At 48.1% G+C, this 67,294-nt stretch overlaps 4 protein-coding genes across 5 annotated transcripts; 2 read left to right on the top strand and 2 right to left on the bottom strand.

Annotated features, from left to right (window-relative positions):
* Nucleotides 1–9,308: 9,308 nt before the first annotated feature.
* DOK4 (docking protein 4) lies at nucleotides 9,309–21,515 on the top strand. The gene is made up of 9 exons (XM_049864506.1): nucleotides 9,309–9,418; nucleotides 14,888–15,139; nucleotides 18,795–18,902; nucleotides 19,061–19,175; nucleotides 19,474–19,593; nucleotides 19,736–19,925; nucleotides 20,845–20,983; nucleotides 21,165–21,288; nucleotides 21,395–21,515. The coding sequence occupies exons 2-9, from the start codon at nucleotides 15,074–15,076 to the stop codon at nucleotides 21,511–21,513; spliced, it is 981 nt and encodes a 326-aa protein (XP_049720463.1). The 5' UTR covers nucleotides 9,309–9,418; nucleotides 14,888–15,073; the 3' UTR covers nucleotides 21,514–21,515.
* Nucleotides 21,516–23,064: 1,549 nt separating this feature from the next.
* Nucleotides 23,065–31,935, bottom strand: POLR2C (RNA polymerase II subunit C). Its single transcript, XM_049864509.1, has 9 exons — nucleotides 31,766–31,935; nucleotides 31,533–31,582; nucleotides 29,213–29,281; nucleotides 29,029–29,081; nucleotides 25,759–25,887; nucleotides 25,095–25,146; nucleotides 24,701–24,869; nucleotides 24,459–24,533; nucleotides 23,065–23,848 (listed from the first exon to the last, which is right to left on the bottom strand). The coding sequence occupies exons 1-9, from the start codon at nucleotides 31,849–31,851 to the stop codon at nucleotides 23,704–23,706; spliced, it is 828 nt and encodes a 275-aa protein (XP_049720466.1). The 5' UTR covers nucleotides 31,852–31,935; the 3' UTR covers nucleotides 23,065–23,703.
* A 3,358-nt stretch (nucleotides 31,936–35,293) lies between these two features.
* COQ9 (coenzyme Q9) lies at nucleotides 35,294–49,901 on the bottom strand. The gene is made up of 9 exons (XM_049864507.1): nucleotides 49,809–49,901; nucleotides 46,645–46,813; nucleotides 45,279–45,414; nucleotides 41,678–41,820; nucleotides 41,353–41,437; nucleotides 39,739–39,843; nucleotides 38,285–38,440; nucleotides 37,895–37,948; nucleotides 35,294–37,555 (listed from the first exon to the last, which is right to left on the bottom strand). Exons 1-9 carry the CDS (start codon nucleotides 49,879–49,881, stop codon nucleotides 37,520–37,522), a joined length of 957 nt encoding a protein of 318 aa, XP_049720464.1. The 5' UTR covers nucleotides 49,882–49,901; the 3' UTR covers nucleotides 35,294–37,519.
* A 63-nt stretch (nucleotides 49,902–49,964) lies between these two features.
* CIAPIN1 (cytokine induced apoptosis inhibitor 1) lies at nucleotides 49,965–66,439 on the top strand. 2 transcript variants are annotated; one of them, XR_007514694.1, is made up of 10 exons: nucleotides 49,965–50,056; nucleotides 54,768–54,943; nucleotides 55,447–55,599; nucleotides 57,096–57,172; nucleotides 58,674–58,839; nucleotides 60,123–60,196; nucleotides 61,060–61,175; nucleotides 64,800–64,881; nucleotides 65,355–65,548; nucleotides 66,319–66,439. XR_007514694.1 is itself a non-coding variant. In XM_049864508.1 (9 exons), the coding sequence occupies exons 2-9, from the start codon at nucleotides 54,787–54,789 to the stop codon at nucleotides 65,463–65,465; spliced, it is 936 nt and encodes a 311-aa protein (XP_049720465.1). In that variant the 5' UTR covers nucleotides 49,965–50,056; nucleotides 54,768–54,786; the 3' UTR covers nucleotides 65,466–66,439. The 2 variants fall into 2 exon arrangements, 1 of the variants encoding a protein (XP_049720465.1); XM_049864508.1 differs by having other exon boundaries at nucleotides 65,355–66,439.
* The last annotated feature ends 855 nt before the right edge of the window (nucleotides 66,440–67,294 follow it).

Genomic DNA, 67,294 nt, shown 5'->3' with positions numbered 1-67,294 from the left:
GCCTGGAGGGCTGCTGTGCCATTTAAATGAGACAGGAAGTGTTTTCCCGGTATGGATTCATACCATTACTGTGAACAGGATAGTGTGGGTCACACACCCCCAAACAGCCCTAACCCACATTGAGTGGCTCCATGAGAAAGTAGTTCCCTGTTCAGTTCTCTTTTCACCCTCTGGCTGCTGTCAAGGAGAAAGTCTCAGACAGGTGGTAGGGTGGGGTTAACACCTACCTTTTTTTTTTTTTCCTCATACTTGCTGATCTCCTTAGTGTTTGTTTTTTTTTAATAATATTTTATTGTGTTTTCAGTGAAAGTTTACACAGAGAATCAGGTTTCTAACACATTTTTTTATACAAATTGTTCAGTGATGTTAGTTACATTTTTCACAATGTGTCAACATTCTCTCCGGTTGCATTCTGGTTGTTCCCTTCTCCTTAGTGTTCTTTAGGCAGGCAACACTAGCCAGAAGAAACTTAATGTGCTTGTCTTATTTTCAAGGTATTTTATTTATACAGTTTGCTCTTGAGACAAATCAATAATGTGATTGACTTAAAGAAAGGCATTAAGCAAGTACTAGATTTTTTTTTTTTTTTTTTAGTACAAAAGAGGCTTGAATGTGGCAAGAGTCACGAAGCGACTAGAGTGGTTGAGGCTTGGGAAATACTATAGTGGTATGGATGAAAATACTTTGAAAACCGTCAAGTGATGTACAAGTACTTGGTGGGGTCAGGGGAACTGAAGGTCATCGTCAGAGACAGGCTTTGCATTTCCTGGGAAAAAACCTTAGGCTTGAGCGGCGAAGGCCCAAAGAGTATTTATTTTATTTTATTTTGTTGTCGTTGACAATATACACCACAGATCATACGTCAAGTCAACAGTTTCTACGTGTGCAATTTGGTGACATGGGTTACATTCTTCGAGTTGTGCAACCGTTCTCACCCTCCTTTTTCTAATTGTTCCTCCCCCATTAACATAAGCTCACTACCCCCTAACGTTCCTACCTAATCTTTTGAGTTGCTGTTGTCAGTGTGACCCCATATAGATAGATCTTAAACAGCACAGTGCTCAAGGCAGGCATTCTTTACTAGTTACGCTAAGCTATTGTTTGGTTTTAAGACGACTTCAAGGGATAGTTTTGGTTTAAGGTTTAAAGAATATCTCAGGACACTAGTTTCAGGGGTTCATCCAGCCTCCATGGCTCCAGAAAGTCTGGAGTCCATGTGAATTTTAAATTCTGTTTTATATTTCCCCCCTTTGAATCAGGGTTCTTCAGTAGACCAGAGAGTATCATTAATGACGACTTAAAACTAGTAACAAGAAATAATAGCCCTCCACACACACACTCTATATGCCAGGCATTGGGTAGATGCTGGCATAAATGGTATTTCATTTAACCCCATTGTTCTCATCTCTAGGAAAAGAAACTGAGGCTTCGAATGGTGAAGGATCTTGCGACAGAGCTGGGATTGGCTCCCAGAAACTGCCCTGCCTGTCTTTAGTTAGGGTTTTCTAATGCCTGTGGGTGGGCCCTCCTGCCTGTCTACTCCCAGAGGGACACCTGGGTTGGACCCCGAGGCCTAGGCTGCCCTCTGCACCCAGGCAGTAATCAGAATCACTACGTCCCTTCACACCCCTCCTCCTCCAAATAGCCCCACTGGAGAAGGTGAGGGAGAGGGTGAATTAATCAAATCCAAAAAAAAAAAAATTTTTTTTTCTTTAACTTAAAGGAACAGATTTTGTATTTAAAACATTTTTTTTAGTTGCAAATGCTACACATGGCCATTTTAGAAAAATTTAGAAAACCAATAGACAAAACAGAAGGAAATAAAAAGAATACTGTGGATAATAGCTAACCCATTTTGGCCATGAGCTAGAGCGCTGTGCCATGTTGACACCATCCTCATTTAGCCTCCCTTAGTCAGTGCTAAAGGAGTCCTGGTGGTACATTGGTTAAGCGCTTGGCTACTAATTGAAAGGTCAGCGGCTTGAATCCATCAGCCACTCTGTGGGAGAAATATGTGGCAGTCTGCTTCCATAAAGATTACAACCTTGGCAACCCTATAGGACAATTCTACTCTGTCCTATAGGGTCACTTTGAGTCAGAATTGACTTGATGGCAATGGGTAGTCAGTACTAAAGGAGCCCTGGTGGTAATGGTTAAGTGGTCAACTGCTGACCAAAGGTTGGTGGTTCAAACCCACCGGCAGCTCCTGGGGAGGAAAAACCTGTAAAGATTACACCCTAGGAAACCCTATGGGGTGGTTCTACTCTGTCCTATAGGGTAGCTATGAGTTGGAATCAACTCCACAGCACACAACAACAGTCAGTGTTAACTGAAAGGTTGGTGGTTTGAACCCCTCCGGAGGCACCTTGGAGGAAAGCCTTGGCTATCTGCTTCCCAAAGGTCACAGCCTTGAAAACCCCACAGAGCACAGTTCTACTCTGCGATGTATGGGGTCGCCACGAGTCTGAATCAACTGGTTTGGTTTGTGTTTTCAGTCAGTGCTTGGTAGAGAGGAGAGCATTCATCTGTAAATTTAGGGGCAACCCTGGTCCCACCCATGACTTTAAACATGAGAGGCCTGAGGTTCTGGGAGGGGAAACTTGCTGATGGCCTCACAGTCAGAGGGAAGTCAGGCTGGGCCTGGGATGGACTCTCCAGCCTCCACCTAAGGCTTTTCTCCCCATCCACACCCAAAGGTTGAAAGTACATCTACTGGGGGCAACCTCTGAGTTCAGATTTGAAAGTGGACCCTGAGGAGGGCTTTCAGAGTGGTATTTTGATTGTTGGTAGCACATGAACGAAACAGTTCCATACCATATATGATATAGGGTATACCTGTGTACGTTATGGAAACCCTGGTGGCGTAGTGGTTAAGTGCTACAGCTGCTAACCAAAAAGTCAGCAGTTCAAATCCACCAGGCGCTCCTTGGAAACTCTATGGGGCAGTTCTACTCTGTCCTATAGGGTCACTATGAGTTGGAATTGACTCAACAGCAATGGGTTTTGGGAATGGGTATATGTTACGTATATATACATATGTGTATATATATATATATATAAAACACATATCATATATGAACCTTTACCTAAGTGTCACACCTTATATAAAAATTAACTTAAAATGGATCATGGACTTAAATGTAAAATATGAAACTATAGAAATCCAAAAACCCAAACTCGTTGCTATCGAGTCGATTCTGACTCATAACGACCCTATAGATTTTCAGGAAAAAAAATTTTTTTTTTCCTAGAGCTAGGCAAAGACTCCTTAGACCTAATAACAACAGCAAAATGTTTTTATCTAGTTTTTTATCTGAAATAAAACAAAAACAAACAAAACTAAACCATGTTAAAAGAATGAAAAGGCAAGGTACAGAGTAGGAGAAAACATTTTCAAACCATTAGACAAAGGACTAATATCTACAATACATAAATAACTCTCAAAACTCAATAGTAAAAATACAAACAATCCAGTTAGAAAATGGGCAAAAGACACAATGAGAAATTTCACTGAAAAAGATGTACACACTGCAAGTAATCACATGAAAAGATGTTCAACATCATTAGCCATTAAAACTCATTGGCATCGACTCAAATTTCGACTCAGTGACCCTATAGGACAGAGTAGAACTTCCCCACAGAGTTTCCAAGGAGAGACAGAGTTTCCAAGGAGAGCCATTAGGGAAGTACAAATTAAAACCACAGCATGACTACATACCTTGCAGAAGGGCTAAATAAAAAATAGTGACAACACAAAATGCTGGCAAGGGTGCAGAGAAACTGAATCACGCATACATTGCTGATGGGAATGTAAAATGGTACAGTCATTCTACAAAATATTTAAACACTTGCTTTAAAAACTAAACATGCAACTACCATACAACCCAGCAATTGCACTCCTGGGCATTTATACCCAAGAAATAGACTTATTTTCACACAGAAACCTGTACAAACATTTATAGCAGCTTTATTCCTGATAGCCAAAAACTGGAAACAACTTGTCAGTGGTTGAATGGTTAAACAAACTGGTACATCCTTATCCTAGAAAACTACTCAGCAATAAAAAAGAATAAAAGATTGCACATGCAACCACTTGGATAAATCTCCAAAGAATTATGCTAAGGGGAAAAAGCCAATTCCCAAAGGTCACATTCTTATGGTTCCATTTCTATACAGTAATATTCTTGAAATGACAAAACTATAGACATGGAGAAGAGATTTGTGATTTTTAGTGGCTAGGGTGACAATGTTCACCTTATGAATAGCAGCGGAACATTGTCCAATATAGTGCTGGAAGATGAGCCCCCCCAGGTTGGAAGGCACTCAAAAGATGACTGGGGAAGAGCTGCCTCCTCAAAGTAGAGTCGACCTTAATGACATGGATGGAGTAAAGCTTTCGGGACCTTCACTTGCTGATGTGGCTCGACTCAAAATGAGAAGAAACAGCTGCAAACATCCATTAATAATCGGAACCTGGAATGTATGAAGTATGAATCTAGGAAAATTGGAAATCATCAAAAATGAAATGGAACGCATAAACATCAATATCCCAGGCATTAGTGAGCTAAAATGGACTGGTATTGGCCATTTTGAATCAGACAATCATATAGTCTACTATGCTGGGAATGACAACTGGAAGAGGAATGGTGTTGCATTCATCGTCAAAAAGAATGTTTCAAGATCTATCCTGAAGTACAACGCTGTCAGTGATAGGATAATATCCATATGGCTACAAGGAAGACCAGTTAATACAACTATTACTCAAATTTACGCACCAACCACTAGGGCCAAAGATGAAGAAATAGAAGGTTTTTATCAGCTGCTGCAGTCTGAAATTGATCGAACATGCAATCAAGATGCATTGATAATTACTGGCGATTGGAATGTGAAAGTTGGAAACAAAGAGGAAGGACCAGTAGTTGGAAAATATGGCCTTGGTGATAGAAACAATGCCGGAGATCGAATGATAGAATTTTGCAAGACCAACGACTTCTTCATTGCAAATATCTTCTTTCACCAATATAAAGAGCAACTATACACATGGACTTCGCCAGATGGAACACACAGAAATCAAACTGACTACATCTGTGGAAAGAGATGATGGAAAAGCTCAATATCATCAGTCAGAACAAGGTCAGGGGCCGACTGTGGAACAGACCATCAATTGCTCATATGCAAGTTCAAGCCGAAACTGAAGAAAATCAGAGCAGGTCCACGAGAGCCAAAATATGACCTTGAGCATATCCCACCTGAATTTAGAGGCCATCTCAAGAATAGATTTGACGCATTGATCACTAGTGACCGAAGACCAGACGAGTTGTGGAATGACATCAAGGACATCATCCGTGAAGAAAGCAAGAGGTCTTTGAAAAGACAGGAAAGAAAGAAAAGACCAAGATGGATGTTAGAGGAGACTCTGAAACTTGCTTTTGAGCGTCAAGCAGCTAAAGCAAAAGGAAGAATTGATGAAATTAAAGAACTCAACAGAAGATGTCCAAGGGCCTCTCAAGAAGACAAAATATTCTTAATGACATGTGCAAAGAGCTGAAGATGGAAAACCAAAAGGGAAGAACACGATCAGCGTTTCTCAAGCTGAAAGAACTGAAGAAAAAATTCAAGCTTCGAGTTGCAATAGTGAAGGATTCCATGGGGAAAATATTAAATGACACAGAAAGCATCAAAAAAAAAGATGGAAGGAATACAGAGTCATTATACCAAAAAGAATTAGTCGATACTCAACCATTTCAAGAGATAGCATATGATCAGGAACCGATGGTACTGAAGGAAGAAGTCCAAGCTGCTCTGAAGGCATTGGTGAAAAACAAGGCCCCAGGAATTGATGGAATATCAGTTGAGATGTTTCAACAAACAGATACAGCACTGGACGTGCTCACTCGTCTATGCCAAGAAATATGGAAGACAGCTTCCTGGCCAACTGACTGGAAGAGATCCATGTGATCCAACCGAATGTGGAAATTATAGAACAATATCATTATTATCACACGCAAGCAAAATTTTGCTGAAGATCATTCAAAAACGGCTGCAGCAGTATATCGGGAGGGAACCGCCAGAAATTCAGGCCGGTTTCAGACGAGAACGTGGAACCAGGGATATCATTGCTGATGTCAGATGGATCCTGGCTGAAAGCAGAGAATACCACAAGGATGTTTACCTGTGTTTTATTGATTATGCAAAGGCATTTGACTGTGTGGATTAAAATAAACTATGGATAACACTGTGAAGAATGGGAATTCCAGAACACTTAATTGTGCTCTTGAGGAACCTTTCCATAGATCAAGAGGCAGTTGTTCAGACAGAACAAGGGGATACTGATTGGTTTAAAGTCAGGAAAGGTGTGCATCAGGGTTGTATTCTTTCACCATACCTATTTAATCTGTATGCTGAACAAATAATCCTAGAAGCTGGACTATATGAAGAAGAATGGGGCATCAGGATTGGAGGAAGATTCATTAACAACCTGCATTATGCAGATGACACAACCTTGCTTGCTGAAAGTGGAGAGGACTTGAAGCACTTACTAATGAAGATCAAAGACCACAGCCTTCAGTATGAATTACACCTCAACATAAAGAAAAAAAAACCCTCCCAACTGGACCAATGAGCAACATCGTGATAAATGGAGAAAAGACTGAAGTTGTCAAGGATTTCATTTTACTTGGTTCCACAATCAGCAGCCATGGAAGCAGCAGTCAAGAAATCAAAAGACGCATTGTATTGGGCAAATCTGCTGCAAAGGACCTCTTCAAAGTGTTGAAGAGCAAATATGTCACCTTGAAGACTAAGGTGCGCCTGACCCAGGCCATGGTATTTTCAATCACATCATATGCATGTGAAAGCTGGACAATGAATAAAGAAGACCGAAGAAGAGTTGATGCCTTTGAATTGCGGTGTTGGCAAAGAATATTGAATATACCATTGACTGCCAAAAGAAGAACAAATCTGTCTTGGAAGAAGTGCAGCCAGAATGCTTCTTAGAGGCAGGGATGGTGAGACTGTGTCTTACATACTTTGGACATGTTGTCAGGAGGGATCAGTCCGTGGAGAAGGACATCATGCTTGGCAGAGTACAGGGTCAGCGGAAAAGAGGAAGACCCTCAACGAGGTGGATTGACACAGTGGCTGCAACAATGAGCTCAAGCATAACAACGATTGTAAGGATGGCGCAGGACGGGGCAGTGTTTTGTTCTGTTTGTGCATAAGGTCACTATGAATCAGAACCAACTCGATGGCACCTAATAACAACAGGACAGGGTGAAGGCTGGAGGGAAGTGGGTGTAGCTGTAAAAGGTAACGCACAGATTCCTTGTGCTGATGAAGAAGGTCTGTATCTTCACTCTATCAATATGAAGGTGGTGATATTTTAATTACTTATTTTTTTAAATATAGTTAACACAACATTTGCGTTTGTCACTTGTACAATTCAATGAAACCAATTACATCAGTCATGTTGTACACCCATCACCAATATCTAGGGCCAAATACTATAGTTTTGCAAGATGTTACCATTGGGGGAAGCTGGGTAAAGAGTACACAGGGTCCTTCTGTATTATTTCTTATGACTGCATGTGTAAGTACAAATATCCCAAAATAAAAATCTAGAGAAAAGTGAGTTGGCATAAAGAAATTATTTAGGAGACAATAGTAGAGATGGAGAGAGGACTGGGCAAAAAATGACGAGGATGAGAGAATGAAGATGTTTGGGAAGCCCTGCTCTAGAGAAGACCTCATTTTATCGTGAAAACTGATTTTTCTCATTGGCCAAAACTACAGAGGTTTCTGGCGGCAAAACAGTACGCTGTGATGAATCAAGTGCCGGGGGTTTTATGGACTGTGGTTTGATGCAAAGCAGGTGGGGTCAAGTTTGGAAGATGCATGGGAGGTCAGAAGGTCGAAGCCCAGACCATTTTGGCCAGCAGGGACTGGGGTGGCCACCTCCCCCACCTGGCAGTCAGGGGTTGGTTAGCTCAGGCCCAGGGACCCCTTTGCTGGTCTCATCCCCACAGTAATTATCCCAGGACATTTTCAGGGGGAGGGTAGCAGCCCCCGTAGAAGATGTTCTTGGACAAGCCTAGACAAAGTTAAGACGCAGGTGTCTTGGAGGCAGGGGACTGGACTGCAATAGTGAATGTCATTCTTGGTCCCTGCTGCATTTGGTCTATTCATCTGGGAAGTCTGGGCAATGACTGGCCTTGAAGGGATGTTCTTCACTCAGGATTTTAGTTATTCACGTGCAGCCTATTGTTTTCCTTTGTACACATTATCTAAAGCAGTGGTTCTCAAAAGTTTGGAAGAATCACTTGAGGGGCCTATTAAAACACAGATTGCTGGCCACCACCCCCAGAGATTCTCATTTCACAGGTCTGGGGTGGGGCCAGGAATTCACAACTAACAAGTTTCAAGGGGATACTGATGCTGCTGATCCACAGACCAGGCTTTGAGAACCACTGGTGTAAAAGGGTGAGAACAGGGCTAGAGGGGTGAGACCATCCCTCCTGAGGGGCGAGGTCAGGCATCTTTCTGTCTTCCCTGCCCCACACAGCTGAAGAGGCCCTTGTGATCCCGGCATCGTGGTGACCCAGCACTTGGCCCGGGCCTGAGGGGCAGTGAGTGAGGTGAGTGTGAGTGAGTGTGTGTGTTTGGGGGGCGGTGACCAAGGGGGTTTGGACTTGAGGGCAAAGTCTCAGGGGGACCTAGAATGAGAATACTGGGTGTTTTGAGGGTGGAGAAGAGGCCAGGGGAGTGAAGGAGAGGCTGGTAGACAGCCAGGGGAGCTGAGGGGTCTGGAATAGAGGCGATGATGCAACTACGGGAGTGCGGGGGCCGGGGTAGTGGTGAGAAGAGGGAGGTCACTGGGGGTCTGGGGGAGGCCGGAGTGTAGAGGACCCAGGGAGTCTTGTAGGGACTTGGGGAGCAATGGGTTCCTATGCTGCTCCTGAAGAAGTTGGGGGAGTGAGATTTTGGGTCTGGGAGCTGATGCGTGTTTCAGTTTTCAGCGTCTGAGGGACGATGTGAGATTGGGATTTGGGGTCCAGGGCGCGGTCGTGGGGCTGAGCCACGAGTATCGAGGACTGTGTGTAGGGCCGCAAAGGCGCCGGGAGAACCGCGGAGAGCGGAGCGGAAGCCTGTGCCCCGCGGCTCGAAGGAATACGGCGGGGGCCGGCCGCCTAGAGGCCGAGCTGGAGGGGCGGGGCGGGGCGGTAGGATCGGGCCGAGAAGGGTGCGGAGCTGAGTCCCAGCCAGAGCTGGAGCCCGGCGGCCGCGCCTCCTTCGCTGTCCCCGCCCGGAGCCCGGCGCCGCCGCCGCCCCGCCGCCCCCGCCGGTCGCGCTGTGACGCGGGCATGAGCCTGCCCCGCGGCTCCGCCGAGCCTGCGCCCCCGGCCCGGGCCGCTGCGCCCAGGTAAATATGGGGGCGTGTGGCAGGGAGGGGACCTAGGCCGCGTCCGAGCCCGCGAAACCCTCGGCGACCCCAACCCTTGGGGACCTTCAGTCACTTCCCGATCCTCCTGTGATCTGGTAGTGAGAACTCTCCAGCGCCATGGGATCTTCTACTCAGTGGGGGGGCTCAGAGACCCGCCCCCAAAAGGCAGCCCAAGGCCCCAGACACCCCCTGAACTATACCCACCCCCAGCAGTCCTCTTCTGCTGGGAAGTCCAGGCCGAGGTGGGGACCTGACATCGGCTCACTCTACACGCACGCTCCATCGAAGAAGTCCCAGGCACCTGTACTCCCCGCCCTGGGCCTGCCATCCGAAAGGGGCTGAAAACCCACTGCTACCCAGCCTCCTCCCTCCCTCCATTCCTGCTCTTCCCAACCTCCTTCCTCCCTCCGTTCCTGCTCTTCCCTTGCTTCCTGCTCTCAACTCCTCTGAATTCCAGGAGACTATTTCTCTAAACCTCTACACCCTCTCACCTGCAAATGCAGTTCCAACCCCCCAGCTTAACCTCACGGTCAGCTGCCCCCTCTCCTCTAACCTTTCTCCCCTGGCCTGGGGTCCTGTCCACCTCCTGCCCCATACCCCCAGAGCCTTGTTTCCAGTTGAATGCTTTCTGTCACTGCAAAGGGGCCTGAGAGGAGCTGGGTACTGGGTGATGAGGGTTGAGCAGGGGCCCCGTGCAGCCTGCCTGTCCCAGGCTGTGGGGGCATGGTAGCTGCCAGGGCACTTGGATGGAGGGCTTGGGGCGCAGGGGTCTGATAACCACAGGCAGTGATGGGTCCCCTGGCAGGGGTCACCTCAGTGGCTATATGCCGGCCTTCCAGAGGAATAGGCCTCTAGCTCAGGCCATTTCTGATGCCCTACTGGGGATGGATCCCAGGACTTGTGCCCCCACCCCCCTCCAAACAGCCACTTGCCTGTGTGTGCCCAGGTGCTGGCTACCCCGAGCCCTTCCCTCCTGGGCAGGGCATTGGGGTTGGACATGACCTCACCCAATCGCCCTGGCCAAGGTGGGGCCGCCCGCCTGACCAAGCATGGATACTGTGTCAGCAGTGTTCTCTCCTGAGGCAGCTTTTAACTCAGCTGTGGGTTTTGGGTCCCGGTGGTTCCCAGTAGCAGCGGTTTGCTAGCCATGACAATCAGTACTGGAATCCAAGGAGATGGGGCGGGGCGGGTGCTGCTGGTCTCACACCTCTACACTGGGTTGAACCAGAGGGACATTGGTGGTGGTGCAGGGGAAGGTGTGAGGAAGACAGGTCCTGGAGAGAGTTATGCTCTCAGTTGCCAACTGTCTTTCAAGCACCTACTCCACATGGGATGGAGTGGTTGACTAGACAGACGAGGCCCAGCTATCAAGGAGCTGGGGTTTTAGGTATGTATGGAGGAGACAGAGCAGCTGAGTAACAAACGGGCAGATGAAGGAACAAGAGAATTTCACAGTGATTCCTGTGATGAAGACAGGAGAACTGGATGCTAAGGTGTTGGTGCATCGGTGGGGGCGCCTTTGGCCAGGGTGGTCAGAGAAGGCCCCTCTCTGAGACCTCAGTCAGGCCGTGGAATGAGCCTTGTGACTATCAGAGGAAAGGTGGAGGAACAGCAGGTGCGGTGGCTCTGAGTGACCAGGAGTTTGGCGTGTTGAGAAAGGGAAAGACGGCTAGTGTGGCTGGGCCACTGAGGTGGCCAGATGAGGTTGAAGGGCAGGTGGGGACCGGAGAAAACAGAGGTGCTGGCTTTAGGGTTGAGGGGCCCACCCTTCCTTTCTGCTCAGTATGGTATTTGATCTGTCTTTGCCCCCACCTTGGATGAGACCTGCAATGTTTTGGGTGGTGGCTCCTTGTGAGGATTGGGGGGTCGGGCAGACTCCCCACTGGCCCCTGATAAGAGTCACCCTGGGGGAGAGAGGGCCAGACCAGTTGGCAATGGGAAATACCCCGGGTGTTGGCAGAATCTCGCTGATAGAATCTCTTCCTGTGGGGTGGGAACATTGATTGACATGGGGGCCAGGTAGGGCTGTCCCTGAAGCCCTGATAATATCCGATCTGTCATGGGGTGGGGAGCCCAGTGAGGCAGGCGGCCGTTCCCACTCAGTCATTGGCTGCCAACCTCAGCGAGTAGCGTTTGTTCTGGAGCCAAAGCCTCCAGGCAGAATCCAGGTGCAGGGAGGGCGTGCTCAGAGTGCTGCCCCACCAGGCAGGTGGGCAGGAGAGCCCATCCGCCCCTCTGCTGGGTACCTAACCCCTCCCTCTGGGACACACCTGTCCTTTCTAGGAAGGGGGACATTTCTGAGCCTGGCTCCCTCTGTGGGGAAGCCAGTGGTCTCTGGTTGAGCAGCTGTGTTGATGCTGGGCTGGATGGAGGAGTAGGGGTCCCCTGGCTCACCCTTTGCAGCAGGAGGGGCTGCTGGACACCCTGCTTAGCTCCTTTGGCTGCTCAGAGCTGAGCTCATGGCCTTGATGCCCAGTGCTGGGGAAGAGTCCGGAGACCTCAGGGCTTCTCAAAGTAGTGGGGTATCCTCCCTGCAGCTGCCTGATAGGCCAGAGCTGGCGTTGGCTTAGGAGCAAGGGGAGCTAGGCGGATGAGGGGAATGGTGGTCCCAGGGGCAAGTGGGGCAGGGTCCATGTCAGCCCAGTTCCTGGCTGCCGAGCCGCCACTGCCCTCCTCTGTTGGGTCTGCATAGCCTAAACCTGGGGGCCCCCTCTCTTGCCACAGTGCAGCCCCTGACGGGGGTAGCTTGGTCCCCAGTTCCCCGTACACCTGGATCCCATTGCCCCTCAAATTTGGGGGGCCACCTGTGTGTCCTCCCCTCTCCCTGCCTGCTCAGTCCCCCTTGGCTGTACCACTTTGGGTCCCAGGCCATGCCTTGCCTGTAGCCAAGCTCACCAGTGACTGAGTGTGACCAGGAGTCCCTGTGCCTCTGGGGCAGAGTACACTGCCAGGCCTTTTGCCACCTAGGCTGTCCTGCTGGTTTATTTCTGTGGGGCTGATTCTAGGGGTGGGGTACGGGGTGGGGTAGGGCCTATGGGCAGGCATGGTGGAGACACTCCTGAGAGCTTAGTGGCATAATCACTCACGGTGTCACTGGAAGATGGCTGATGGAGTGGAAAGGAGCAGGCCTGCATCAGGCAGGTGGAAGGCTGGCTTGTGGGGGCTTTGCAGTCCCTACAAAGAGGGGACAGATGCATGACCGGGCAGCAGCTCTTAAAAAAAAAACAGCTGTCCTTGGAGTTTTCAAGGCAGAACTCTGGGTCCAAAATGGCCAGGCAGGTACATGCTCCTGTGCCCAGAATTTGGGATAAGGTGCCTCGTGGACTCATTTCCTCATTTAAAGAAGGTGGATTTATCCCCATTTATTTATTTTTTAACCAGTGGGGAAACTGAGGCACAGGGAAGTTAAGTGGCTTGCCCTGGATTCACACTCCATAAACTCAACCCTTGCTGGCTGTCCACGTGGCCTCCTGGCTATGCCATGTCCTGGGCCACCTTGCTGGTCGTAGGTGTATTCTAAAAGGGCCTTCCATGGTGTAGGTCCAGCCTGCTGTCACCTTGGAAGGGAAGTTCACGGCAAGGCAGCCCAGAGACAGGCAGTGGAGACAGAGCTGGGGAAACTGACTTATCTCTGACTGCCAGGGCCCAGGTGCCGTGTGGCTCTTGGGAGTCAGTGCCAGGGAGGGGACCTGAGACCTGACCTTATAGGAAGAAAGCAGGCCACTTGAATGTGAGAGGGTCTTGGACCCCAGGTGCCTGGGATAGATGGGGCGAATAGCAGGAAAGGAGCTGAGGGGTGCTGAGGAGGGCCTTCAGGGTGGAAGTGGGATGGGGGAGTGCCACCCTGTTTGTGCCTTCCCATGTTTTTGTGTGCCCACAGGGTAGCCCCATCTGTTCCTTGTTAGGGACTCAACAGACAAGCCTCCAGGAGATTAATTAATGCCAAGCTACTGGCAGATTCAGCAGCATGCCTGCCCCAGGGGCCCACCCTGGTAGCCCAGACGCCCAGCTGACCCCAGAAATGCTGCTCTCTTCTCATCCAGCAATCCTGGAGACACAGGGGGCCATGTCACTGGCTCAGTCCTGTCCCTGAGGCTGGGTGATAGAGAGGGCTTAGGTGATAGCAGAGATGGCTGCAGGACATTCCACTCCCAGGCCTGCCTCCATCGCCCATCCTGGCACTTCTCATCCATCCCTGGCTGTGCCCTTGATGTGCTGTGTGACCTTAGATACGTTGCTTCCCCTCTGAGCAACTTTCTTTTCCCTATCACTAAAATGGGAATGTTGGACTGGGTCATCACTGACGTCCCTCCTGAGTCTTTGTTATCCATTCTCCCTGCCTATTTCTGGAGTGGCCCCTGATGGCACCTCCCCGCCCCCCCCCCCCCCCCCGCCCAGTTCTCACTCCATATTGACTTCCCCTTGGTCCCCCACAGTATCTCTTGCATCCTTCTGGGCTGTGCCCTCTGCTTAGGTCCCAGGTGATTGCTAGTTCTCCCTGTAATTAGCTCCACCTGTGCCCAGGACATGGCAGCCTGCCTGGTCGGCCCAACTGGGGCCCAGACCCTGCCCACACAGGCCAGCCCAGTCTCCCCGGCACCAGAGCCAGGGCAGGACGTCTGCTTTCACAGCGGCCACCTCCCAGCGGCCCAGCACATTCCTCGGGCTTATCTGGGGGCCCGCCCCACTGGACTCTGCCCTCCCACCCAGGAAGCAGTACCCTGAGAAGCTGCCAAAGAGTTCCAGGGACTGGGGTGGGGTGGGGGGAGAGGTGAGGCAGAGAGGGAGGGGCCAGAGTGGGCTTGAGGGGAGGGTTCTCGCCTCAGGTCTGGGGCTGGAGAGAACTAGATATAGGGCAGGGTGGGGCAGAGGGATTTGGGAGTTGGCTGAAGCTGACAAGGCAGATTGTCCTTAACCTCGGGGAGCTTGGGTTCACTCAAACGACAGAGTCTTTGCCATCTCCTGGGACAGCCTGCCTGCAGCTCTGGGAAGGCTCTCCCTGGGGACTCATGTGCATAGGAGGGGGCCTTGCTCTGGGCAAGTTGCCCTAAGCCTGCCCCAAAGTTGTAACAGGCGATAGAGCTGCCAGGGCCCGAGAGCTGAGGGACAGCAGCTCTGTGCCACAGCGCAGACATCCTGGTCACCTCCCTTCCTCTGCCCCCACCTCCACCGCCAGAGCCGAGCCAGTCCTCCCAGGAAGGGGTTAACCGCCAGCCATGAGGGAGGGGACTGGGCTGGACCATTTTCCTTCGCTGCTGCCTCCACCTCAGTTTTCCTGAATGGTTCTGTCGTCCTGGGGTGGGGAGGAAAGGGAAGGAAGAATGGCGGGCGGGTGGAGGGAGGGAAAGGGGGAGGAGTGTGGGAAGAGGAAGGAAAAAAGAGAGCGAGACAGCGAGGGGAAGAGAAAGATGTCACTGTCTCTAATCTCCCTGTCATTTTTATATCCAGCAGGCGCCGGGCGAAGGAGCTGCTAGAACAATGTTGAGGCAGGCAAGGTGAGGAGCAGCCCGGCCAGCGCGGTGGCCCCGACGGAGTGTCTCGAACAGGTGATCGGAGGAGTGGAAACCGAGGCCACCTGGGCATCCCTCACCTCGCCTCAGCCAGCCCGGCGTGCCCCAGAGACAGCGGGGAACCATGGCGACCAATTTCAACGACATCGTCAAGCAAGGCTACGTGAAGATGAAGAGCAGGAAGCTCGGGGTGAGCGACCCTCCGAGGGGCACCGCCGAGGGATGGGTGCTGAGGACTCGGTCTGGAGAATCAGGGTGGCGGGGTGCACGGTGCCCCCCTGCTGCCGGGCATCGTGCATTTGTAGTCCTGACGCTTCTGGCTGGCTGGCCACCTGGCATGTGCCTGGGCCCGGCTCTGCCTGCTGCAGCCCCCGTCTCAGTCCGGCTGGCTGGCATCCCAGCGGCAGGGCCGGTGGTGGCGGTGGCCGGTGGGCAGGAGACTCCCCTCCTATTGTTGAAGTTGTCACCACAGCAGCAGTGGCTGGAAATGCCAGGCTGTGTCTGAGCGGAGAACCAGCTTCTCACTTCCCTTTGCCTCGCTGCTTGTCCCCTCCCCTCCCCTCTTTTAAGTACATCATCTCCCCCTACTTCCAATGGCTTCTGTGCACAGATACATTTATTCATTTATTTTTGGATGTTGGTGTTAATGTCACAGCTGTGTGTGAAGAGGAGCATGGTTGATTGTGGGGGGCAGCACCATGAGGGGTGCTGATGCTGTCATTTGTCTGGTTTATGAATGAGAACTTGGGTGGGATGCCTGGTGCACTGGGGTAAGCTGCTTTTCCTCTGAGTTGTCAGCTGTGGGCTCCATGCTTACCCAAGGCTTAACCCCAAACTGGGGCTTGGAGGGGCTTCTCAGAAGAGGCCTCAGGCACACCCCTGCTGGGAGTGTACCCTCTCCTACCCCTGTAGGCCCCCTACTGGTGAAGACCCCCCCAGAAGGCATGAACAGGGACCCCAGGGACCAACTTAACTGATCTTGGTGAGCTCCCTGTATTCCTCACCGACCCCCCACTTCCACAGCCAATGAGGGCTCCAGCAGCTGCCCCCTCCCCAATAGGGAGGAAAGCTCTGGTGACTGAGGCGGCCCTTCTTGTTGTTTTACCTTGGACTCCTGCCCCTCCCTCTCCCACTCCCCATTGCCTTGGTAGGGAGTTGGGGGTGGGGGGGGGGATGAGGAGAGGAGGAGCAGGGCTCTGATAGAGCGCTTCCCTGCCTGGGTACCAGACAGCAGGGCTGGCCTTAGCGAGGCTTGGTTCTGGCTCCCCCTCTCCCTCCTGTGGCCCCACAGGCCCCTGAGGGTTATGCCTTGTCCTGACAGGGTGCAGCAGCCTCACTGCCAGGTGGGCACTACTGGGGTCTCACCTGGATTTGAATTTGTAGCCTAGCTGGGTGGAAACTGGGCCCTGATGGCCATTGGCCCACTTCGCTGGTCCTCTGAGAGGGATGCAGCCCACTGACTTGGAGCAAAAAACAAAGGGAGGTTGCCTGGCTGAGGGAGCAGCGCCCAGCTTCTAGCATCACTTTTCATTCCTACAACCCCAGACCAAGCAGGTCCCCAGGGGTCAACTGGGCTGAGGCCCTGTGGAGGGCAGATCTTGCGAGAAAGGTGGAGGCCACAGGGACAGCCACTAGGGCTCAGTGTCACACCTGTTCCAGGAGAAGACCTGGGAACCCAAGTGCCAACAGGTGGGCACAACTGGGGGCAGGGGTTGGGAGCTAGGGCGAGGCCAGTTTGGGGTGTCTCCCCAAGGAATTTGGCCTTCCTCTGCAGACCTGAGTCCTACTTCCCTGGGGTGAGGGGCTTTGGTCACCCCGGACAGCCATTCTTCTCTCAGCCCCAAGGGGAGGGGAAGGGACTGAAAGCGATGAGGAGCCCACCCTCATATGTGCCAGGGCCTTCCTCCCACAGGAGAGCAGTGTCAGAGTGTTTCTGAAGCGCTGATGAGAGACCTGTGAGAAGTGGGGAAGGAGGGCTTTTGAGCGCCGAGGCCCCCTGGGGTGGGTGGGTGGGTGGGTGTGGGGGTGTGTGTGTGTGTGTGTTTCCTGTAACCAGGCAACCAGGGTCCTCAGGCCCCCAGGCCTTCTGCACCTGATATTGCAGGCTGCGTGGAGCCAACCTAACAGGCCATGTCTGGATAGTCAGCATTCATTCATTCATCTATCTATCCATTCATTCATTCAGTGTCCCTTAATGTGGTCATTCATTTGTTCAGTGAGCTTTGTTAAAGAGGCTACCTGGATGGGAGTGTGGACTCTTGAGAATCAGATACAGCCTCTGCCTTAAGGAAGCTCATCCATCCATCCATTCATTCACTGCCCTTCGTATGGTCATTCATTTGTTCAGTGAGCTTTGTTAAGTAGGCTACCTGGATGGAAGGATTCTGAGAATTAGATATATTCTCTGCCTTAAAGAAGCTCCCCAGCTGAGAGCTGAGGCCTGTTGTGCTTTAGCTGGAGAGGCCAGGGGCTGAGCCAGGGTTTGGGACAGACATGCCTCCTAGGGTCCCAGACAGGAGTCAGAAATGGCCTGGCTGAGTGGCTTCTTGGGATGGGGAGTGCCTGGGCCCACTGCGGCCCGTGACCCTGCCTGCTGAGGGCCTAGCGTGTGTATGGCAAAGCAGGGCTCGGAAGGAGGCAGGGATTTGGGGCTGTGGCCCAGAGGACCCTCTCAACTCCTGCCCTGGGCCTGCCCCTGAGTCTCCCTACTGTTTGCCAGGGAGAGGCCCACTGCTCTTCAGCTAGACCAGAGGCTTCTGGGGGACAGGCTCTGCCAGGCTTCTGGATTGTCCACTGAAAGGAGTAGGTCAATCCTAGACACAGACTTGGGGCTGGAAGAGAGCCTGAGGCCTGAGGGAGGGAGCCCTGGAAGGTAGTCAGCAGACAGCACCAGGTGTCTGACACCCCAGTTTGCCCCTGTTGCCCTAGACGACAGCAGGTTCCATCCCTCCCTGGCTCCCTGACCCTTGGGAGGAGTCCATGAAGCTATAGAGGATTTAGGTGGTTTAAGGCACAGGGTCACTGGTAGCAGTTGAGGCAAGGAGGGAACCATGATGGGGTAGATGTGATCTGGAGGTGACCCCAGGTTCTTGGTTGTGTCCCTTGACCTCCCAGAGCCTCTAGTTTTCCACTTGGTAGAGGGAAATAAGCCTGGCCCCTTCACTCCAGGCTGCTGGAGAATGAGAAGAGAGGGTGAATGAAAGCCCCTGGGTGAGCCCTCACCTGACGCTGAGAAAAAGAGCTAGAGTGATGTGCCAGGTGGGAGTGGGCAAGGGTCTAATCCCTGTCTTGGGAGACTCGCTGTCTTGTGGCTGGTATGCTGGCGCCCTGGCCAGAACGTTGCATGCACATGGGTACGCGTGTCGGCTCTGGAGCGAGACAGCCTGTTTTGAATACCAGCCCCACTGTTTATTAGCTGGTACTTAACTTTTTGGTGCCTCGGTTTGCCCATCTATAAAATGGGGCTGATAATAGTGGTCCTGAGGATTAATGGTGAAAGTACTAGTAACAAAATGTGCAAATAGTAGGCACTCAGGAAATAAGTTGACTTTTATTAAACTCAGAGCTGTACTCAGAGTAAATGGTAACTTAGGATATGACTCTTTGTGGAACAGCCTTTCAGGGCCAGCCAAGAAACAACTGCCTTTTCAGATTGAGGAGGGGCCTCTCTCCCAGGGAAGTGTCCCTGCTGGTTGGTGTCAGCCATCCCCAGGTTTTCTTCTGAGCTGGGGCTCCCGGGAGGGCTGTGTGGCACTGCCCCCTGTGGGAGGCAGGGGTAACTGCAGCACCATGCCTCCTGGGAGTGGTCCAGTGAGGCCTGGTCCCCTTGCCTTCTTGCCCCACAGATCTACAGGCGGTGCTGGCTGGTGTTCCGGAAATCCTCCAGCAAGGGGCCCCAGCGGCTAGAGAAGTATCCGGATGAGAAGTCAGTGTGCCTCCGAGGCTGCCCCAAGGTTAGGGGGCCTGGGCTGTACCTCCCCCAGCTTCTACAGAAAGATGATTTACTGAGTTTTGGGGGCTCTGAGGCACCTTCCTGGGGGTGCCGGAGCTGTGAGGGGATGCAGGGGGAGGTGCTTGAGCCTGGCTGAGTCCCTTGTGGATGCTGTCCCAGGTGACTGAAATCAGCAACGTCAAGTGTGTCACACGGCTCCCCAAGGAGACCAAGCGGCAGGCAGTGGCCATTATCTTCACCGACGACTCAGCACGCACCTTCACCTGTGACTCCGGTGAGCAAATGGGACTACAGGCCTCCTTCTGCCCTCCCCGGGTGGGTCATAGTCCAGTGATCCACTGGTAGGCGGGGGGCAGAGCAGGGCTAGCCATGGGTGGGTGTTATGTGTGGGGTGGGGAGATGCCTTTGAGGGAACAGGCCTGCAGGGCTGAGGTGGGGCGGGCAGACAGACTCCATGGCCCTTGCCCTCCCTGCCTTCCATAGTGGGATAACTCAGGCTGAGGCAGATGAGGTCTCTGGTGGGGCTGCTGGGGACCTCAGCCCACAGCATGATGAAGTATCATTTTCTCCAGAGCTGGAGGCGGAGGAGTGGTACAAGACACTATCTGTGGAGTGTCTGGGGTCTCGGCTTAATGATATCAGTCTCGGGGAGCCGGACCTCCTGGCCCCAGGGGTGCAGTGTGAACAGACAGGTGAGACCTGGTGCTGGAGCTGGGGGTGGGGAGGGGAGGAGGAGAAGAGGGGGTAGAGGAGGAGAAGGGGATAAGGGAGAGAAGAGGGGAGGAGGCCTCCTTCCTGGAAAGCCCCAGGCCTACTTGTCCTCTCCCATACCAGATCGCTTCAACGTCTTCCTGCTGCCCTGCCCCAACCTGGATGTGTACGGCCAGTGCAAGCTGCAGATCACCCACGAAAACATCTACCTCTGGGACATACACAACCCCCGCGTGAAGCTCGTGTCGTGGCCCCTCTGCTCGCTGCGCCGCTACGGCCGGGACGCCACACGCTTCACCTTTGAGGCCGGCCGGTAGGAGCTTCTGACTTCCCACACCCCAGTCCCACCATGGTCAGGATGGTGGCTGCCACTCTGTGTCAGGCACTGGGATAGGAACTTAATTTATCTGAAGAGCAATCCAAGGGGAACGCAGTATTCCCATTTTACCGATGAAGAAATTGAGGCTCAGAGAACTAACTTGCCCACAGCAGGTCAAGTGAAGCTTGTTTACCAAAAGTCAGACTGCCTGGGCTCAGGCGCTGGCACGGACACTTCCCAGCTCTGTGATTGTGGTCCTGAGTCTCAGTTTCCTCATCTCTCAAATGGAGGACAATGAAAAGTACCTAACCTCACAGAATTATGGTGATGATCGGCTATCCCATACCTTGAACTCTGGAGCCATCTTGCCTAGATTTAAACCCTATATAATCCCCTGTACAACCTCAGCTAAGATAGTCTCTGTATGTCTCATTTCCTCATGTGCAAAATGGCTTAAGAAAACTCACACTAATGACGAAACCTATAGAGTACGTAATACACAGGTGGTGGTGAAGAGCGGGTGGGTTAATGCTTGGAAAGCATTCTGAACACCACCTGGCACACAAAGTGCTCAGTAGGTTTGAGCCGTGTGGTCAGACTCTTGGAGAACAGCCCTGCCTGTTACCCCGAGTACCCAGCGCTGCATTAGGGCTGGGGCACAGGAAAGCCTGCTAAACCTGCATGTGTGTGGTGGGCTCTCCAGCACCTTGCCCCCTGTGCCACCTTTGACCACCTGGCACACAAAGTGCTCAGTAGGTTTGAGCCGTGTGGTCAGACTCTTGGAGAACAGCCCTGCCTGTTACCCCGAGTACCCAGCGCTGCATTAGGGCTGGGGCACAGGAGAGCCTGCTAAACCCGCATGTGTGTGGTGGGCTCTCCAGCACCTTGCCCCCTGTGCCACCTTTGTCCCCAGGATGTGTGACGCTGGGGAAGGGCTCTACACCTTCCAGACGCAGGAAGGGGAACAGATCTACCAGCGGGTCCACAGCGCCACCCTGGCCATAGCTGAGCAGCACAAGCGGGTTCTGCTTGAAATGGAGAAGAATGTGAGGGTGAGGCAGCAAGCATCTCAGTCCAGGGTACTACAGGGGAGGTCAGGGGGCGGGTCAGCCCTCGGACCTGGGGCCTTCCCCCTAAGTCCCAGCATGTACACAGGCAGGGTCTTGGGCCTGCTGCTCTGGGTTAAGCCACTGCCCCCAGAGCTCATGGGAGGGACCCCTTCTCTGCCCACAGCTGCTGAACAAGGGCACAGAGCATTACTCGTATCCCTGCACGCCCACTACCATGCTGCCCCGCAGCGCCTACTGGCACCACATCACAGGTTCCCAGAACATCGCCGAAGCCTCCAGCTATGCAGGTGAGTCTCTGTCACGCCCTACAGGAGGGACTGTGGAGGGTGAGCCCTACTGGGCAGGGGTCTTCTGACCCAGATCTGGAGTCCTCAGTCTGCCATCTGCCCACAGGTGAGGAGTATGGGGCAGCCCAGGCCAGCTCAGAAACGGACCTCCTCAACAGATTTATCCTGCTAAAGCCAAAGCCCAGCCAGGAGGACAGCTGTGAGGCCAAGACTCCATCCCAGTGACGGGAGGCCGGCGTGCATCGATGACTGCTGGGGCTGCCTGTTGCAGGGCTGGCTGCAGTGACTATGGATAAACCTCCACCGGCAGCTGGCCGAGAGCCCAGAGAAAGCGAGCAGCTGTCCCTTCCTTGCCCCCAAGGGTAAGGCTGGACCAAGGCACAGGGCTGGCCACACCGCCTGAGCATGTGTGAGGGGCTAGAGCTACCATGGGACTATATACTGTTAATGATTTTAATATATATGGCTTATGATATATTCTATATTAATGAGACTTCCCCCTCTCCCTCCCCGCCACCACATACATATTTCATGATCCCGTAACAAGACCATGGTCAAGGCTGGTTTTGAGCCTGAGGGCAGCTGTCCTGTCCTCCATGGCGTAGCCCTCCTGCTGCCAGGGCCAGAGGGGGACAATCAGAACATGAGGCTGGGACTCTGACCACAGGCTTTTCCCAAGCAGCCCAGGGGCCAAGACAGCAGGTGGCTTCTCTGTTCCTCTGAGCCCAGAAAGGTACCAGAAAGCCCCAAACTTCCACTGTGCCACTTGGCAGCCTTGCACTTGGGAGTTTTAAGCTGAGGTGAAAATCTGGTTTTAAAATGTACTTTCTGCACCGACTCCTTCCTGCCTAATGGGCTCAGGTGCCCTGGGGCTAGGGGTGCTGGTTACCTCAGCCAGGTGGAGGACGGCCAGTTTTGAGCTCTCACCTACCCCAGGGCCAGGCCAGGAAAGAAGGCCGTGGCAGGACTGCTGTGGGGAGAGCCCTTGTTGCCCTTCTCATTCAATTGGGGTGTGCAGTGCCCCAGTAGAGGGGTCCCTCTGCCCTGCTTGGCAACCCCATGGCCAGCCAAAAGCACTCAGAAACTTCCCCTTCCCCTCCTCCCCACACGGTGCTGAGGCTCCCTGCTGAAATGCAATTAAAGCAATTGATTTTCTAGTGCTGGTATTTATTGACTACCGTGCAGAAGGGCTATCTTTTTATTCACATCAAACCTTTGGTTGTGTGTTTTTTTTTTTATTATTATTTTTTAAATTAAATACCTTAGGGTTCTGATTTGTGAGGACAGACCTTCTTGTAAATAACCACTATTCCTAGTTGTGGCAGGAGGATGATAAAAGAGGCCCCCTCTCAATGGAGCCCTGGAGCCAGGGAGGTGGCTGCAGCCAACTCAGCTCTGAACCTGACCCAGGGAATGACCACCCAGAGGAATACACTAGCGTGAAGAGGGGAGCCCGGGTCCCAAGGCCCTGGGGAGGGAGGCAGAGCTGGCTGGCTCAGCTAGTGGCACGATGACGCATGAAGGAGATTATGTTGTGCTCTTTATTGCCAAAAATAAAAACTTTTAAAAAGACAACTACTGTTAATAAATATCCCTTCCTTTCTGCACTGCATCTGTGGCAGCCTAATTAACTACTCTGGGTATGTTCCTACCTGGAGACAGGGCTAAGTGGTCAGGGCCACACACCGTCATAAAGGAGGAATGAATGGGGGTGGGAGAGCCTCATTCCCCCTTCCCCCAACTAAATGACCAGGCTATTGGCAGTGAAGGAGTTCATAACTGGTAGGTAGAAAATGAAAGAATGTGTTTATTGGCGGGGGGCAGGGAGGGGGGGACAACCAGGGTCTAACACTATTCCCAAAGGGTTACTTCTCAATGAGCAACTTGGGAATTTGAGAGAGGCGCCAGTAGGCTGGCCCTGGGAAAGGGACTGGAAGGGTATATGTGCAGCCTGAATGGGCCTTCTAGCACGAAATCCTAGCACCAGAACCCTAAGGTACAACTGCTAACTTTTAGACAGAAAGATAATCACTGTAAAGCTCTAGAATGAGCAGGAGCAGAGGGAAGTCCAGGTGAGTGGTTCCCAGCGGGGAAGCAGTATGGCCCCTAGGGCCACAGGAGGAAATGAGGCAGAAGGGATGTTTTGGTTTCTGGATAGCACTACTGGTACTTAGCAGGAACCAGGATGCTAAATGTCCAGTAAAGAACTGGCCTGCCTCAAATATCTAGCAGCATCCCTGATAATCTATCTGCAATCAAGAAAGGCTGGGATGGGCCAACCCTTCTCGTTGGTACTGATGGCCCACCAAGAAGCTTCAGCAATGGCAGTCCCCAAGGCTAGAAGTCAGGAGAGCCCTGAAGTCCAGCTGGCTGCTGGCCTGTTTCCCCTTTTTTGCTGAAACAGCTGAGTTGCAGCTAGTTTATGGTCAGGACATCACTCTGAATCTCGTGGCTTAATTGAGTCTGTAAGTCACTCAGCTTCTTCTTCAATCCAGATAGGGCTGAGAGTACGATGGTTTCAGGGCGCAAAGAGCCACAGGACTCCACATTGTAGTAAAACCTAAGAGGCAAGAGCTGGTGAGAGCCCTCCTAGAGGCGGGAGCTTTGACCACTGGCCAACCATTCCCGACCCTTCCTCCCTTCTGGGCCTTGACTCCTTCCCCATTGGGAACGTGACCCTGGCCCCCAGCTGACCTCCCTTCACCCAAAATCTCTTGCACATAGTGGGCCCAGCCCACTCTACAGGCCTTCGAAAAGGCCACAGCTGCCTCAGAAAGATACTGTGAAAAATCTCAAATTCCTCAAAATGTAAGTGTTCCACACTGAGGGCAAAGTAGAAAATCGAATAAGTGATAACATGCTACAGCACTTCAAGTTTCTCACTACAGGACTGTGGTCGAAGCTTCCACCCCTAGCTTGGACCTGAAGGTTCCCTTCTTTGGAAGCTGAAAATCAGGATAGGAACAACTCAGAAAACTGGAGGACACCCCTTTCTCAGAGGACCCAAAGGGGGATGATAAGCTCCCCACTCAGGATGTGCACATATGGGTTTAGCAGTTATCGGCCCCTCCTCATCGGACACCAGGCAGAGGGTCTCCCTAACTCAGAGCCTGCACCCAAAGCTGACCTTCTTAAATACTCTACCTTCAAGCGTCGGGCCAGCGCCTTACCTCTCTGGCTTGCCATTGGGGTCATAGGGTGCCTGGGACTCCTCCTCATCCAGCTCCGAATATTCACTCTTTGGCCTGAGGTCAAACACAGGTCAGCACAGGGTTGCTGCTGCTGCTTCTAGGACAGGTTAGCTCCTACCAAGCCTGCCCCTTCCTACCAAGCCTGCCCCTTCTGAGTCACTAGCAGCCACTTCCACACCCACCACCCCAAATGCCTGCCTGCACTCCTGACCAGAACATACCATTCCTCTGGCTTGGGGTACACCGTGTGTCTCAGGGCGTTGTCTGGATCATATTCAAAAGCCACTCCTGCCGTAGGGTTCCACTTGGCGTGTTCCTTGCCAAAACCCTTTTTGGCATAGGCTCGAAGTCTCAGCTCCTGCCCCTTTCTGAGCTTGACGATGAGGATGTCTGCACGGAGTGGCTTAAATCACTCAAGAGCCAGGGGAGGCCCTGTCTCCCGCAAATGCTGGCCTTGTGAGCCGCTGAAAGACCACATGCATGTGGAAAAATGCGTCTAAAGCCCGTTCTTAAGGAGGGCAGGCAGCACAAAAGGCTGAGTCTGGTCTCGGTTTCCCCTCTGGCCTGCGGACCAACAGGGGGGCAGATGTCTACACACCCACTCCAGTCCCTTACCATCCTGCTCCACATAGTCATTGGGGTCATTGTCTCGGTTCCGGGACGTCACCTGTAAGGAGCCCAAAAAGAAGAAAAAATTAGCTGCTAATCTCCCTAGTCATCTCTCTGGCAACCTACTTCCAGCACCTCCAGATGGCAATTTGCCAAACCAGGGAAAGCTGGCCTGGGAATGAGGTGGGATAAGTCCTACCAGGATCCCGTCTGTGCTGTGTTTGGACTCCAACCCCCTTCACAGCATTCTACTCACCTTCTTAGTCAAAACAATCCCAGGACTTTTAAGAGGGCACTTGGGTGACAGGGCATACAGCACCAACCATGCTTTTGCCCAGCCAGGCAGGAAACCAAACTCAGTGCTTTAGACATCAGCTTAAGGCAGAGGACAACACAGGGAAAGTACGCGTCTTAGAAGCATCTGGAGCCCTGGTGGCACAGTGGTTAAGAGCTATGGCTGCTAATCAAAAAAAAAAAAGGTCGGCAGTTCCAATCCACCAGTCGCTCCTTGGAAACACTATGGGGCAGTTCTACTCTGTCCTACAGGGTCACTATGAGTCAGAATTGACTTGACGGCAACGGATTATAAGGATCCATCCCAATCTGGCCCACCTGGAGTCGGCAAACGAAGGGCAAAGGTCCTGGGCAGGAAGGACACTGAGACACTGACCGGAATGACACGAGGGCTGTTGGAAATGAGGTCTCGGGATGTGACGTGCCGAGTCTGGTCTTCGTTGCACCGCACATCGAGGGTGAACTCCACCGAGCACTCAGGGCAGAACTCTTCACATGTGCAGTCCTGAGGCAACAGGAAAAGCAAGGATGGATGGGTGGAGAGGTAGCAAACCCAGACTTGGATCCCTGGTCCCAGTACCCGGTTCCTTAAATTTCTTCATAAGTAAGATGCGGTTTGCAGTTTGAAGGCACTCGTGGGCTTGTCAGTCTGAAACGCCGTTCTCATGAGCTTCTCAAGTGTAGGCACTTCCCAGCTTAGAGACAACCTACATACACCCATATTTCCTTTCCCTCTCTGCCCACCACCCCACCCAGCTGCCAGCCACTACTGGGAGATGCTCTCCTAAAATCTTACTCGGGCCCTCAGACCACTCTTTAGAGAAGCAAGACTACTAGTGAGAAGATGATACTTTCACACTGTAGAGTTCAGCTTCCCAGGAGTAAACGGACCAGCTTGGGAATACAGCCATCGTTTAAAGTAAAACAGGGAACAAGAGGGTAAAGCACAACTCAAGTTCTAAAGTACTGGCCTTTTCTTAAAAAAAAAAAAAAAAACTTATGGATAAGTTCACCAACACAACTAGGTAACAGTACAACGGCTGCCACCATGCAATGACCTCTCAACTTCAATAATAATCAGCCTAGTGCCATTCTTTAAATAACTGACTCTTGAAACCACCCATGCCCATGTTAGGGACTATCTGCTGCACTTCACCTTCAGGCAGAAGAGTGTTACTAGAATACAATCAAACAAACTATTCTCCCCCTCATATCAGTAAGAAAAACCCAACAAAGCTCAAGTTTAAGAGGTGCTGAGGGAGAAAAACAACTGGAGGCCGACAGCTGGACAGCTGGCGAGGCAGGAGGCACGCCCAGCCCATCCCACCTCACTCACTGGCAGCCATGTCCACACCCACCATCTAAGTGCTGGCCTTCGCTCACTACAGAAGTGGCCTCTGAGACAGAATCATTCTCTTAGTGAGAAACATGAAGTGGAAAAATCTAAATGTAATGGAAGATAAAAAGACAAAAAGGTCCACGGCCTCACACACACAAAAACTTGTTTTGTACACCAATATTCATTATTCACAACAAACAAAAGTAAACAAGCCAAACGTCCATCGGGAGATGAATGGGTAAACACAGTGTGGGCTACATGTACAGTGGAATATTACTCAGCCAGAAAGAAAAATGAAGTTCTGCTGTATGCTACAACACAGATGTACCCTGAAAACATGCTGAGTGAAATAAGTCACATAAAAGGACCAATACTGTATGAGCTCGCTTAAAAGAAGCATCTAGAAGAGACAAATGCATAGAGACCAAAGTTTATTAGTTGTTACCAGGGCAAGTGGGAAGGCAAAAGGAGAATTACTGCTTAAGGGGCACTGAGTTTCTGTGTGGGTTGATGAAAAGCTTTTGGAAGTGGACAGTGGTGATGGCTGCACAGCGGGTCGAACATAATTAACATCACAGAATTGTACACATAAAAACGGCTGAGATGGCAAATGTCTTGTTATATGTATTTTACCACCAAAAAGAAAAAAGTAGTGAAGGGAGATGAGACTGTTCGAGATTACAAGAAACATAACAACGAAATGAAATGCATGAACCCTGACTGGATCATAGCCCCACAAACAAAAAACAATAAAGGACATTTTGGGGACAACTAGGAAAATCTAAATATAAACTGCATATATGTATCATGAATTAATGCTAATTGTCTTAACCTGTTGCTGTTGAGTCGATTTCGACTCATGGCGACCCTAGAGGACAGAGTAGAACCTTCCCACAGGGTTTCAAGGCTATAAATCTTTATGGAAGCAGACTGTCACATCTTTCTCCCACAAGCCGCTGGTGGGTCCAAACCACCCTTTCAGTTAGCAGCCAAGTTTTTAATCCACTGTGCCACGACGGCGCCTCTAATTGTCTTCAGTATGGTAACAGTGTCGTGGTTACACAGAATATCCTTATCCTTAGTAGATAAATGCTGAAGTAGTTAGGAGAGAAGTATCAAAATGGCTGAGCAAAACTAACAATATCTATGAAAAGTAAAGCAAATGTAACAAAATATTAACAAGTGGCAACTACAGCTAAAAAGTAAATGAGTGATTTTTTTTCTATTTTTTTCAAGTTTTCTGTGAATTTGAAAATTTTCAGAAAAAGACAAGCAAAAAAAGAGAAACATACCATCTTTTTTTTTGGATAAATACTAAAAAAAAAAATTAATGGAGGGAATTGCTAGGTCATAGGACATGCATATGTTTATATAAGATATGGCCAAATTGCTCCTCGACTGGTTATACAACTGTCCCCTCCAGTACGTGTGATGATTTATTTCTTAAAGACAAGAATCCGGAGATGTGAAGCAAAATGGCAAATCGCTGGATGGGACGTGCTGTTTGGCAGAAGCATGGGTATTTCTTACTGTTCACTCCATGCTTCTCTGTGTGCTTGAATATCTTTTAAAAAATACATATACAAGATATATTAGCCACGACAGAAATGACATGCCCTTGGGAATATTAGAAAACGGGTCAATTCAGTATCAGCCATCACCCAAAGCCATCATGAGGTAGTAGCCTCAGGCTGTTATCTAATGCAGCCTTAGTGGGATGATGCAGGTAACCTAACCCTGTCCCACTCTATCCCCAGGCTGAAGAAGGCCTGTTAATGAATCACCAGAGAGCAAGCACAGCTGTAGAGGAAAGGCACCAGACAACAAAGTTTGGCCATGTGTAACTACCACCACTTATGAGGGAGGGCATGAATCTGGCAGACGCCAGGACACTCATCCCTCAGGTGTTGTTCCTATGGGACAATTCCCTTTGCTCCTGACCCTCGCCCACTCCAACCTTCTGTTGGCTCCTTGTAGCCACCTAGGCCCCAATCGCTGGGAAGAGATATACTGGAATGCAGAGTATGAACAGACCAGACTGAAAAGGTACTGCCCCTAATGTTCAGTATAAACGAGCACTCTGGGTTATACTCCCGTCTTGTGTGGCTGGCTGATGCCCCCTGAACCTTATCAATCTCAGGCCCCATCAGAATCGAGGACCAAGGCCAGCCTCAGGCACCAGACGCCATCTCCACCTTGTCTTTCTAAAACTCCAATCTAGTACAAGCTGGACGTTGTCAGGACAAATCACTCTGAGAAATAAAGGCACTCCCTCCCCACCACATTCCACCCAGTCAGGCAGCATACCCGGGAGTACTGCAGCTTGTCCACAATGTCGTCACTAATGAGGGGGATTAATCCTGTAAGACACAGAAAAGCACTTTAAAGACAGTCAAGTAGTGAGGCCCAAAGGAGAACCTACAAGGCCCCTCGGAGGCGAGCGGAGGCTTCCTCCTGAGACCAGGCACAGCACCCCAAGCCCAGCACTCACCGAGTCTGTGAGCAATGAACTCATCATGAAGGACCGAGGAATTGGCATCAATCTGCACCCAGTCAATGGCTGAAATACGAAGGAAGCGGAGATGCTGTTTAGTCACTGAATTCACCTAAAGACTGAGAGCAGTGGTTCTGGTGACGGAGGCAACATCTGACACTGATTCCACTGCAGATGCAGGATGTTCTCTGTGCAACTCGGAAAATGCCAGTGGCTGGACCATGTTTCTCTGAGCTGAGTATTTCCAGGAGAAGCAGTTACATCTGCTACCTTAAGTCTACCAACACTAAGTCCAAGAACACAACTATGTGGGCCCTAAGTGGGGGGAACCTCAGACTTATGGTCCATACCTCATTTTCTGATATAAAGACCAGATCACCCAATTTAGCACTTCATTATCACTCAGTCCACTAATGTTTACTGAATTCTTTTAATAGACAAGACATGCTGAGCAAAAAACCCAAATCCCTACTAGCAATGAGCTAGTAGGAGGGCGGGGAACTACTCTCACACACACTTAAACACACATGTATTCATTCATAAGTAAACATTTACACATAAGCAATTAAACCTAGAAGTCGAATGACACTGGAACCCAACTGCCAGATGTCTCTAACACTCAAAGATCAGAAGAAGGCAAGACACAGCCAGGCTCCAGGCTGCTTCATCCTGCAATGCTTTCAACTGCTTCTCCCACCCAAGCCATTCAGTCACTCAAAAAAGAACCATGGCCCAAGCTTTTCTGCCTCTGCCTCTTTACTTCCCTCACCCCCTCCTCCCATCATCCCCTTATCCTTTGATACTCTCAACACCAAGTCTTGTCCGTCCTCGATGATACAGAAGCAATCACGCCCTTCCTTTAAGCTTCTCCCTCACAAAACTCCATCTGGACTTCTCTTAAGACACTTGCCATATTTTGCCTTGTGTTGTATTTGTATACGTCTTGTTTCTACCTCTAGCTTTAAAAATTCCTTGAGCCAGATCTTGAAATCTCCTCATATGCCCAGCCATGGCCTGGGCTATAACAGGTGCTCGATGTTACTTGTAGAACTGAACTTATGGAAAAAGTCGCACTTAGGTGCAGAATGTTAGAGTTGCATCATAAAGTCCAATTCCCTCATTTTACTCCTCATGAAACTAAACTGAGTGATTAGGCAGGGGGAGGGTCAGGTGCCAAGCTCTGAGCTGAAGAAGTGATGGGGGAGGGTGGATAAACTACAGTGTTTTCTTGTTTACCAAGCAGTGCGCCTGCTTACTTCCCTAAGAGGCCACACACCTGATGCATTATCTATGACTTATATTTTTTTTGCTTAAGCCAAATTCTCTGAGCTATCACTCAGAAAATACTTGTAGCATACTTGTCAATACATAAAATACCTGAAGAGGGGTGGCTGGAACCAGAGAAGAAATAGATTCTCCTTCCTTTAACTGCCGAAAGCACTGCAGCTGTTTCCCTTGAAATACCCATCAGAGTCTACATTGTATTAGTGTTATCTGTGGACTCACTGCCCACCCCTGAAACTTCACTGTGAGGTCCATGAGCCAAAACCCAATGCCGTCGAGTAAATTCCAACTCACAGCAACTCTGCAGGACAGAGAACTGCCCCATAGGGTTCCCAAGGCTATAAATCTTTACAGAAGCAGACTGCTACATCTTTCTCCCCTGAAGTGGCTGGTGGGTTCAAACCACCAACCTTCCAGTTAGCAGCTGAGTACTTTAATCACTGCACCACCAGGGCTTCTCCCCGTGAGCCAAAGACCTCATTTTATATAGGTTTGTACTCCCAGCACCCAGCACCACGCTTGGCACTTACATGCATCATAAATGCAACTGAAGAGTCATAAAAAACAATGACATCTACCAGGACTGAACACTCACTAAATGCAAGGCCCTGCATATGGACTACCTCCTTTAATCCTTGATATCACCCTGATAAACACTATTCGTGTTACAGATGAGAAAACTGCAGCACAGAGAAGATTAATAACTTGCCCAAGTTTCACTGAGGTGCTAGGTGAAACAGTATTCGAACCCACGTCAGTAGACCCCCGAGCCCACGCTCTTCACCAATGCACACGGAAGGGTAGACCTAAGTGGCGTGAGAGCCAGGGAGGGGGCCAGCAGTGGTCGCTGGGCCAAGGGTTCATGGTTTTGGCAAGTTTCCAACACTGCCCTTTTCTCAGCGGTCCAGATTATTCCTCCGCCTCCCGTCCCAGGCCGCACCAAGGACTGAAGGCAGGAAGCCCAAGGTGGGTGGGCGGAAACCGAAGGCGGGGGGCTGGTCGCCCAGGCAACGAGGAGGTAGGGGTCGCTTACCTATTATGGGCACTTCAGCAATGAAGACCCTCCGAATAGAATTGGCCACCCTGAGGGATGAAAACCAGACGGGGTGAGGGCGCCGGGCGGCCCCGTGCCTCATGGTTCCCAAAGCGACGGCCCTGGCACAGGCAGGGCAGTTCTGGAAGGGACCACCCTCACCCCATCCCCGCCCCGGGTTTGAGGCATTCCAGCACTCCCAAGCCACCAGCCTCTTCCTTCGGTGGCCTTACGCTAGGTCCGTATTCTCGATGATGAACTTGACATTCTCGTCGGTAAGCTCGGTAATCCGCACGGTGGGCTGGTTGGCGTAGGGCATCGCGCCGCGGAGTCCCTGCAGTCAGCTTAGCTGCGCCGCCGCCGCCGGAAGTCAGCCAGCGCGGCCGTCGCCGCTTCCGCAGAGACTCGCTCACAGCGCCGCCTGCCGATCGGAGGCCAGGGCCGCTGCGGGCCAGACGTTTAATCGGAAGATGCTTTTGTAAACCCTAAAAAACCACACCTGTTGCCCTCGAGTCGCTTCCGACTCATAGCGACCCTATAGGACAGAGTAGAACTGCCCCATAGGATCTCCACGGAGCGTCTGGTGGATTCGAACTGCCCACCTCTTGGTTAGCTGCCTGAGCTCTTAACCGCTGCGCCACCAGGACTTCTTTGTAAATCCAGCCTGCTTTAAAAATGTACCAGGTTCCACCTTAGAGAGTAATTTTGCCAAGAAGTGGATTTGCCCTTTGACTCAGCAATTACACTTCTAAGAATTACCCTGCAGAAATGTTTGCATTTGTGAACAGGCATACGTGTACAGGGATGTTGGCTGCAAGGTTGTTTGTAAACCAATTGTCCATTGATAGAGATTTGGTTAAATATACACACATAGGAATATAATGAAGACTTTAAAAAGAATGAAGTAAATTTGTAAGCTCTGTGAAGAAATAAGATTATACTTTAGCAATAAGTATGCTTCAGCAAAGTACACAAATAATAGACATCTGCCTTTTCGCTCTCACCGTAAAGTCTAGATCATGCATGTGGCTCCTCAAACTGCTGGAGGCAGGGAGCTCTTTAACAAAAGGACTGACGCCTATTCTTGAGACAAAGAGAAAGGGTACTGAGGGGGCCCTTGCTCCACAGTCTGTGTAATGGACTGAACCATGGTCCCCCCCAAAAAAGCTATGTCCCTGTACTCATCCCCAGAACCTGTGAATGTGACCTTATTTGGAAAAAAAGTCTTTGCAGATGTAATAAGGATCTTGAGATGAGATCATCCTGGATTATCTGGGGGGGCTCTAAATCCAAAGACAAGCGTCCTTATAAGACATACCCAGAGAAGACACATGCAGAGGAGAAAGCAATGTGAAGATGGAGGCAGAGACTGGAGAATAAGGTTACAAGTCAAGTAATATGGACAGTCACCAGAAGCTGGAAGAGGCAAATGAAATCGCCCCTAGCGCCTCCACAGGGAGCATGGCCCTGCAGACACCTTCATTTCAGACTTCTAGCCTCCAGAACTGTGAGAGAATTGATTTCTGTTTTTTTTTAGTTACCAAGTTTGTGCTAACTAGTTATGGTGGTCATGGGGAATTAATTTAGCCTGAAGTAAGAAACCACACATTTGGGAGAGCAACTCTATGGAAATAAATTTGAAAAACTAGAAAATCTAGATTTCTTATATTCTTTGTGTATGATCAGTACACTCTACTCTGTCCTATAGGGTCCTATAGGGTCGCTATGGGTTGGACTCGACTCGACGGCACTGGGTTACTGGGTTATGATCAGTACATACAAATCAATTTGTTCCTTTAATAATTAATTTCATCATATGAATATATCATAATTAATCAGTTCCATACTGATGGACACCAGCAATATCCCCCCAAGCACCTATCGGTTTGTCATACTGTGGGGGCTTGTGTGTTGCTGTGATGCTGAAAGCTATGCCACCGGTGTTCAAATACCAGCAGGGTTACCCATAGTGGACAGGTTTGAGCTGAGCTTCCAGACTAAGATAGACTGGGAAGAAGGATCTGCTAGTCTACTTCTGAAAAGCATTAGCCAGTAAAAACCTTATGAATAGCAGTGGAACATAGATGCAGTGCTGGAAGGTGAGCCTTTCAGGTTGGAAGGCATTCAAAAGACAATGGGAAAGAGCTGCCTCTTCAAACTAGAGTCGACCTTAATGACATGGATGGAGTCAAGCTTTTGAGATCTTCATTTGGTGATGTGGCATAACTCAAAACGAGAAGCAGCAGCTGCAAACATCCATTAATAATTGGAACATGGAATGTATGAAGTATGAATCTAGGAAAATTGGAAATTGTCAAAAATGAAAAGGAACACATAAACATCTATATCCTAGGCGTTAGTGAGCTGAAATGAACAGGTAGTAGCCATTTTCGATTGGAAAATCATATGATCCACTATGCTGGGAATGACAGCTTCAAGAGGAATGGTGTTGCATTCGTCGTCAAAAAGAACATTTCAAAAAATCTACCCTGACGTACAATGCTGTCAGTAATAGAATAATATCCATATGCCTACAAGGAAGACCAGTTAATACGACTATTATTGCTGATGTCACATGGATCCTGGCTGAAAGCAGAGAATACCAGAAAGATGTTTACTTGTGTTTTATTGACTGTGCAATGGCATTTGACTGTGTGAATCATAACGAATTATGGATAACATTGTGAAGAGTGGGAATTCCAGAACACTTAATTGTGCTCATGACGAACATGTACGTAGATCAAGAGGCAGCCGTTCAAACAGAACAAAGGGATAGTGCAGTTTAAAGTCAGGAAAAGGTGTGAGTCAGGGCTATATCCTTTCACCACACTTATTCAATCTGTATGCTGAGCAAACAATCTGAGAAACTAGACTATATGAAGAAGAATGGGGCACCAGGATTGGAGGAAGACTCATTAGCAACCTACATTATGCAGATGACACAACCTTGCTTGCTGAAAGTGAACAGGACTTGAAGCACTTACTGAAAAAGATCAAAGACTACAGCCGTTTAGTATGCATTATACCTCAACATAAAGAAAACATAAGTCCTCACAACTGGACCAATGAGCAACATCACGATAAATGGAGAAAAGATTGAAGTCATCAAGGATTTCATTTTACTTGGATCCACAATCAACAGCCATGGAAGCAGCAGTCGAGAAATCAAAAGACGCATTGCATTGGACAAATCTGCTGCAAAAGACCTCTTTCAAGTGTTAAAATGCAAAGATGTCACCTTGAAGAGTAAGGTGTGCCTGACCCAGGCCATGGTGTTTTCATTCGCCTCATATGCATGCGAAAGCTGGGCAATGAATAAAGAACACTGAAATATTGATGCCTTTGAATTATGGTGTTGGTGAAGAATATTGAATATACCATGGACTGCCAAAAGAACAAATCTGTCTTGGAAGAAGTACAACCAGAATGCTCCTTAGAGGCAAGGATGGCGAGACTTGTCTCAAGTACTTTGGGCATGTTACCAGGAGGGCTCAGTCCCTGGAGAAGGACATCATGCTTGGTGAAGTAGAGGGCCAGCAAATAAGAAAACCCTCAACAAGATGGACTGACACAGTGGCTGCAATAATGGGCTCAAGTATAACAAGGATCATGACGATGGTGCAGGGCCAGGAAGCGTTTTGTTCTGTTACACACAAGGTCACTATGAGTCGGAACTGACGTGATGGTACCTTACAACAACATACTAATGGACATTTAGATTGTGGCTAGTTTCTATTATACATAGGGCTACATTAACATCCTTGTTCACAGTTGTGTATCTGTAGAATAAATTTCTTGAAGTGGAATTTCTGGTCAAAGGGTATATGGACTTTTTTTAGAAACATGGTCAAATAGCCCTCCACATAACCCTCAGGTTTTGTGATTTCCCATCTCTCCCAACAGTGGGTATTACCAAATATTTGATCTTTGATAATCTGGTAAAAATAAATGATCTTGTTGAATCATTTTACATTTAACTAAAATGTACAATTTTTATAATCAAACTGGTCTGTAGAAAGATTGTACGAAGTTCATTGACACAGTATTAAGAGTATTTCTTTGTGGAAACCCTGGTGGCGTAGTGGTTAAGTGCTACAGCTGCTAACCAAGAGGTCAACAGTTCAAATCCTCCAGGCGCTTCTTGGAAACTCTATGGGGCAGTTCTACCCTGTCCTATAGGGTTGCTATGAGTTGGAATCGACTCGACGGCAGTGGGTTTGGTTTTGGTTTATTTCTTTGCAGCCTTGCTAATATTAAATCCTGTTTTCAAGTACTTAAAGAATGGGTATACACCCTTTCCCTTTCAGCCTTATCAAGTCTGAATCATGCATGTCATTTTGGCTTCTGAAAATGCTGGGGAAAAAATACAATACTCTTTAATAAAATACATCATCCACAGTTCTGTGTAGTTGCTGGGGAGGGGGTTTTTCATTTCTGCACTCTCAGTCCCCAGCAGCTTGCCCCATACAGGGCATATACTCAATAAAGAATCACCAACGTCCCCTAACCAGTCTGCAGAGAGGTTTGAACAGGCCTCAAAAAGGTGGCAGCTGAAATGGTAGGAGTGGCTGGGACCTTCAGAATCACAGCACTCATGTAGAGAGGAGGGCCTGAAATAGAATTTGCCAGGGACTTCATTTACAGGGCATAACGAAGAGTAACCAGGAGAGGAGATAAAAGCAGTCTGCCTTAGCAAGGAGCGACACCTCTTCCTGAGACAGGAAAGGAAGGGCATTGAAGGGTTTCTTGTTCCACACCTATTTCTTCTCCATCAAGTCAGACTTCAGGTTGTCTGCTGAGTGAAGATGGATGCCATGAAGGATAAAGGAAAGACTGGAATGAAATTTGGAACAGCTACTGCAGTGAACTTGACAGGGTGCTAAGAGATGAAAAGAACTAGAGGTGCAGAAAAGGCCCAGTGGAAGGCCCCCAAGAAGAAAGCTGAGACTGCTACTAGCTCATGACTTCCTCCGTCAGTACTCAGCAGACGTAGGCAGGAGAGGACAAAGCAGGAGACAGCTAACCAGACTTGCAAAGGCAGTCCAGCCAGTTTAGAGGCTGAGAAAATTGTGAAAGCTAAATAATGCCTCATTGTAATGGCTAGACGTGGCTGGGTGGGCAGACAAGAGCAGCTGAGGGTCTGGGGGAAGGCCCTGGGACATTTTACTGATGGGGAGAGCTGGCTGAGAGGCAGAGTTGTCGTAATTACCCAGTAGTTATTAGGCTATGCCAAGATCAGAGTGCAGGTCTCCCAGGTGCTAGCCTCAAGCCTTTTCCACTACACTGCTACTGCTGCCTCTCTTGGGTCTTGGATACCCTCCATGGCCCATATAGAAACTAACTACACAATAGGAAGCTGCTTCGAACATGTTTATTGTCATTTTTATAGGCTCTAAATTCACTAATAATCCTGCAATGCACGCTGGTGTAATGCAACGCCAGGCCTGGGATCACATCTCGGGTCAAGCTGAGCACCACTGCCCAGCAGGCACCTGTCTCAGGTGAGGCAGCTCTCTGAGGGGCTCCCAGGTGTGGCATCTCAAGACATCAGAGAGGGAAGACAGCTGTAAGGACAAGTGCTACCTTGTGGTGGCTTCAAACCTTGACCCTGGGGTGGAAGCCTCAGAGAGCATTTCTAGGACGATTAAGATATGAGCGAGGTGCCTGTGGGACCATGAGGGAGACGTGCTGTTTCCATGGCTTGAATGCTCGGATGAGATCCAAATTTTTTATCCACACAGCTGCAATGCAGAAAGGCATCAGGAGGTTTGGCCTGGTATTAGAAACTGAAGAAGTGGCCCAGTCCTGGGCCAGAACCGTATCATCAAGTGTTCTGCAGTTTCCAGGTGGCTGCGGGAGTGACTGAGGTGTCCTTCAGTGTTTTCTCAGTAACATTCTACATGTGGCTGGCACATCATCCTCTGCAAAGCCCTTTAAATATATCTGCTGGTTTTCTTCTGGGCGCTCTAGCTGACACCCCTTCTTTCTCACCGGCGCTGGTTTAGACCTGCCAAGTTCTTGAGCTAACACAATAATGGAAACAAAGAGTAGTGAGGGCCCTGCCCTCCTTTTATGACTCCAGTGAGGAAGAGTAGGTTTTCAAGGTGGCAGGCATGGCTAGGATATGGTGACTCGACAGACCAGGGCCCTGAGAATCAGCTATTTTTCTTGGGGCCCAGTAACAAAATAGAGAGATGGGGTATTTGGGACCAAGAAGCTGAGTGGCTGAACCACTGTTCATTTTATTATTAGCTTTCCAGTTTAAGGCTACAGAATTTGTTGTTGGTGACACATGTTGTACCTGTCACAGGGTCAGGGTGGGGTGAGGTGGGGTGGGCAGGAATGAGCTGGGTGATACTCACTGTCACAGCTGCACCCATGAGTCCTTGCACCAGTGCCTCTCCAGTGGACTTTACCTAGAAGGAGTCAGAGTCAGGTTCTCATAAGCCCCCAACACAATCTCAAAGGTGGGGCAGGTAGGATGAATCAGGAGGCCAGCGAGCCCCAAGAGATGGGGTCAACAGGGCCCAGCTTACTGGCAGAAAAGCCTATGGTTCACACAATCAGAAACAGGCAAAGCCTGGTCCTCAGAGCAGTGCTGATGTGAGGAAGAACTGGTCAGGCTCCTTGGGAAGTCCCCCAGGGCCATCAGCTGAGGCCAAAAAGGAACAACAGGGAGGTGACCAGTTGTGGTCTTAGGAAAACAGGTGTATCTAGCGAAGAAACTTCCTAAATGGCTAGCCCCAAACTACCTGCTTGGCAGTATGGCCCATGTTCATTGCATCATTAATCCGGTTTTGCAGGAAGCACCAAGTGTCCTCGAAGTCTGGGGAGGAGTCCTGCATCATCACCAGCTCCGTGGTGTTGTAGATGCCAGCCAGCACGGCTCGGCGGGTGTACCAGTTAAACTGCAAAGGAAACCACCCAGGCAGATGGGTTACCACCACTGCTGGCTGTAGTCTGGGGCAGTTCCCACAAAGGCCATGGGGACTCATGGGCTCCCTCCTTACTTCTTTCCTTCATGGACACACATGGTCCTCTGGACAATGTGAGTTATACTACCCTTCCCAAACCTGGCTAGGTATCAGAATTACCCGGGAACAAGTAAACATGCAAATAAAAAACGTAAGCTCCTAGGCCCAACCTCTTGGTGTTTAGAGTCAGTGGGTTTGAAGTAAGGCCAGGAATCTGGATGTCCAGTAAGTGCCCCAGGTGATTTTGCTACACCCAGCCCACATTGTAACTGCTGGTGAAATGGCTAAGTCTTAGGAAGCCTGGGTCCCAGTCCATTGTGACCAAACCTTGGTGTGCTCCTCAGTAAAGTGAGGGCTGGGCCAGGATCACCGACAGATCAGAACACCTGGGAAGAACTGAGAGTTCAAGTCCCTCGACAACTTCTGGCTGTCCTCGCAAACTACTCTTCATAGCTCCCGCTCAGCTGCTCCATGTTTTATTCCTTTAATTTCTTTGCTTCCTAATTTCATTTTCCCACCATCTCAGTTGGTGGTATATTCCCACATGGGTGAAGTTTATTAAAGCGCTTTGTTATAATGGTGGTGGGAGTATCTCTTTGCCTCCCCAGCCTAGATTCTACAAAGCACCATCACATATTAATTTCTTTTATGATGGGATACGTTTTCTTTTTTAATTTCCTACCAGAAAGATGACGGCATTAACAAGTCAGATTCTTTCCTGGTGCCTGTTTAAAGGAGCTTATTGATCTCTTAGCAAAGTGAGGCTGGGGAAAGGGAGTTTCTTTTTAAAACAAGGGTGTTTCTGTGGCATTCTTTTTTTTTTTTTTTAAATCAGCCTCATTAAAGACACACCTGAGAGATTCTGCTGCAGAATCTAAATCTTACAAGAGTAAGAGGAAAGTGGTTATAAACAGGCAGCCCAATCACAAGGTCTTCTGACGCCTTGTGTCACCATGGTAGGCCAGAAGGGATGATCACTGTTTTGTGGCTAGAATGCTGGTCCCTGAATGAAGACCTAGATCGCACTTTGGCTTGCTGAATGACCCTCCTCAAACCTTAGTCTCTTGATGTCTCCCTGCAAAATGGAAAAGACACTGCAGGCCACCTAAGGGGACTTGTGATCACATGAATTTCACAACCTTCCAGAAGAAATGCTTAGCATCAGCCCAGGGCAGAGACTGGATTCCCGTAGCCCAAGCCTTTCCCAGAAAGGGCCTGCAGAAAGCACTCACATCTGTGGACTGGTCCCCAGCGTAATGCCACATTTCATCCACCATGCTGGTGAGCAGGTTCAGGCTGGCCGGGATGTTGTGAGGGAGCATGAGGGTGCTGAGAGCCTGAGAAGGGAAGGACAGGAGAATAGGTGCCGCACACAGGTAACCAGGGAGCACGGGTGGCTGGCAGTTCACCTCCCACAGAGGTAGAAAGGGGCCTGCCCAGCTTTGGTTCTCTGAGCCCCACCATCTCCACCCACTGGCGTGAGCTCCTGACAGCTACTGACCCTTACTATAGCTGATGGGAACCAGGGGCAGATTCCTGTCCTAACCTGGCCCAGTCAGATTCTCCATCCCTGGCATTTGGAAATGGGAATACAGTACTGAGAGTGAGGATGAGGGAGGGCACCCAATTCTGTAACAGGAAGAAACAAACAAACAGGAGGGGAGTCTGGGGTTTTCCAAGTTCAAATTCTAGGCCACCGTCATAGCTTAGGGCATTGCTGCCCTGATGCACCACTGTAGCCTCATGATAAATTCCTCCCCTTTTTGTTGCTTAAGCTAACTCAAGGTGATTTGTTGCCTGCAACCAAAAAACCTTCAACTAACAAAAGCAATAAAGCAAACCAGAGACTCCTCCACTAGTGGACATCAGTTTCTCCTGGTCTGAGAGTACAAACTTTGGCCACGTTACTAATTCTAAAATCCACCGGCTGTGCCTATGGGAGCTGGTCAGAGAAGTCTTGGCCTGGCTGGAACGTCTTCTCTTAGCAAAACAGCCCAGAAGGTAACACTGTTCTGAATCAAAAAGGCAGCCCAGGGCCTAATGCCTGCACTCTCACTGCTCTTATGCTGAGGCGAGGGCCCCACTGAGTGAGTCGAGGCCAGGGCTGAAAACCAAGTGGGGCAAGCACAGCTAGGGGATGGGACCTGACTTTCAGCTGTACTCCCCTGGCACCCAGCCTGTGTTCAAATGTCAGTTGATTGATTGGAACTCCAAACTCATCAGGCTCTCCCAGCTGAGCAGAGGACACCAGATGACCTGAGTCCCTTGCATTTCTGATGTACTTTGGCTTGATACTTTCTTAACTGAGAAAATGGCCCAGCACTGTAACATGCCTTGAAACAGGGAAATGGAAGCTTCAGAGAAGGGGAAAAGGCCCTTGGAATGAATACTCCAATCCTGAGCACCACACTGACAATGCAGCCCCAGTCCACTGAGACCTGGAACATGACAGGGCAGTTACTGAGACGAAGATGGTCAATTCAGTCCTCTGCCTCTTCTAACCTTTGTCACAGATCCCTCTTCACTGAAGACCTGGTGATACACTCAGGCCACTAGGACCCCACCCAGGTTGCGATCTCCTAGCCAAGGCCACTCCCATTTCCAGGAACTGTGACACAGATGCCTCAGTTACTTTCTTCGGCACTCCCAAGTTTGAAACCTAGTTCTACCCAGTGCACTGAGTATCCCTGGGCTGACACAGATGATTAATGAACCAGGAGATCAATGAACTAACTTCTGAACGGGGGGTAAAGTCCTGAGTGAAGGGTGCTGAGAACTATAAATATTAATATTATCCTTGCTGCTAATACTATTGTCGCTCTGGGGCCTGGGTCTGGACTCTGTACCCGGGGCCAGTGCTCAATGTACGGGATCAGCATTCGCAGTCTGGTTTCCACTGCATCCTTCAGGAACTGGTCTGTCTTCCTCTTCCTGGAAGAGAGAAAAGAAAACAGTGTGTCTCTGGGTCAAAGGCATGGGCTCGGTGCTTACTCAGCCCTAGGGCGGAGGTCCCAGCAGCTCTGATGCGGTCCTGACTAGAGCTGTCAGAGCCAGGGTGCTGGGCTTCAGTCTCACCAAAGCAGCAGGGCTGCTCAATGCTACTCTCTCCTGGCCCTGCTGAGTCCACCAATCCTTAGCTGCCACCCTGAGGAATAATGCCACAGGACTCACTCTGCCCGGCCCAGCTGTACCAGCTTCTGCTCCTCTTCTAGCAGATGGGTGAGTCGAGCATTGCACTGGGCCACAAAATGCAGGATCAGCTCACTGCCATCACTCCCGAACATGCTGGCTGCCGCACTGGAGAGACCCAGAGACTAGAGAAGGAGAGAGAGGAAGCAGGAGAGCAGTGGGCAAGTGTGGTGGGCATCTGTTGCCCGTTCATCACTGGCGCCCTCTTCTAGTAATAGCAGCCTGATATTCAATGGGCACCCCCACTCCTCATTCTTGGTCTGTGTGATTTGGGTGACGTGGACCACAAGTCGCTCCATATCCCATCAAGTGTCTTTGTGTGTGCCATGCACAGGAGCCAGGCTGGGTAACTGAAGTTCACAGTGACCAGCTGAGGGATGGGTATGTGACTAAGTCCAGGCCCTAAGGGCCTGCCTCAGGACTTCTGATAGCATGACTGGGAAAGAGGTACTCTCTTCTTGCTGGGCTGCTGAGCCATTTTTAGTCCTGCCTGGGAACTCCTGCTGAGAATGAAGCTCACAGAGAGGAAGGCACAGCAGAGATGATGGAGAGAGGCAATTCTCAGCAGCATGGTTTAAGAGCACTGGGCCAGAACTACTTCCAGACTTTTCTATTATTAAATGGGCCTAAACATGTCCTCTTGCTTAAGCCAGTTAGAGCTGAACTTCTGGCACTTGCAACCTAAAGAATCCTAACTAAGATAGCAAGGGTCCCGGGAAGAAAAAAAGACTTAAAAAGAACTCATAACTCTTTCTGACCAATTCACTTAACCTCCATCTCTTGGAAATTGGATCTCTGTTTAAAAACAAACAGCAACAAAGTTTTCTCAATGAGTTGTCAAGGAGTTCACAAAGCTTAGAGGACCCTCTGCTATTCCTGACACACAGAATCACAGAGCATCTACAGGAGGCGAACCCTGACAGTAGAGGGGGTGGCGCAGGAAAGGAGCAACAACAAATTAAACATAAATACCCATTGTTGAAGGGGCCCTGGTGGTGCAGTGGTTAAGCAGTCGGCTGCTAACTGAAAGGCTGGAGGTTCAAACCCATCCAGTGGCTCTGCAGGAGGGATACCTGGTGATCTGCTCCCATAAAGATTACAGCCTAGAAAATCCTATGAGGCAGTTCTAGTCTGTCACATGGGGTCACTATGAGTCATAACCAACTCAACGGCACCTAACAACAAAAACAACACCCATTATCGGGGGTGGGGAAACCATCTCTTCTTTCACAGAAGCACACAGCCTTTCTGGAGGGCAATTTGGTAAAATGAACTATGACAAGGGAGTTGCAGTGGCAGCAACAGTAACGGTTATTGTGTGCTTACTGTGTGCCAGGCACCTTGCTAAGCACTTTACATACACTATCTCACCGAATCCTCACAGCTCTATCAGGTGTGTAAGTACTATCACCCACATTTTACAGATGAGGAAACTGAGGTAAAGCACTTAACCACCATGCTATACTGCCTCCAATATGTATGTAACAAGACCTTCAAAAATATATACACCCATCCCTCACTTACTGACATGGGTTAGGTTCCAAAGACCAGGTCATTATGCCAAAGCTGGTGTTACGTGAAAAAGGAGGGTGACCATATCAGATCACAAAATGGAGGAACTGCATCACTACACAACTGCCAAATTACATCGCTACATAACTGCCAAACCACTGAGAATCAAGTCCTAGCCAAGCTGACACATAACCTTAACCGTCACAGCCAGCGTTACCCTCACCTTGCACCCTGGGATTCGTTACTGCCGGACATATGTTGTTAGTGTACAGAACAGTCAGACAGTAAATTTTTTACTATTGTTGTAAATGCAAAATGTTGGATAACAAGACAGTCGATAAGTGAGGAGTAGGTGTATGGTCTCTGGGAAAGGCATGAAGTTACTGTCGCTCAGATCCAAGCCTGCTCTTCCGTGCTCTGCATTCTGATGCAGGGGCTGGGACTCTGCAAACCGCATTGCTGGCTCCATATGAGGGTCTGCCAATACGGTGGACAGGAGAGACTGCAAGGCTGGAGGAGGAAGAAGGAACATGCTCCTTCCTGTTTACCTCCTGTCTGCTGTGGTCCCTGTGAACATCACCTCTGCAATGTATCTTTATCCTGGCAGCAGCTGTGAATCCAGCTTGCAGCCTTCCCAGCATTTACAGAACCAGGTTCATGAACCCACTGCTGCCTCGTCCTCCCTCACCAACCATTCACCAGTACCAGAGGCCAAGGCCCTTCCTCAGAGATCTGGGTACCAGCCCCAGGAGGCCTTTCCTCCACACTTAGAGACACCAGCGCCAGCTGCGTAGCTGCTCTACCTCAGAGACCAGAGTCTCCCCTCCACAGGAACTCTCATCCAAGCTTCTACCCAGCGCTGTCGACTGGATTCCGACTCATAGAAACCCTATAGCACAGAGCAGAACTGCCTCCAAGGCTTTAAGGAAGCAGACTGCCACATCTTTCTCCCACGGAGCAGCTGGTAGGTTCCAACCTTTTGGTTAGCAGCTGAGCGTTTAACCCCTGTGCCACCAGGGCTCCTCCTCCAAGCTTCTAGATTTAATAATTCAACTCCTGCCTTTGCTCCCTTAACTCTGAAGATGGGAGCTGCTTGCTGCAGTTGCTACCTCCATGATATCTTAGAGTTTTATTTCTATCCTTTCAGTTACCTGGGTACCAATTTTATACCTAGTTAGCAATTCTTTCTACTACAGTCTCTCTATTCGAACAACTGGTGTGGCTTCTGTCTCCTGACTGAATCCTGACTGGTCCTGAAAGAGCCATTCCACTTCTCAGAATTTGTCCTAAAAAGCTAATCAGAAATGTGCTCAAATGTGTTATACAAATATGTTTATAATTCTAAAAAATTGGAAACAGCTCATGTTGTTTATTAATTGACATCAAGTAACTATAATAGGTAGTAGGTAGCTATGATGAATGGAGATATGCAAAGTGAAAAACAAGCCAGATAACCACAGAATACTCAGTATAATCGTATTTTCCAAATAATCCTGTTACATCTCTGGCCTAACACGAGCTGATCACTTAGTCTAAAGCAGCAGTTTGTTCTGCTAATGGAGGAAAAGCTGACAGTTGAACTTACTGGGAAACAACAGCACGTGTTGGCCTCCACGGAGGTGCCTGCTTGGAGGTTTTCAGACACTGTATTTCATCACTTGTAAGGTGTACTTTTTTTTCCACTTTAAACAATCAGTGTGAGTTGTACACAGATGATGCGCCATAGTCTAATGGGCAGTATTTTTGCTTTTCTAGTGATGCTGGTACTTCTTACATATTGGCATCTTAGAGTCAATGAAATGTGACGGTTTTGACCACAAGCAATTCTTGCCTAATGGACTGCCTTTAGAACCTAATTCCCAAGAACTAACTTCATGGTGCATTTCTTTTATATTAGTAATAAGAAAGCTGTTTCCACCCTATTGGGAAAAACAAAGAAATTTTAAAAACCCAGAAAATCCTGTAGCCTCAAGGGGTCAGAGCTGGGCTGGAAAGAGGCCCTCTGCTCTGCCTGGTGCAACTCCCTCCTGGCTGGCCTTGGTCACGCTGCCCTGCCCTTGCCTAGACACACCTTGGCTCCTTCTGCGATGGCCTCTGCCGTCCACCCGTGGGCGGGCACGAACTCCAGGGCTGCCGTCAAGATGCGGTGCTGCAGCTGCTCCTCACTCTCATAGTCCTCTTCCTCCTCGCCACCCTGGTCTGTGTACCTGAGACCCAAATCCCAGAGACATGGGGACAGAGCCCAGCACACCTCATCTCACTGCCTACAGCTGGCATGCAAAATGTGCCTGACCAAAAACCAAAGACTCTGTGTCTCCTCTAAGCTTTTGTGTCAGTAATGTTTTAATGCCAACAGGGTAAAAATGGTACTAGCCTTCTTCGCTCACATAGTCACTGAGAAGGAATCCAGTGGTTGGGGAGGTCACGTGGTGCAAAGGTAAATGCTCCGAGTTGCTGTGTGCCATCAAGTCGATTCCGACTCAGAGCAACCCTACAGGACAGAGAACTGCCCTCCAGGGTTTCCTAGGCTGTAATCCTTTCAGAAGCAGTTTACCAGGTCTTTCTCCCCTGGAGCAGCTGATAGGTTCAAACCACCGACCTTTCAATTTAGCAGCTGAGCACTTAACCATCACGCCACCAGGCTCCCTTGGCACATAGCAGATTCTCAAAAACTATTTGTTGAATTGAAATAAAAAGTACTTTAATCAAGAAACCAGAAAAATGATGATAAACACTAATTTCAAGCCTAGAGAGAGCTTCTTAAGGCCGGCACTGAGAAGAAAAAAAATCTAATAGAAATGTAAATTACTTTTACCTTTCTGGAGGGTAGTTTGGCCCCACATATAGATCATAACGCTAAATGTGCATATCCTTTGACCTAGTCCTCCCAAGTCTAAGATTATCACATTGTTTTTCATGCCAGTGAAGAAAATCTAAATATTTGTCAATAAAGATAGAGTAAATAAATTTTAATACAGCCATTTATTTGCTAGAATGTTAAAATTACGTAGGCTTTGAAAGCCATTAAAATAACATAGAGTTTGAAAGATGTTCAAAATGTACTGTTGGGTAAAAAAGAAAAAAAAAGTTCTGGAACAGTGTGTGTAGTGTATAGTATAATTAATCACTTATTATATACATGTATTTATGTATGAAATATGCTTCAAGAAACATCTAAAAGGATATTCACCAAAATATACGCAGGGTTTTCTCTGGGTTTGTGATTTCCAGTAATTTTTAAAATTTCTGTGTTCTCCTCTGATTTAGATATTTTAGGATGTACAGACACTGCTTTTAATAAAAACAAAGACAGCCTTGAAAACAACGAGGGGAAGGAGGAGGGGTGGAGAGGAGAGAGGAAGAAGGGAGGGAGGAATAGAAACACCCAAGGCTGAAAAGTAGCCAGAAATGGGTGGACTGGGGTTTCTGGTGCTTACCTGGGGGGTGAATGAGAAGACTCTGGGTTGGGTCCTTCTGTCCCTCGTGTCTCAGAGGGCTGCGCAGATAAAGGTGGGGGACTCTGCTGCTTCTGCTCATCTGCAGGCCTTAGCCGCACAGCTGAAGCATGGAAGGCACGTGGCACCGGAGGTGGTCTGCAGTAGAACACTGAAACAGAAGCTGGGCTGCTCAGTGATGGCCACTTCCCTGAGAAGAACCTTTGAGACCCAGCATGGTATAAGGATGGGGAGGAGGAAAAGCAGGGCAGAGTCTACTCCAGAACCACTTATCTAACTGTTAAGTTCCCACATGAAAATCTCAGATAAACTGGCAACCTTGGAACATAGTGTGGTGGCCAAAGTGGTAAGTGCTTGGCTTCTAGGCCTCTTTCTACCATTTATTAGTTGTGTACTAATGGACAAACCATTTCAACCCAATATGCATGATTTTAAAATCTGCAGATAATCTCTACTTGCTCAATGGGAGTGTTTGAGGCCCAAGCAAAAAATGAAAGTACCTAGAAAACATTGCACATTTATATACTATGGCAAGGGCACTGGACAGGTTCTCATCTTTACCTGCTTTCTTATCTGCAACATTTGTGACATCCTACTTACTTTATGAAAGGGCTTTCCTAAGCATAGACCAATACTATTTTTTTTCTTTCCCAACATTTTACTGTAGAAATTTTCAAACATACAGGCAAGTTGAAAGAATCGTGGAATGACCACCTGCGTGTCTACCACCTAAATGCTACACATCTATCCATCATATCCTTCATCTCATTCTTTGATGCATTTGTTACCCGTTGCCACTGAGTTGATTCTGACCCATAACAAAGCTATAGGACAGAATAGAACTGCCCCACAGGGTTTCCAAGGACCGGCTGGTGGATTCGAATGGCAGACCTTTTGGTTAGCAGCCAAACTCTTAACCACTGTGCCACCAGGGCTCTGCATTTTTTACAGACCTCAGTATTCTTCATCCCTAAATACTTTAGCATGTATATCATTAACCAGAGTTCAATATTTCTTTATGGTTCTTTTATTGAGGTGGCATTTATACACAATGAGACGCACAATTCTTAAGTTTACCATAAGTTTTGACAGAATTATATACGTTCTGACAAATGTATATACAAATTTTGACAAATGTATATACTTGAGTATCCTGAGCCCCTCTCTAGGGCATTACCATCACCCCAGAAAGTTCTCTCACACCCCTCCCCAGTTTCCACCCTACACTGTTGTGAATTTTTTCCCCCTAGATTACTTTCGCCTGTCCTAGAACTTCATGTAAACACAATCATCGGGTATGCACTTTTTTGCCTAGTATATTTTTGAGATTAATCCATATTTTTGCATAAATCAGTAGATCATTACTTTTTATCATCAAGTAGTGGGAAAAAAGACCTGACGATATGCTCCCACAGGAATTACAGCCTAGAAAACCCTACTCTGTCACACAGGGTAGCTATTGTCGGAATTGACTTGACAGCAAACAGCAAGTATTCCATTAGGAGCCTGGGTGGTACAAATGTTTTTTTCTGGTCTCCTAACCTAAAGGTTGGCGGTTCAAACCCACCCAGTGCCACTGCGGATAAAAGGCCTGGCAATCTGCTCCCATAAAGGTTACAGCCAAGAAAACTCTACGGAGCGGTTCTATTCTGTAAACATGTGGGGTCACCATGAGTTGGAATCAACTGAACAGGAAAGAGGTTTTTTTTTTTTTCTTATTTCATTAAGAAATACTATTCTTCTTGATGGCTTCTTGGTCTGTTTCAGCTTTTGGATGTTATATATAAACATGCTATGAACATTCTTGTATAAATTTTTTTGTGGACATACAACTTTATTCTCTTGGAAAAACAGCTAGGAATGGATTTGCTGGGTTATAGGCATTACTTTTATTAAACATATTTAGTTTGGGATTTTGTATGAAAACAACAAAAGGGGATTCATTTTTGAGAATCCATGGAATAACTCAGGGAATAATGATTTTGAAAAGAAAGAACACAAAACAGTATGTGTAAAAATATCAATATTTAAGCATATGTACAAAGAAACTATTATTCGTCATGCTTGGTCAAGTAGAGGGTCAGTGAAAAAGAGGAAGACCCTCAACTAGATGGACTGACACAGTGGCTGCAACAATGGACTCAAACACAGCAACAATTGTGAGGATGGCGCAGGACCAGGCAGTGTTTCGTTTTGTTGTAGATAGGATCGCTATGAGTTGGAACCAACTTGATGGCACCAAACAACAACACAAAGAAACTGAAGCAAATATTCATAAAATGTTGAAATTAAGGGGGAAGGTCCCAAATTAGGATTTCGGAACCACTGTAGTTCATGAGAAAGGGAAATATTTATGGGTGACACTGGTTTTCCATTTATGGTAGTGATAAAACGTCTTCTCTTTTAAGCAAGTGTCTATATTTTCAAAACCTCAGATATACAAATAAAGATATAAATGTTGTTACGTGCCCTCTGTTGATTCCAACTCATAGGGGCCTTATGTGACAGAGTAGAACTGCCCCACAGGGTTTCCTAGGCAGGAGGAGATCGTCAGGTCTTTTCTCCCACGAAACTGCTGGTGGGTTCGAACTGCCGGCCCTTCTTAAGCAGATGAACACTTAACCTTAACTTTTGCACCCCCATGGCCCCTGACTTTATATATAGTGACACAGATAATAGGAAGCTATCACAGAAATAGTCAAGTGGTGGGAAATGACTAACATTTGAGAAACACTGGACTAGGCGCTCCCTGGCTGTTTCCAACTTTGTACCTCGAGTGGTTCTGGACAGTAAGTTTGAAGTTAAGAAGCTTGGTCTGCGTCTGCCGGTTCCGCAACCGACAAGCTATGGGACCCCCAGAGAGCAGGCACCCCCAGCTCTCTTTGGGAGTCTGTTAATTCTATAAAATGGAAATGACAGGGCCTACGCTTCTGCTCTTGCCCCTGACAGCACGAAGCTGGGGGCCGAAGCCCCGCTAGGCAGCCAGTCAAGCCTGTGACAGTTACGCCGGCGGCCCCAAGCAGATGTCCTTCACCTCACCTTGTTCGCGGGCCGCCACGGCGGCCTCTTCGCCCCGTGCACAGCCCAGATCGGCCTCGTGCCCCCTTCCCGCTCCTCCCCGTTCCCCGACTCGGCCGCCCCCTCACCGGGCCGGCACTGCAGCTGCAGGAACCTCCAGCCCGCCCGGCCGAGCAACCCAGACACCGCCGCCGCCGCCATCTTGGAAGCGGGCACGCCTCCGGGGCGTCGCCGATGATGACGCAACAAGTAGCGCCGGGACCAAGGTGTTAGCACTTCCGCCCTCCTTGCGCAGCTGGAGCCTCCTCCTCTCGCGAGCGGCGCGAAGCGAGAAGCCGGCTGCTGCGGAGAAACCCGGAGCGAGCTGGGTTGCCAGGTGAGCGCGGGGCCCGAGAGCCCGATCTACCGCAGCGGCCCCACTCCGATGCGCCTTCGTCCCCACATCCCCTCATTTCCTATTCCCAGGCCCTTCCCTCGGTGGGAATATAACCGGGGCCACCCCCCTGAGGGCCCTCGCGGGCTTCAGACCGGGAGAAGCCGATGACCGGCCCTGCCTGCCCCGGGCTTCTGACGCCCAGGCTCCCTGCCCTTCGGGGCTGCCTCGTCTCTCGCACAACCGACCTGGGTCCGAGTCCCCGAGGGCACTGCGCTGGGGAGGAAGAGCCCTGACCCGGTGTCCGGGAGACCTGGGTCTGAGACCCAGCTTCTAACTAACATGGGGGGAGCTGAAGTTACGGTTTCTGCGGGTACCTCGCAGCAAAGAACGAAAGCCTGGAGGTGCCCGAGCCCACAGGTTGTAATTTTGAGCGTATGACTTGCCTGAACCTCCAAGGTGTTGAGTTGGTGTAATTATTTCCTCAAACGTGCCAAATTGGAAGAACCATTCCAAGATGCTTGCTTGTTAGTAAAACGATACTCAGGTATACCTGGACAGCTGATTGAGTATATCAGGGTACAGTCGAGAATTTTAACAAGTGTCCCAGGTGATTTGTAGCATCTGTAAGTTTGGGAAAGGCTGGTGTCGCTCATTCTGACATTGAGTACAAAGCTCTGGGTGGCCCAAGGAGATGGTGGTCCAGTCACTAGACAGGAATGTAAATACGGATTGCCTCGGTGGGGTATCATCAAACCAGACTCATAGCGACCCTATAGGACAGAGGAGAACTGCTCCATAGGGTTTCCAAGGAGCGGCTGATGGATTTGTACTGCTGACCTTTTGGTTAGCAGCCGTAGCTCTTAACCACTGCCCCACAAGGGCTCTGGGATATCATCAAGGGAGGCTTAATAGGAAGAAGTAAGTGGTTTTTAGATTGAGCATAACTGACCAGAGGAGCTAAGCATGTGAGTCTGTAAATTTTTTGTGTTTACAGTTAGACCCTTGTTTTTGTATCTTTTAAAGCTGTGTTTTGTACACTCCTTATCAAGTCTGGAAACCCTGGTGGCATAGTGGTTAAGAGCTATGGCTGCTAACCAAAAGGTCGGCAGTTCGAATCCACCAGGCGCTCCTTGGAAACGGTATGGAGCAGCTCTACTCTGTCCTGTAGGGTCACTATGAGTCGGAATTGACTGGACAGCAAGGGTTTTTTTTTTTTTTTTTAATCAACTCTATCCTTTTCAAATCACCCTCCTGTCTTCTGTGTTTGGTCTAAGCCAAGCCTACTCCCCAAATGTGAAGATGTCAGATCCATATTTCTGGATTTAGCCAAGTACTACTGATCTCTCCATGAGATTTTGTTTTCTGAGTTCTGCCCACCCATCTTTGAAAGAGCCTTCCTGTGCAAACTGTAGTTCAACTGGGATATCATTTCTGAAACTTTTAACTCCTGACACACGCCTAAGTAGCCTGGAGACAAAGTCTTCCGTTTCTTTGCCCTACTGATTCCCACCTTTTTTTGTTTAATTTCCCTTTGTGCGTGTGTGCCCATGTGCTTCAGTCAGGTCATTTTCATTAAAATTCTGCTTTCTGACAAACAGTTGTCAGTATTCTTGGAACTTTTTTTGCACCTAACTTAAAAGGATTGAACTGAAGCCCAAACTTGAACCTTATTATTATTATTATTTTTCCAACCAACTCCCTTCACCCTTACACGGGGTCCAGTGCCTCAAAATTGGATGTTTACCAGGTACTTTAAAAATGAGCAAGCATATCTCCAGAAAGTATTGAGACGTCTGCTTTTACTGCTTCCCAGTAACATTTCAGAAGAGCCCGGAGCATGTGTGTGCAGCAGTCAGAGTTGGAGAGGTGCCTAACGTGGCCAGTGACATGGCAATGCCTTCTACCCCACCACTCTTTAGATATTAAACCCGACTCTAAGTCACAGCTTCTAAAAATGTTGGCTTAGGTGCCAGACGTTTTTCCTAATTGTTTTTTTTTAAAAGACAGATCCGTAACAACACCTTCACAAAACTCAGATAATGAAAAGTATCATACTTTGGCTTTCAGATACTTAAAAGAGCATTGTCTCCCATTTTATCTGGAAGATGCTGACTGAAATTGGTGGGTCAGTGGTTAAGTGCCACGGCAGCTAACCAGAAGGCTGGCATTTCAAATTCACCTGCCGCTGCTTGGAAACCCTATGGGGCAGTTCTGCTTTGGCCTCTAGGGTTGCAATGAGTCGGAATCAGCCCGACGGCAACAGGTTTGGTTTGGTTTTTGGTTTGCTTTTTGAGGGTTAATGTTTCATATATGCATTTTACGAGCCCCTGCGTGCCATAAGAATATTAGGTTTGGGGGATATGCAGTGCGTAGCATTTTACGTTCTTCTGATTTACTGACACAAGCCCACCCGAGTACTGTCCAAGCTGTTGTAAAGTGTAGCTCTTATACCGAGTAATGCTAACAGTGGAAACGAAGCTTCACATCACTCCCTGAGGAGTCCTCCTCCCAGGTATGGCTGAGGAGGATCAGGTTTTATATGACTATTTGGAGCAAAGCCAAATAAACTGTCCACAGAAGAGTGGAGGCCCACAGTTCTCTTAAGGACATTACTTTATTGAGCTTTATGTGCCAGACCCTACTGAGTGCTTTCCGTATTTTTATCTTCTCATTTATTCTGACAGCAGCTTTGCAAAATACCAGGTATTATCCCTACATTATTGATGAGAAAATAAACTCAGAGAGGCTAATAACTTACCCATGGTCATATAGAAGATCCAGTGGTAGATAGAACCCCTGTGCGTGCATGTACTCAAAACCTGTATTCCATAAAACTCTGCCCCATAAATGTTACTGAAAAGGTCTAGATATCTGGCTTTCTGTCTAGTTAATAAGTAACCTTTGCCCCTTGTTTTCTTCATGAGGGTTTTTCTGTGAGTACAAGTCCAAGATTGTAGTAGTCACCGTTGGGCAGGGGGTTTGTCATTCCTTTCAGTTGTCCCGAGGGAGAACATGTTCCAACATCAGTCTAGAAACAGGTCATTTATTTCTTACAATTTAATGCCCAGCAATCCATACTCCCCTCTTCCCTGGTTGGTTCTGAAATGTGAGGTTGAGCCCAAGTTACTCACTTTAAAGATTTGCAGCGGCTTTCTCTCAACATTATGTGACAGATAAAAGCTTAAAAGCGTCAATTCTTGATGTGAGCTTTTTAGGGATTTAAAAACCAAAATTAAATGATTAAGGAATGCTGCTTGTCTGGTAGCACTTGGCATCTTTTTCCTGGTGGTTGGCAGTGGTGTCAGGATAACAAAAGGCTGACATTCCACATGGAAAGAACTAGAAAAAAGCATGATAGAGTGAAAATGCAATGGTTTTCATAGAACAAGGAGAGATCTGCTTTGCCGTGTGAACAGGAGTGGTAGGAGATACAGGGGGAGCCAGATTATGGAGGGCCGAAATCCAGAAGGCCGAGGAGTTTTGACTCTGCTGTAGAAACGTAAACCCTTAGTAACTCCTCTAGAAAATGAGTGACAAGATCAAAGTTCTATAGTATTTAAGGGTGACTCTAGCTAACCTGGACATGTTTTGTAGGCAAAGAGAGGAGAGTCATTTCAAAGTGAACATATTTAAAGAAGGAAGAGTGTACTGGACATGGCTTAAATTCCGTTCCAGAGTGTCTGTAGTGGCATAATTATCACTGAGTTAGCCACTTCTGCAGAAATCACAGGTGTTCAGCATAAGACTGATCCATGCCTGACGCCTCTACTACAATTTCTGTCTGTTTTATTCACTTGAGCCCTTTTAAGTCAGAAACTTCGTGGCATTAATGTGTGAAAAAGAAGGAAGGAAGGAACTGAGTAGAGTGCTACCTCCTGACCTCGTTTCATTGAGTACATCCTGTATTCACCTCAGTATCAAGTGGAAGAGAAAGCTGACCCGTGGGGAAAAATTTCCATAGGTTAAAAGGTTGGGCTTCGCAGTCAGATGGATTCAAGTCCCAGCTGTTAACACAAGTTGTGTAACCTGGACAAAGTCAACTGCTTCTGTTTCCTGACTATAAGATGAGAATAATAACTAATTTAAAGCTGTTTTGAGGGTCCAGTGAGATAATGTGTGTAAAGTGCTTTGAACAGTCTGGCTACTCGTTAAAGGTTGAGACATAGTAGCTGCTATTGATCACTGTAGATCCAATAGAATTGAATTTTCACATTTATTTTGACAAAAGAAGAAATAACTGTATTCAGTTTGCTGGATTTAAGTGTGTCATTTCTTTTTTTTGTTTTTAAATTAAGCTTGTGGCTGATTTATGTCTGCCAATTTATTTGCCTTCCTTGCTGACTCATACTTCTCCCTAATTAATGTCGTTTCTTATAGTCTGTTCAAGCTGAGTTGTCTTCCTAAAACAAAGAGGAAGTAATTTTTCTGCCTCCATCCTTCTTACTTGACTCTAATCTTCTTTTCTTGACTCTGCAAGGTCAGGATCCTCTCTCTGCCTTTTTTGGGAATGTTGGGGTCATGAAACCTTGAGATAATGGGTTCATTTGTTCAGACTAAAGAGCCTGAATAGCATCTACAGTAAGATTTTCTGATGTTGTCAGCAGAGTTGGTGGGAGGTCTACATTGGGTCGTGATTCTAACCTTATCTGATAATATCCCATGATTGAAGTGTACATTTGTCTCCTCAGTCTTGCTTCTGCTTTGCCTTTAGGTCCGTCAGTGCTGCAGGAATGGCAGACTTTGGGATCTCAGCTGGCCAGCGTGTGGTGGTGGTCTGGGACAGGTCGTCCCCAGTGGAAGCTCTGAAAGAACTGGTGGATAAGCTTCAAGCGTTGACTGGCAGTGAGGGGCATGTGTCAGTGGAAAACATCAGCCAGCTGTTGCAGTGTAAGTAGCTGTACTCTGTAGGACAGAGTAGAACTGCCCCGTGTTGTCTTTCCCGGAGTGAGGGCTCTTGACGGGAGTGCTGCGTTTCTGCAGCTCCTGGGTCTCTGAGGGTTTGTTCTGAGAGGCACGTGATAGTAGTGGCCAGTCACTTGTCGTTTTCATTTGAGAGGTAGCAGACCTGGGAATGTGGTCGATGGTTTGTATAAGTAGTTCTTATTTCTTATTAGCTGTTCCACATTTTTTAAAGAAGTTTACTCTTCACAGCATCCTTTTTTACTTCCTTTCGCTGAGCATATAAAGGGATATGGAATTAGTAAGACCGAGGGAGAACAGGGCAGCAGATTCATTGGCCCTGTTGCTGGTAGTGATGGTAGAATAGTGTCTGCTGAACAGGTAGGTGTTCATTTTCCCAGGGCAAGGCCTATGTCCTTTGTGGGGTCTTGGAAGTAATTAGGAGATTGCTTCTCGGGTTCAGGTGATTGCTGAGTCTTCCTGCTTTTCAGCTGCCCACAAAGAATCCAGCTTTGACTTTATTTTGTCGGGTGTCGTTCCGGGAAGCACCACCCTGCACAGTGCTGAGATTTTGGCTGAGATGGCCCGGATTCTTCGGCCTGGTGGATGTCTTTTTCTGAAAGAGCCAGTAGAGACGGCTATAGGTAAGAAGATCTACACTCGGAAGACTAGAGTTGAATAGAGTTGAATTTTGGGGTATGCTTGCTACACCTCCCTGAGCAAGGAATAGGGTTTGGAGATCAGTATTTGTACAGCAGAACCTTCTTAGGGATAAGCTGTTGTTAAAATTTGAAACAACAGCTCAGAAGAAATTGTGATCTTTGCTTGACCTGTTAGGTAGTAAAATAGAAAGAAACTGCCCATTTGAGAATGGCTGGGTCCTTCAACAGGTACATGGTTAAGCAAACTGCGGTATATCCATACCGTGGAAAACTATGCAGCAATAAAAAAGAACAAACTATTGGTACATGCAGCAACTTGGATGGATCTCAAGGGAATTATGCTGAGTGAAAAAACAGTTTCAAAAGGTTACATGCTGTATGAGTCCATTCATATGACAGGCTTGAAATAACAAAAGAATAGTGTTGGAGAGTGGATTAGTAGTCCCCAGGGCTTAGGAATGGGAGGGCAGGTGTGTGTGTGTGGCTTCAAAGGGCAGCACAAGGGATCCTTGTGATGGAACACTTCTGTATTTTGATTGTGGTGGTGTTCACACAAGTCTACATGTGATCAAATCGTGTAGAACTATGCACACACAAGCGATTTGGGTAAGCCTGGTGAAATCTGAATAAGCCACATGGACTATACCAATGTCAGTTTCCTGGTCTTTAGGTTGTACTGTAGTTATAGGTGATGTTCCCATGGGGAGGAATTGGGCAGAGGGTACACGGGACCGCCTCGAACATTTTTTTTTTTTTTTGCAACTTCCTGTGAATCTGTAATTATTTCAAAATAAAATGTTTTAATATAATGGCCGGAAGCCTGGGAATGAAGAGGTAATTATTGATTCACGTGAAGCTTAACAGTAGGTCCAAGAAAGAAAAACCTCTTTTTTGCCCAGTGGTGTAGCTGTCAATCTAGAATCATTCAATTCTGGAATTTTAGAAACCCTGTAGGACAGAGTAGAACTGCCCCGTAGGGTTTCCAAGGAGCAGCTGGTGGATTCAAACTGCCATCCTTTTGGTTAACAGCCAAGCTCTTAACCACAGCACCACCAGGGCTCCTGTGGTGTGTATAAAAAAAAACTAGCACTCTTTGCTGGGAATTTAAACCTTGGGTAATTAAACACAGTGTCTCTTTGTCAGAACTATCCAGAGAGAATACCTGTATTTTGGTACACTTTACAGTTTATAAACCTCTTTTGTAATCTAACAACCCCTGGAGGTGTATATGCTTTCCAGAAGCAGAGAGTGATAAGGAACAATAATAATGGAATTTAACACTTAATAGCATGTAGTTAAGAGCATTTTAAACAACCAGAAGAATTGGTCAAATGAAAATACTATCACTAAAATCCATATGCCTTACACGGAATTGATTATTACTGTTTTGGTGTCTGCTGACCCAGGTAGGATAGAGACTTTATCATTTTTCCTGCTTTGACCTGTAAAGCTATTAATTGGCGTTTTCCTCTTGGCAGTTAACAATAGCAAAGTAAAGACAGCATCTAAACTGTGTTCGGCCCTGACTCTTTCTGGTCTTGTGGAAGTAAAAGAGGTATGTTTGTAGACAACCTTCTTTGCTCGGAATTTAAACCTTGGGTAGCTAAACAGAGTATCTCTTTGTGAACTTTATGGAGAGAATCAGGGGGAAATAACAGCCCTGAAGATGAGATGATAAGTGTTACTTAGGAATATGAAACATATTTAGAAATACAGCAAACTGAATGAGATACAGTATGCCTCAAGGAATAAAACTTCTGGAAACTGGTCTCCTTTGAAGAGACTCAGCTTGGGCCCATGTGGGTTGGGGAATGTTCTGGTCTCCTCAGTGCTGGATGAGTGGTGGTGACTGCTGAGGCAGGGAGAGCAGCTTCAGACACAGCTCTTTAAATGGGCACAAACCTTAGGCCCAAGTGAAGCACCTAGATCATCCATCCATCATGCTCAGATTTTTGGTGGGAAGCTGGAGTAGGTCAACGGGTGCAAATCCTATTTCTGACAATTCAGTGGAGTAGTTAAAGAGGCGTTTCTCTCTCTCCATTCCTCTCCAGTGCTGACGTTTTCTTACGTGTGTGAGAGATGATAAGTGTTCTACTATGAGATGGCCGTGCTTTCTAACTGTGCCGGTGATTTGCTGCATAACCTAGGGCCTTCATTTCTTTATGCCTACCTCTTATTTTTTTTCCTTTAATTTTAAGGTTTTCTATTCTTTATTCTAAAATAAGGAATGTTCATAAAAATTCCAAAAATGCAGAAGAATATAAAGTGACATCTCAGTCTGTCTTCATACTTCCTTCCCCAGAGGAAGCCAGCAGTGTATTTTTTGATTGTCCATTCAGACCTTTTTCTGTGTATTTACAAGCATACCTACAATCATGTTCACGCACTTCTTTTTTAAAATGCAAATAAGGTCATACATATATGTCGTTGTGTCACTAGCTTTTTTCCCAGTCTTAGGTATCTTAGACATTTATCTAGCTCAGCGTATCTCCCCTCAGTCTTACTGGCGGTGTAACAGTATTTCATGCTGTGGGTGGACTATGATTCATTTAACCGCTCTGTAATTTTTGGATGCAGAGGTGGCATGCCCGCCCCACATACACCTTTTTTTACCTTTGCTGTCTGCTGCTTCTTCCCAGGGAACCTAGAAAGCAGCTCCCTCCCCTGTCGTTCTCTCTTCTTTAGGATGTAGATTTCTACCATCTTTGTTGCGAGCATGTGTCCCACTCTGGGTGTTGACCCTATTCAGTAGGACCACATCTAAATCATCTTTGTATAATCATAAGCAGTACAGCCCCCACAGTGACTGACACAATGATGTGACCCTAATAAATCTTTGATAAAAATTTTCCAAAGGGTAGGCTCAAAGTAAACATATGGACAAAAGTTATAGTCTAGGGCTCTGCTCAGTGAGAAATTGAATGTGAAGCCTAAAGTGCTGTTACCTTCAGCTATTACATGCCTAACACACAGAAACGAGGGTTTGACGCGGACACAGTAAAGCATGATCTCATAGGCGGAGTATGGACTGATCCTTTTGATGTCTGGAATTCCAGCTGCAGCGAGAATCCTTAAGCCCCGAGGAAATGCAGTCTGTCCAAGAACACCTGGGTTACCAAAGTGATGGCCTGCTGTCTGTCCAGATCACAGGCAAAAAACCAAACTTTGAAGTGGGTTCTTCTAGTCAGCTTAAGCTTTCCATTGCTAAGAAGTCTCCTTCAGGTAAGGCTGCCGCAGGGACATCCTTCCATTCAAATGGGTTTGGAGGGACGTAGTAGAAATTGAGCCAGAGATATAAATGAGGGGGCATTATTTTTAGAGGATTCTTCTTTCTTTGATTCTGGTCATTTCTAAATGGAAGAATGCTTAATGTACTATTATTCTGGGCATATTCAGATCCAAAACCAATAATAGACAGTTACTGTCAGATCAGCTCCTTCCTCGCGACCAGAGGAGGCTGAGGTCTCCTGACTCTAGAGGAGTCTCTTAGTTTAGTTCATGGAGTCTGTCCAGGCCCAGGAAGGCAGCCGTTATCCTCAGAAGACCTCACAGGTATGGTAATGGTAGAGAAGGGTGTCCTGTCCCTCTGCGTCCTGTTTTTCCTAAGTAAGCTTTTCTGCCTGGAAAATCACAGCCCCCTCCCTGCTTTGCCACCACTCTCGTCCTTCCTAGTACTCTTTTTTAATGCTTGAACTGAGAAAATTATCCCAGCTGTAAGGTATGCAAAAATGTCCAGATATTTATTGGTACATGCACACTGTATTGTCTTGACCGTCCAGCTTAATCTTCAGGAAATCTTTGGGATCCTAACCTTGGGTGGGAACAGCAGAGATGAGCAGTGTGCTCTGCGGAAGGTCTGTAGTCACAATGGGGCTGTGACTTGGAGCTCCCTTACCCCAAAGGTCCTGTTTGAGGCTCTGCCGCAGTCCGAGTCTGGTGGTCTGCTCTCTCAGGCTCTTCCCTGCATTCTCCTGGCCTGCAGGAGGTGTGAGGCTGTGTCTGCCGCTGATGTGTGTTCCACTGTCACCATCACCTCCAGAGCCCATTTCCTTGTGTTTAGCAGGTTCGTGTGAGGCTAAAGCTTTGCTGTTTATAAAGCCTTTTGACACACTTTCTCATTTAATCCTCAGAACACCTGCTGTAGGGATGGAACCTAAGATAAGGAGGGAGAAGCAATGTAGAGTGGAGGTTAAACGCATTACTTTGGAGTCAGACTTTTATTTGTGGCAGGTTTTTTAAATGCTCTGAACCTGATTCTTCATCTGTAAAATTAGGGTACCAAAAATACACTTATCTCAAATTGTTAATAGGGTTACGTTAGATAATGCATGTGCTTAACAAACGATGACGTCTTTACTATCATAAAGTGGTTAGCCCCAAGGTCCTGCCTTTTGTAAGTGGTGGAGCTGGGTGTTCTCTTCTGCATGTAGTTCCTCGGTAGAAAGCGCTTGTTGTTTGTATCTGGCTGCTCTCACGGAACTTTTTCTCTCATTGGCTGGACTCAGTGAAGCCTGCTGTGGACCCTGCTGCTGCCAAGCTGTGGACACTCTCCGCCAACGATATGGAGGATGACAGCATGGTGAGTTGCCACCGTGGTCATTTCTTCTGGGCCCCATTTTGGGTGTGAACAGCCATAGTTTTCAGTGGACTTTATGGACTGGTTAGGGTGAAAGTCATGTCTGTGCCTGTTACTGGTGTCTTTTGTTGAGGTGAAATTCTGCATTGGTGGCATTGTAAATTTCTTTTTAGCATCCCTTTTCCCCGCAGACTTTCTTCTTATTTCATGTGACAGTTTAAAGGCTGTCGTGGGCATGTGCGAACCTGAAGAAGAGTTTGCCAGTGAGCACGTTTTTATTGGCCCCTTTGTCTGGGCAAGTCAGTGAAGGCTCACTGTCTCAAGAGCAGCACTTTCCATCAATTAAGTTCTTCATTTGTACAGCTGTTCAGGTTAGAGTGGCCAGCAAAGTAGGTTATGCCTTCATAGAGTTTACAGACTGCCCGTGTGCTTCTCAGAGAATCAAACAAATGTGTGTATAATTATTTGCCCTCTTCTCTGGAACTTCACAGAAAGTATTTGATTCCTTTTTCACATGACAGCCCTTTATTTAAATAAATAGAACCTTTTTTTCTATCCGTAACTCTCCTCCCCTCATAAGCACACATGCATGTGTATTCTCTACACACTGCTGGCCGGGTCTTACAACTATTTCTCCTGTAAATGAGTTTCATCCTAATGAGTCTTTTGTGGACAAAGCTTCGCTCACAGTCGGTTACTTGAGTGTGGCGGTCAGACTGAACATGCGATCAGTCCAAAGGAGGGCGGGACCTTCGCAGTCGTCTTTCCGCTGCAGCGGTTAATCTGCCACCGCTGCCTGTGATCACTTTAGCTTCTCCTTAGCGGAGACTGCGACTGGGTCACTGATTGCTTTGAACACCCTCCAGGATCTCATTGACTCAGATGAGCTGCTCGATCCAGAAGATTTGAAGAGGCCAGACCCAGCTTCCCTGCGGGCTGCATCATGTGGAGAAGGGAAAAAGAGGAAGGCTTGTAAGAACTGGTAAGCGTTGGAGGAAGCAGAGTCTGCCATGCTGCGCCCAGTGGCTCCTGGTTCCCAAGTAACCGCAGTATTTTACTGTTTTTAAAATATATGTTTTATTGTGAAATGTATCATGCACACAGAGAAATATATTAAAAGGTCCACTTTAAAGAATAACAAAGCAAACACCCGTGTACTGATCTCCCGGGTTAAGACACAGAAACTTCCTAGGAGGAGAAGTCACCGTACATGCTTCCTCACCTGCATCTCCCTCTCCCCACAGGGGTGACCACTCTGCAAAGTCTGTGTTAGTCAGGCCCTGGCTTTTTTGGTGGCTTGCCACCTGTGATGAATTTCCAAACAACATGCTATTTAGATGTGAAGAACTGAGGAGTAAGCCCGAAGCTGGTATGTAGGGGAGATCAGTATTCCCATTATTGTATGAAGGCTCCCAGGAGAAGATGAGCTGCACAGGGTCTTTGGCTCATGGTTTGGTCTCAGCTTCTTTTGAGAATCTGTAAGAGTCCTGTATCAGCTTCCTAGAGTTGTTGTAACAAACAGCCACAAACATAGTGGCTTCAAACAACAGAAGTCTCCTCTCACATTCTGGAGGCCAGAAGTCTGAAATCAGGGTGTCAGCTGGGCCAGGCTCCCTCTGAAGGCTCTAGGGGAGAATCTTTCCTTGTCTCTTCCAGCTTCTGGTGACTCCAGGCATTCCTTGGCTTGGAGCTGCGTAACTCCGAAATTCTGCCTCCACATGTACTTCTCTGTGTCTCTGTGCCTTCTCTTCTGTTTCTTATAAGTACACTTGTCATCGGATGTAGGGCCCACCCGGGTAATCCAGGGTGATCTCATCTCAAGATCCATAATTACATCTGCAAAGCCCCCTTTTCCAAATAAGGTCCCACTTACAGGTTCGCAGGTGTGACTTTCTGGGGGCCGCTGTTCAAACCCCTACAAGCCTCTTCTAGGGAAGGCATGAGCAAGTTCTAGCAATGCAAGGTGGGCCATAACTAGAGCACCTGACAGAGCTGGAGGATGATGCAGTTGCTGGGAAACCAGCAGAAACACCCTTAGAGGCAGTGGGCTGCTCTGCTTCCTGCTGGAAGCTCACTAAAACCCACCCAGAAACCCGGTGCCGTGAGGCTCACTAGAGCCTACCAATCTCAGGAGTAGATCAAAGCAGAGCGCTTCTGTGGGGGTTAAATGAATGTCCTCAGCTGACCTGGGCGTCAGGGTGTAGACGGGAAAGATGAATGTTATCCGTATGTGGTCAGGACAAGCCAAGGACAATCTGGGCCAACGCACCTGCCCTTGGGTTGAAAGGCTGGTTACGGTGGCAGCAGGAATGGTGACGGCGGCAGCCTTCAGCATGTCCGTCTCCTGGGTCGCGCTGCTCCTCCGTGCACGTGGGACTCTGGAACAGAGCTGACGCCTTGGCATCACTTTCCTTGTTCCCTGTTAGCGTTCCTGTTTCCTGTATCCTGGTCTTCCTCTTTTCTGGTTTTCTTTTGTTTTGGTGGAATAAATCTTCTAGAAGTTTCTTAGAAAGGCTACCTGGGAGATCATAAAGCTTTGTGTTTTTTTGTTTGGTTTTTTTTTTGAGATTTTGCATGTCTGAAAATGCCTTTTTTCTACCCTCATTTGGGTGTAGAACTCTAGGTTGGAAATAATTTTTACAGAATTTTACTGACATTTCTATTGTCTTCTTTCTTTCAGTGATTCTGTTGAGATGTCTGAGGCCATTCTGTTTCTTGATCCTTTCTGTAAGACCTCTTTTTCCATTTGGGAGGCTTGTGGGGTCGTCTTTATCCTCCGTGTCATTTTACAAGAAGTCGGTTTTCATCCCTTGTACTAGGCGTTTGATGCGTCATTTCGGTATAGAAAGTCGTGTCTGTAGTCCTGGGAGTTTTTCTTTCATTTTGTTTATGATTCTGTCTTCTCTGTTTATTTTCTCTTTCTGTAGCACCTGGTACTCAGATGTTGGTCCTCTTAGGTGTAATCTGTACTTCCACATTTTCTGTATTTTCCTTTTGCCCCACTTTCTGGGAGATTTTTTTACCTTATCTTCTAGAACTTCTATTGAGTTATTTCATTTCTAGTATCATGTTTTTAATTTCTAGGATTCATTTTTTTATTCTTAAATAAAATCCTGCTTTTATTCCATGCACATGATAATGTCTTTTTTCTCTTAAAGATAGTGATGGTTCTTTCGAAGTTTTTTTTCTCCCGGCATAGTCTGTTTCTTCCAAGTTATTTTTTTCTTTTCGTTTTCATCCTGACTTCCATGTTAGAAGTTTTCTTAATATGTCTGGTGATCTGTGGTTGTCGTCAAGATTAAGAGTGGGGGCAAAAAGCTGATTGGGAGCTCGAAGCAGAGAGGTAGTAGATTTGTTGAGTGTGTTTTATTGAAGAGGACCTGGGAGGCCTTTGAGAGGGCATCCCAAAGTCATTACCTTTGGACCTTTCCTCTTGGATTGGTTAGATTTCTCACAGAGAGTCTTCTAGCCTCTTGGTGCTACCAATTCCAGTGCCTTGTGAGATTTCAAGGCTGTAATTTGGGTGGGTACTCAGTGTTCCTCACTGTTGGCTTTGAGTTGGCTTTCTTAAGTTCGTTAGATCAGCTGTCCCTCCTCCACCTGCTTTTCAGTTTCCAACACTATGGCTCTCATCTCCTTCCCAATATTCCCTGTCTTTGTGGGTTTATGGGGCCCTGGAGGCACAGTGGAAACCTGATGGCATAGTGGTTAAGTGCTATGGCTGCTAACCAAAAAGGTTGGCAGTTCAAATCCACCAGGCACCCCTCAGAAACTCTATAGGGCAGCTCTGCTCTGTCCTACAGGGTCGTTATGAGTCGGAACTGACTCGATGGCAGTGGGTTTGGTTTTTTTTTTTTTTTTTTTGGTGGTGCAGTGGTTAAGAGCTCAGGTTGGTAACCAAAAGATCAGCAGTTCGAATCCACCGGCTGTTCTTTGGAAACCTTATGGGGGAAGTTTTACTCTGTCCTGTAGGATCACTGTGAGCTGGAATCGAATCCATGGCAGTGGGCTTGTGAGTTTATGTCTTCATAAAAAAAAAATTCCTTTACTGGAATTGTGGGGGGTTTTGAGGAAAAGCGAAATTAGATGTGTGCATTCCATTTGTCCTCTCAGCCTGGAAGCCTCAGTGTTACTATCTGTATATTAGTTTGATAAGTGGATGGAAAGGGTGGTAAAAAGTTAACTGGTGGCCTGCAGGCTTATTTAATTATCAGAGTGGTTGGTTGGTTGTTTTATATGAAAGTTGCCAGCATTTATAAATCAGCAAATTTCAAGTAAAAACTCAGGTTTTTTTTTTTGTTGTTAGATTTGGAAAACGTGGCCGCACTGAGTGTGCTTTTCCCCACGACAGTGACCAGCTGAAGCCTAGTCATGGTGCCCTCTTTAGACAGGGCATGTGCCCTCTAGCTGTCCCCATTTCCACCACTCTTGCTTTCTCCCAAACAGCCTTGCTCATGTGCATTATTGCCTGGCCCCAGGGGCATTTATTTGGTTATGACACCAGTCTAAAGAGGTGACACCCTGTCTTAGAGCACACTTAGGTGCCATCAGGGATTTGGAGTTTCTGCGTAGTGGCACATCTCATCAGCTGCTGATTTTCCCCCAGCACATGTGGCCTTGCAGAGGAACTGGAAAAAGAGAAGTCAAAGGAACAGAAGATCTCCCAACCCAAGTCGGCTTGTGGAAACGTAAATACCTGGATAATTACTCAGTGTTCACAGAACCCCCGGTGGTACTGAGCGTCACCCTAAACTAAGCTCCAAGGAGCCTCCCATTCAGATCTTGTAATAATAGGCAAATGTGTGAGAACCTGTTTGTAGACAGTAATGGAGAGGAGAGATTATCTCCTGATAGTGGGCGGGTGGGCGGGGGTGGGCAGATTTTCTGGTCCTTATTTTTGGTCCTTGTATTTCCACTTCCTAATGAGGCCTGATGTTATTTAGCCATTTGGCTGTAATTTGAATTATTTAGAATATGGAACTATGGCTGCCTAGGAATCTTCCCTTGACTATTGTACTTCATGAAACAACAGATTTTAAAAACTGAATATTTAGACCTTCAGGCCACAGTATGAAATGAGGACTTCCTTCTTCTGGCCTGTATCTCTGGGACCCACTGATAACTCGGCTTCTCTGTGTGATCGTGTCTTCTCTCTCCGCAGTGCTACCTAGGCGATGCGTTCCGCTGCGCCAGCTGCCCCTACCTCGGGCTGCCAGCCTTCAAACCCGGGGAGCAGGTGCTTCTAAGCAACAGCGGCCTTCACGACGCCTAGGAAGGACCCAGCATGAACGCATCTGTTTCTGGCCAATTCTGTCCCTCAAATCCCACCACCGTGGCTCCTCCCACCTTCTCTGGGTTTGTTCACTCTCTATTTGAAGCCCAGTTGTAGGGAGGGTTCTTAGCAGACAAAGTGAAACGGGATTTGGGGGTGCAGTGGCGTGTAGTGCTGCTATATGTGAAAAGACCAACACATAGTGGGGCCCGGTTACCCTGAGTGTGGGGGCCTGTTTCTTCACTTAATGTTAGGGAGAGGGGAGTGTGGCCTGAAGAGGCCCCTCTCCTGGTGTTAAATTACTGACCATAATAACTCACATCTGTGACAAAGCTCTAGCCCCGGCTGTATTCTAAGCTCAGCAGTGGTGCCACCTGTCTTCCAGAGTCAGTGGTTTACTCACTCTGCAGTTCTTGGGCACATCAGTCAAGTGTCTGATGACCTCAGCACCAAAGAAATTGCTCATTGGTTGCTGTGATTTTACCCAGTGTCCCTCTGCCCCTTTCACTCCCACCCCACCCCCGTTTTGCCATGGCATCGCACCTGTGTCCTGCCATCATTTCTGTTCATCGGCAGGTATTAAACTGTGTACTTCCATATACCAGTTGTAAGGGGGTGTGTCTGCGTGAGATATCTGACAGCCATCCACGCTCAGCTTGAATCATGAAACTTTCTTTTTTGGAGGGCCTGAGTGTCACATGCAAATGGCCAGCCCCCCACTTAGGAAATAGGGCCTCTCTCCATCTACTTTAGAGGATCCAGGAGGTGAGGATTAGAAGGAAGCAGGACAGAACTCTGAGCCAACCATAAGTCTCTCTGACCAGGAGTCCCCTTCATTCTCTTTGTTATCCAGCTGCACGGCCTTGGAATCAATCTTGCCAAATATTTGGAGAGATCGTGTGGGTTTGCGACCTGGATGTTTATATTTTACCAATAAATGAAGGTGTTCATTGGTATCTATCCTTGAAACTTGATTTGATTTTCTACGTTTGCTTTTGCTTCTCCTGGTCCCTGCTGGAGGGTTTTAGTTATGGGTATGGCTTAGTTCTGGTTGCACTTTAAAGCCCTGTGGTGGGCCGAGTTCTAAGGTGACCCCACTGACCCATAGTCGTGGGTTTGAGCAGGACCTGTGAATGTGACAGCTAGCACTGCCGTGACTTCGGTTATGTCGTAAAGGTGAAGAGATTTTGCAGATGTGATGAAATTCCCTAATCAATTGACAAGGAGCCCTCGTGGTGCAGTGGTTAAACACTCAGCTGCTAACCACAAGGTTGGCCGTTCAAACCCACCAGCTGCTCCTTGGGAGAAAGACGTGGCAGTCTGCTTCCGTAAAGATTTATAGCCTTGGAAAACCTATGGGTTCGTTCTGCTCTGTCCTGTAGGGTTGCTGAGAGTCAGAATTGCCTCGATGGCAATGGGTTTTAATCAATTGACTTTAATCAAAAGGGAGATTATCCTGAGTGGGCCTAATCAGTGGATCCTTTAGAAGAAGGTCTAGAGAACAGTGTCTCCTGCTGTCCTTGAAGAAGTTATGGTGAGGAGGCCTGTGAGAGGTCCCCAGTGCAGGAACTGTGGGTGCCCTCTAGGAGCTGAGAGAGCCTCCGGCTGGCAGCCGGAAAGTGGAGACCTCAGTCCTGCAACCGCAAGGAGCTGAATTCTGGCAACACCACGTGTCTTAGTCATCTAGTGCTGCTTTAGCAGACATACCACAAGTGGATGGCTTCAGCAAACAGAAGCTTATTCTCTCACAGTCCGGTAGGCTAGAAGTCCAAATTCAGGGCATCAGCTCCTGGGGAAGGCTGTCACACTCTGTCAGCTCTGGAGGAAGG

The sequence above is a fragment of the Elephas maximus genome, chromosome 21 (genome assembly GCF_024166365.1).
Source record: "Elephas maximus indicus isolate mEleMax1 chromosome 21, mEleMax1 primary haplotype, whole genome shotgun sequence".
NCBI lineage: Eukaryota > Metazoa > Chordata > Mammalia > Proboscidea > Elephantidae > Elephas > Elephas maximus.
Note: the sequence above shows the minus strand (reverse complement) of the source record. Positions and strands in the feature narration are given on the sequence as shown.

Bases quoted from the DNA above. Each gene is read 5' to 3' on its own strand.
- DOK4 (XM_049864506.1), top strand. From the start codon at position 15,074: ATGGCGACCAATTTCAACGACATCGTCAAGCAAGGCTACGTGAAGATG. The intron at 19,176-19,473 runs GTGAGCAAATGG...CATTTTCTCCAG, and splicing joins CACCTTCACCTGTGACTCCG to AGCTGGAGGCGGAGGAGTGG. The intron at 20,984-21,164 runs GTGAGGCAGCAA...CTCTGCCCACAG, and splicing joins AAATGGAGAAGAATGTGAGG to CTGCTGAACAAGGGCACAGA.
- POLR2C (XM_049864509.1), bottom strand. From the start codon at position 31,851: ATGCCCTACGCCAACCAGCCCACCGTGCGGATTACCGAGCTTACCGAC. The intron at 25,147-25,758 runs GTCAGTGTCTCA...GGCTCCTTACAG, and splicing joins ACAGCCCTCGTGTCATTCCG to GTGACGTCCCGGAACCGAGA. The intron at 24,870-25,094 runs GTAAGGGACTGG...CACTCCGTGCAG, and splicing joins TGACTATGTGGAGCAGGATG to ACATCCTCATCGTCAAGCTC.
- COQ9 (XM_049864507.1), bottom strand. From the start codon at position 49,881: ATGGCGGCGGCGGCGGTGTCTGGGTTGCTCGGCCGGGCGGGCTGGAGG. The intron at 39,844-41,352 runs GTACAGAGTCCA...TTCCCTTCTCAG, and splicing joins ACATTGAGCACTGGCCCCGG to GCTCTCAGCACCCTCATGCT. The intron at 37,949-38,284 runs GTAGTTTGGGGC...GACTCCTTCTAG, and splicing joins TGGGCCATACTGCCAAGCAG to GTAAAGTCCACTGGAGAGGC.
- CIAPIN1 (XM_049864508.1), top strand. From the start codon at position 54,787: ATGGCAGACTTTGGGATCTCAGCTGGCCAGCGTGTGGTGGTGGTCTGG. The intron at 54,944-55,446 runs GTAAGTAGCTGT...CCTGCTTTTCAG, and splicing joins CATCAGCCAGCTGTTGCAGT to CTGCCCACAAAGAATCCAGC. The intron at 57,173-58,673 runs GTATGTTTGTAG...CTGGAATTCCAG, and splicing joins GTCTTGTGGAAGTAAAAGAG to CTGCAGCGAGAATCCTTAAG.